The sequence below is a fragment of the Helianthus annuus genome, chromosome 17, assembly GCF_002127325.2.
Source record: "Helianthus annuus cultivar XRQ/B chromosome 17, HanXRQr2.0-SUNRISE, whole genome shotgun sequence".
Classification (NCBI taxonomy): Eukaryota; Viridiplantae; Streptophyta; class Magnoliopsida; order Asterales; family Asteraceae; genus Helianthus; species Helianthus annuus.
In genome coordinates this window covers 98645785-98717873 of record NC_035449.2, presented here as the reverse complement: position 1 = coordinate 98717873, position 72089 = coordinate 98645785, and the positions used below count along the sequence as shown (strand labels likewise).

General features: G+C 39.0%; 1 protein-coding gene across 1 annotated transcript; it reads right to left on the bottom strand.

Annotated features, from left to right (window-relative positions):
• Positions 1-54156: 54156 nt before the first annotated feature.
• Positions 54157-57652, bottom strand: LOC110923499 (putative RING-H2 finger protein ATL71). The gene is made up of 3 exons (XM_022167582.2): positions 57472-57652; positions 56436-56500; positions 54157-54781 (listed from the first exon to the last, which is right to left on the bottom strand). The coding sequence occupies exons 1-3, from the start codon at positions 57607-57609 to the stop codon at positions 54292-54294; spliced, it is 693 nt and encodes a 230-aa protein (XP_022023274.1). The 5' UTR covers positions 57610-57652; the 3' UTR covers positions 54157-54291.
• Between the last annotated feature and the right edge of the window lie 14437 nt (positions 57653-72089).

Genomic DNA, 72089 nt, shown 5'->3' with positions numbered 1-72089 from the left:
TTGTCATTTATGTTTAGTTTTGTGCCCATGTTGATTTTTGATCAATTTCAAACTCTATATCGCTTTCTGGAAAGTTATACGCGAACTGATGCGTAAACGCAGTCAGTTTAACGCGACAAACACTCCGGAACATCATCATAAACTTAACATACCTTAAATAACCTTTACATAACTTAGAAATAAGTTTTGAAGGCTTTGGTATGGCAAAAACAAGTTTATTCGCTCTCAGGGACTATTTGCGTCAATTTGCAAAAGTCTGCCATTTCGTAAGGCAACGTACAGTCCAGAACTTGATCATAAGTTAACCATACCATATATAACCTAAACATGGCTTAGAAATAAGCTTTGATAGGTTCGGTGTGCGAAAACATGCTTATATGATCTTACAGGGACTAAAAGTGTCAAAAACGGCGTAAGTTTGCATTTTCGCGCATATCTTACGTTCTGGCCACATCTGGACATCCAAAATTTTTGTACACACTAAAATATTTTTATTTTAGTGATCGGCATGCAAAAAATTCCATTCGTCGCGTAATTTGGTTCGTTTTAGCGTCCGTTTGAGTTTCGTCGTAATTTAGCGAACAACGCGACCGTACGACCAAATGAGCCGACATCCGAGAGTGTTCCAAGCATATTTTGAGTCCCCTAAACCTTATTGACCTTGTAGAGCCTTGAAAATGGCTTAACGGGTGTCAAAAGTGCCAAAAATGGACTCGATTGCATGTAGGGACTAAAGCTGCCAAATTTGAAACTTGTGCTGAACTGGGGAGGCCAGGCGGGCCGCATAAGCCCCCTCCCACATCTTACGCAGGCCGTGTCAGTGTGCCCAGTTCCAGAAACTTAAATTCAGCAATCTGTTGCAACTTCAGGGGCTGTTTGTGCAATTTCTTGGAATGTTGAGCAAGTTTGTGTGATCACCAAGGCTTCTAATCAGCTTGTAACAAATGGATGGCCATGATTTCTTGCTTGTTGGCCACACAAACAAGTGGAATGATCTTGTGAAGTTTCTACAACTATAAATAGCCATCCAAGTTCACTTCATTCCTTGCTTATTCCTTCTTTTCTCTCCTTCACATCTGCTTTGGGAGCATTCTCAAGCTGATTGGGACTTTGTCTTCTTTGTTGAAAAGATAGCAAGGACCCTAAGTGAGCTTCTTTCATTCTTTTTATTGCTTCTTCCTTATGTAATGCAGAAAGTCAAACGTTTGGCCAACAGTTTGACTTTCGGTTCTGACCATCAATTGGTCAAGTCAAAGTTCAATTGAACTTTGAAACGTGATTGTAATCACGATAGTTATAATCCTTCGTGATTATAGCTGCTGATTACCACGTTAGCTAGTTGTAGTGTCGAGTCAAAGTTCCGGTCAAAATGCGTTTTAGCACGCATTTTGCCTCGGAACTACTTTAGGGTATCAAAACACTTTGTTTTGATACCAAATCAGTAGGTTAGACATGTTTTGACATGTTTAACTCGACACTATTAGTTTAGTGCTTGTTTAGGGGTCGTAAGGTAAGCGGTCTAAACAACCACTTAGACTTCTGAACCCGACCCGTTTGGTCGATCTTTAGGATCCGACCAAGCTTGCTTAGTGATCATAGTTGCTTAGGGAATAACCACTGAGGTTATACCTTATGATTACATAGGAATGGTTAGTCATACGCTAGATAGCTTGTATGCCCATAGGAAATGACCAAAATGCCCTTTTGAAGCTAAAATCAGTATTTTGACTATGTGAACATATTTTTGACATGTAAACTGATTTAGTAACATGTTTAGGGATTATTGGGCATGTAAGACTTGGCATAGCACATAGTTAACCATCCGAACATAGTTTTACGCTAACGACGCCTTATAGTAGCTTATGTTACCATAATGTGTCGAAACGGGTCAAAAGCACTTAGGTAGACTTTCCAATCAGAATGTAGGGCCTATTAAATCATACCATATGAGTTCAATTACTCATTTGATTTATAGAACCTCATTCTATCCTATCTCCCGATTTAGGAGCCGACTTATTAACATAGTTACCTATACTAGGTGCCGGTTGATTCTGTGATACTTGGAGCTTAAATTGGTCTTATTCTCAAGACTAATTAGCAATCCCAAGTGAGTACATAGTTCCCCTCTTTTACCGTTTTCAAATACTTTGGGGGTGATACACATGTACATACGTGTTACTTTCATGCATTTCATCCTTTTATGACATAAACATGCTAGTTTCACCTAGTACACTTATAGTACATGTTTTCAATTGTGTTTTGCTATGTATGTTAAGCATGCTAGTGCATTGATTTGTTACACATTTGCTACATATGTTTATTTAGCATATGTACACATTGTTTTACATGACATTTCTACTAGGCATGTTTATTTAGCATTCCTAGTACATGGTTTTTTTTATAGCATGCTTACATTGGTTATGACATTTGGTATGTTAAATCGGGACAATAATACATTCATTAACATTGATCACGCCGCTCGGACTTATGTAATGGTACCATAGGAATTGACAACTCCCGTTTCCGACTTCATAGGTTTGTTTGGAAGTTGGGAATGACAGAATCCGACTACATAATTTAGATAAACCTTTAATTCGTTTAAGGGTTTGTCGCCACAGTCGCAAGGCTTGAATGTATGCGCTTAACATTACTGCATAAATGTTTGTAATCATAAAGCGTTGTTTTTCTGCAAAACATAACATTTGATTTAAACTTAGGTTAATTCAAAAACATTGTTTTGTACATTTTCTATGGGGTTGAGTAGCTTCTAGTTATTCACCATACATGACATTTGTTACACATTGACATCTTCACATAGTTTAAGTAGATGATTTCCTACTTGCTATGCATTTCATTGGTTACACATGATACATATTACACATGACATTATACATGGTTTATACATAAACATTTTGACATTTAACATGACATTTTGGTTGGTTATTGATAATGGCTTATGTAACGAGGCTATGTGTTATATGATAAAAGCATGGTGGATACGCCGCTGGTACTTCCTATATATAAGTGCTTTTATTGTATTATACATCGTTGCGTTATATAAATCACTTGGGCGAGACATGAAACATTTTTACAAGAACATGACATTGTTTTACAAAGTATACACTTTTATACAAATTCACTTCTACATGGTTATTCATTTAACCATGCATTTTCCTTTCATTATCATTTGATTTTCATATCGATTTTCACATGATTTTACAAAGGAAAACATTTTACAAGGTTCATGACTACATTTTATTAAACACTTCTTTCAAATACAAGTCATGAATCTGCATAAACAAAACCTATGTATCTCATAGGCATTTTTATGCTGACGTACCTATTTTTACATGTGTTTCAGGTGCTAATGCATGATGTGTGTGCTTCACTTAGGCGGACTCGGGCCTTAGTGACTTAAAAGACAGTTAATTATGTTATTTTAGTTGAACTTAAAGACATTGTAAACTCTTTATTCAATAATACATAACTTAAATTGCCATGGTTGTTGAAACAATAATTCTGTCACCTCACTCCCCGGCGTTTCCGCCACGGTTTTGTTGTTTTGACGCGGCCGGGGTGTGACAACATGTGCTTTGCACATGAGGGTTGGTTAGTAATTCTTCCTATTTTATATTAATTAACAATATATATATATATATATATATATATATATATATACAAAACATAAACCTAAACTGTTTCTCTCAACATCCACCTTCTCTCTCTCTACAATCCTCCCTAGCACCTTGTAAACCTAAACGCCTCACCAGTCACTACCACCACTCCAGCCACCACCTAAACGTCTGACCACCACCACTTCGACCGTCGACACCGGAACCACCCCCACGACCACTTCAACCCGTGAAACCCTGCCTCAAATATGAAACCCTTGTAGTTTCAGGCCAGATCTGTGATTCACCATGACCGTCTAAGTTGAACGTTGCTTTGAGGGTCGCCGGAACCCTAGCCAGCGCATGAAAACATAAGATTTTGTTTAGAATATGGGATTCAGGGGTGTTTCGGAGTTTAAGAGATCGGGGATACCTGAATTTTCCGACCCGATTGGACAAAACGAGTTTGATCTCATCTGCTCCCGTATGATCCTATCTGAATCTTTTTGAACCAATTTAATATCAAGAGTCCAGTGGCCTCGGGCTCCCAGCAGTGTGATTGAAAAAAGGGAGCTAGAGTAGTTATCGGGTGACTTACAAAATTACACATTCGGAGCTGTAGAAGACAAGTGGACTTGGTCGCTGGGATCATGAGGGTTTTCTCTGCCCGAAGTTTGATGAATCATCTCCGAAGTCATATTTGAGAATTAGCTTTAGCTGGAACAGTTGGACACCCTTTTATGGTGATTTTTTTGGCTTGGTAGGTGGCTATGGATCGGGTGTCGTTTACTGTGAATCTGATGTGATCGTTGCATAAGATATTTGGAATTTTGTGATGCAATGGTGCAGGTTAAGTTCATTTTTTATACTTGAACTTGAAGACCTGGTCAATTTTCATGGCCATATCAGGGGAGATGCAAAATGGTGGAAAACGGTGTACACGATAATAAAACGACGATTTGTGCTTGTAGAAAAGTAGGAACAATGTGATTTTCAACCAGAAGCAAGTATACGTGACGAGGATCTAGGATGAGATTAAAACGCTTCGGTTCTTGTTGTTCAAGAATAGATCACGATATCGAGCTATCACTTGGGTGGATTGGTGTGAATTTAATTTGGCGAATGCATGAACTTGAATCATTTGTATTGTTGGTTTTTGTTAAGCCCTTGGCTAATAGTTGTTAGCCGGATGCATTATCAATAAAATTTTGTTGGCTGTAGGAAAAAAAGATGTTACTCACCTTTGAATCATTAGCAGACGGAGTAATTATATGATTGGAACAGGAGTAAGGTGAACACGATTCCAGTTGCACTCAAATTCTTTGATATTTGTATAGTATTATTAATATTAGATTGTCCAATAACAAATTTTATAGAATAACTAAAAATTAAGTGATGCCCTTCAATAATTGTATGTTCAAGCTACTAGAATCTTGGCATTCATTCACGTATTCATCATTGGGTATTTCTGAATCATTAAATGCATCCTTTGCAGATTCCAAAGTGTTTCTGAATCATTCATTCATGTGTTCATGAAGGTTTATAAGTATAATTATTTTACTCTTAGTTCAAAAGTTTAAGTTAGTTACACAAATAGTACTTAAAAGAATAAAAAGACAAATGTACCCTCATGTGCAAGGCACATGCCAAACTTAGCTGAAAAATTTAACCTGGTTAATGCTAAAGGACGTAGAGTGTAATGAGTTTTACAATTAAAGGATTGTGACTGTAATTATTGAAGTTAAAGGGTATCCATTGCCATCTGATACAAAGATAAAAGACGAAAAGTGTAATTTACCTATTAATGTATAATTAACTTAGAATTACGGGTGTCTCTGACAACTTAACTCTTTTTTAACGACGCCCTTGCAAGTTTTGCCATTCATATATCACAAATTTTTGTGCAAATTTTAAACCATAATGTCATCAAATTTTATTTTCTGTTTTTTGGATGTTATCTGAAGTTGATGTTTAATAACCGGTCATTGTTAATTATATCAACTTGGTTTTGATAATATATATTGCAATTATAATTATAAAATAATAGCTTAAAAGATGTTGATCTTTATGAATGTCCCATCGCAAAAGCATGGGTTAGCGTCAACTCGTATGAATACAAAATACAATAGTACAATAATATTTACAAAAAAAAAAAAATAACAACGATTAAGTTGATGTAGTAATTTAAAAAATAACAACGATTAAGTTGATGTAGTAATTTACATTACATGTAGGAGCTCGTTTAACGTTTTATAAATAAACATGGTGTTCACTAACATACCCATAAGCAAATTGGTACAACCATATGACATGATCACTGTAACACCCCGAAAACGGGTTTGGTAATCAAACCACGTTAATACTAAAAGATGGGTAAAGTACCGTTAGTGGTAAAATTAACCCGGTGAATATTAGGATTTAAATAAATAAACCTAATATTAAATAAAAAGTTTAATGAAGGCTTTTGAGTAAATAAAGTTTATAAAAGGCTCGAGTTAACGGGACCTAAAATAAACTTAGTTGTAATTTCCCCGAATCCCACTAAGTTAACTAAGAATGTTTAACCTAGTTAATAAGAGGGAGTATTGTTAGAAATAAGTAGGTTGTGGCCTACTTAATAACTAACCAAACAGGAGGGACCAAAGCTGGATAAGTGAAAGTTATTTAATAAAAACAAAACAAAACACACACAGTGTGTGTGTTCTGTATTCGACCCCAGGAGAGCTCCACGGAGCCAAAATCCTAATTCCAACAAAATCATCAAATTGAAGGCTTAAACGAAGCTCAAATTCACAATTGAACGTGAATTAATGATCACCCAAGCTAGGAGATCATAAGGTATGTAAAATTTTGATGATTTGTGAAGTTGTGAAATTTGATGAATATCATAATCCGCGAATTTTGGATGAATTATTGAAGTTATGGCTGAATTGTGATGTATAATTGCTTAGAAACAAAACCTTAAGTGAAAATTATACATATATTGCCATGAATTGAATTATTAGATGATTTACCACACTAAGATAAGTGGGTTTTAATCATATGATGAAATTGATGATATAATTGTATTTAGAATCATTATACATGATAGTAGTAAGGAAAAACTTGAACATATTGTGTGTTTGAGTATATAATCATACTTACTATGAAATGAGTTTTGTATGATAAAACGAAAATGATGATAGATTCATGTTAAAATGATGTTTGATATCATCATGTGTTAAGAATGATTGATGTAATGATAATTCAATGAGTTATGATTTTGATAACTTGATTTAATAAGTAGTTAAAACGGTAGCATAAGAATGATGCTTACCGGATATTGACAAAGTAATAAAACGAGTAGTTGAGCTACATCGTGTAATTACTTTCGTTAATAGGCAGTTCGACTTTTAAAAGTCAAAATGACAAAATATGATCGAATGATAATTTCGACATAAAACCCGTAAGATGAAGTAGTCATGATTGATAATGACTAATCTAACCATCTTATGAATTATAATGATAGTTTGACGCTTGACAAGCTTGATGGAAGCTTGGGAAGGAAGCGGGTCAAACGAATCAAGTAATGAAGGAAAAACATAATTCGGATACAAGGTAAGTATAGCTTACACTCTTCTTAAATTGTAGAATATTCTCTTATCGTATTAATTACGAATAAGACAAATAAGCAATTGAAATATGATGTTCCGACGTATAGTCGTACGGAACGAAATAAGTGAAAATGATAAGAAACCATGTTAAATAATTAAAAAGAGAATAATACGATTATTGACGAATATACAAGGAGTTTAAAATGGTTACCTTATAGGGTAAACCCAAAATAAATAATAAGGGTAAAACGGTAATTCAGTCACGCGTTGACGATAACTGTTAGCTTTTGAAAGACACTTTATGGCGTAAGCCATAATGGGTCAAAAGAGTTAAGAAATGGTTTATAAGTGAAAGGACCGTACGGTGTAAACCGAGGCGAGTCATGTAGATGAGATGGTAATAAATATCATCTCGCAAAGATACACGGTCACTTAAACCAAACGGGTCAAAAGGTGAAGATATCACCTTTGACAATATCGACTAATGATTATTTGTCGAGTTATGTGCTTACATGAGAAAATATCTAATAGATATTCGCATCGCTATTAATTAGCGGTTATAAAAGCAAGGTATTAAAACGAGTCAATATATTAATCCGAGCCAGGTATGCGTAATGTAACATCCGTCAAAATCGGGTCTCTGAAATCCGACGCGGATTGCAAAACCGGATCCTTTTCAATTAACTTTTATTTATTTTATTATTTAAGTAATCATAACGTATCACGTTGGATTAAAACCAAATGGAAAACGTTAACTTTATAAAGAAACTTAGTTAGTTTGGTTAGATTTATATAAGGGAAGTTTTAACGAAGTTAGATTGGTTAGTTAAATAAAATTACAAGTTGAGGGGTTGTTTTTGTAATAGTGGAAACTATATATTATAAACAAGATAAGTAACGTTAGTAAACCTACTTAAGTCAGTTAGTATTTATTATAATGATTAACTAGGTTAGTTAGTAAACCTAGTTAAGTCAGTTAGTATTTATTTATAAACAAGATAACTAACGTTAGTAAATCAAATCAGGATGGAAAAGTGCAAGGGCCTTATTGTATTTGATGGAACTTGGTTTCAAAAGAAAAAGAAAGAGTAAACTTCCGTTTTGCTCCCTGTGGTTTGGTCACTTTAACGGTTTTGCCCCAAACCTTTAAAAATAGCCATTTTACTCCCTGATGTTTTGGTTTTGTTGCCAGTTTGCTCCCTGCGGTGAGCAAAATGGAAAAACAAACAATTTGGATGGAGTTAGAGGCGGGAGCAAACTGGCAAAAAAACCAAAACATCAGGGAGTAGCTATTTTTAAAGGTTTGGAGCAAAACCGTTAAAATGACCAAAACACAGGGAGCAAAACGGAAGTTTACTCAAAAAGAAAAGAATGTGCTGGGAATGGGAATCAAACCCAAGTCCCCAACGGCCCACAACTAAACATAACACCATTAACCAACTGAGCTACAGCTATATTTACTTCTAACTCCATTTCGAATTATACTTAACTGGATCTTGAAGTGTGTGAAAGAAAAGAAAAAAAAGATGCGTGGGACGGGTTTCGAACCCACGTAAAGAAGGTGGACAGACAACATAACAACCAGTTGAGCTATGTCTTCTATGATGACTATATGCAACGCAGATTTGTTTTAAACCTAAACCAAATGCGACCTGTCATCCTTCTTCTTCAATTCCACATAACCTACTTCCCAAACCAAACCAAACCCGACCCGATTCCCGCTTCACCCACACACGACGTTACGCATTCTTTTCAGTAGAATTTGGATCGTTTGGGTGGAGAAGGAAGTTATATCTCTTAATTGTTCCGAATTAACACCTGAAACTGACGAATTAAATTGAAATCATTAACACCATTAAAGCTTAAAATGATCATAATTGAGTTTATACCCAAATCGTCGAAATAATCCCTGAAACTTATACAACATGTTCCTTTGATTAAAAAAAGTAAAACCCCACTAAAATTTCTCCATTTCATCACCTCTACATTGCGAATTTAATCGAAGAACATTCTAGGGCTTGTAACTTCTGCAGACGATATCTCCTTCAATTCTCAATCTTTTCAGGTGATTCCAAAGCGCAACTTGCTTAATTTTTCTAGCTCTACAAAACCCCTCTATCAATTTATGTGATATGGGGAGTTATCTATATGAATCGAAATTTGTAGAAATTAGGGTTCTTCATTTCTAAAATTTGGGGCTTTTGATCTTAGGTTATGTTTTCGATGAAATTGATTTTATGATACTGTTATACATCATATTAGAATGCTATGCTAAATTTTTGGGAATTTTTAGAATTTATTTGGATTCATTATGAATATTGCAAGATTTAAATTATGTTTAAATCATTTAAATATACAAAATAAGTTGATTATTTTAAATACTTTTGCTGATATTTCTATGTTCTAGAAAATTTTATAATAATTTCTGTATAACTGTTTGCAATTTTTGGCAATTAAATGGTGTATAAAGTTTATGTATTAATTAAAGCCTTTTATAAATCTATTTATTTTGTATAAAAATACATGTATCATAAAATCAAAATTTTTATTCTTGTAAACTGGTTCCTATTAATTTTGAATGATTTTGATAATTAATGGATAAATATTATGTATGAACTCTTATTATTACTATAGTTTACAAATCTATTTACTTAGAAAATACAAATACCGATTTAGGATATTTTTCTAAATATTCACTTTTATATCTTAAGTCCCCAAATAGGAGAACCCAATTTCGTAGGATTATTTTCATTATTTTATATTACATATATTTAGGACTTTGTATTTAATTTTAGGGTTTTATCGTATTGTTAATCAAATCGTGCGTTTCAGCGATTAGAGGATCGAATCTTCGCAAACTGTGAGTAAACTCTCTCCCTTTTTTATCATCCACTTTTTGGGGTGTATCAATGTGTCTCGTTCAATTGTTTTTATCTAAAATCGAGCATGCAAAGTCTTGTGTGTCGTATATGCATTACTTGTTGTTGTTGATTGTTTGTTGAGGTTGTTGGTTGAAGTTGTTGTTGTTGCTGTTGTTGTGTTGGTCATCATAGTCAATAGTCAATAGTCAATAGTCAATAGTCAATTCAGTGGATCCACGACTGACCTTTCCTCATGACCTGGGGATGTTGGTATCGCCCCATTAGTCTTGGGCTGACCTTTCCTCCTAATTATGGGATGTTGTTATCGCCACAGTCACACCTTTTTTTTGGGTGTGGGACGCAAGGTGTTGGTTTTGGGTTTTGGTGTCTGTCTTAGTCTTAATCATTACTCAGTTACTATCTTATGTTCATACTACTTGTGCATTGCCTCCACATGGTTGATTGCATGTTTAATATTTAGAGTGAATTGCAAGTTTTGTCCTTTATCTTTAGGCCATTTTGCAAGTTTTGTCCTTTATGTTTAAATTTGACGAGTTTTGTCCTTTATGTTTAAAAATCAAGCACGTTTTACCCTTTGGGCCTTAAAAATCAAGCACGTTTTGTCCTTTTTAATTAGTATTTGAAATTAAAAAGGTTAAACATATTACTTCTATTTCTAAATTTTAAATGGTAAACCTATTTTACTTAACCAGGGGTTTACTCGCCAGCTCTTGTAGCTGACCCGAAAATACTATTTTACACATGATACAGGTGTAGAGGATTGAAGACTGGACTAGATCAGGATCACGTAGGAACTTTACCTTAGTAATTAAAATGACAAGTTGATGTATTATTTGAATATTTGAAACTTATATGAAATGTGTGACATTAAATCATGATATGTTTAATTATGAAAGTTTAATAGTGCCATAAGCTTTGGGCAATCATCATGCCCCGTACCATTCCGCTGCGGGTCGGGGTGTGACACGTAATAGGTTAACTACTCATTTAGAATTTAAGGTTTAATGAGAGATAAATGAAGTTAAAAATGGACATTTGGTTACCTTAATAGGTAAACCCAATAATTTAAATAATAGTCATTGTGTTTTTAGAAACATAATGATTTCGAAACAAGATTATGGTTACAATATGAGATTTTGGTCAAACATGTCAATAAAAGTCCTTCGTCGTAAAAGAAGGGTTAAAGTTGACCAAAACGCCCTTGTAAGCTAAATCGAGCAAATGACCCTTAAAGGTTGTTTGAAAACGAGTTTTATGATCAAGTAAATACCTAGAATACGTATAAAAGGCCAGATATGAGACCTTTAGGTCAAATGACTCTAAATGAGTCTTTGCCGTAAAATGATAATCCGAGGGAGAAAACTCGGAACAAATAGTTACCACATTAAAATCCACCACAATTATAGTTGTGGTGGAAGACCATTTTATAAGTAATGTGGAAATATGATGCTATAAATGAATGAGAGTGATCTATGCTTAAAAGTACTTAATTACCCTTAACGGGTCAAAATAAGTATATAAGCAAAACGGGTTAAGAATACATAAGAAACCCGTAATTTGAACCTTGAATAATAGGAAACAGATATAACATGATGTTCATGATAATTTATACGCAACAAACAAGGTGGTTTGATAAAATCATGAACGGGTCAAAATTTTTGTAAATATATATTAATCCGAAGGCTTAAAAGTCTCAAATTTTGTTAATCCGGATGTTGGATTATAACTCCATATGATGGAGAATCCATTTACGATCACGTAGGAAGAAACGTGACTTACATCAGATCAATAACGAACGAGTTATGTCTGTTTCCGTAAAACTTGTTATGGCTGGAAATTGTTGCATTCAGCAACAAACACCGTGGAAAATATGGGGTGTCGTGCCACGTGACAGCAAGGGCCATGGGCAGTCGCGCGACGCGACGATGGTGTAACACCTCGAAATTTTGTGTCCAATAAATAAATGACACGTGTCGCATACGACAAAAGTATTGTAAACCCGGATTTAATTAAAGATATACGGTAGGATTTTCGAATATGTCGACATGTTAATTTTATACCTCTGAGCGACTTCGTCATTTTAAATCCCAATACCCTAAGCAAAAATTAATAAGCATCTAATATATCTTAATCCGGTAATTACTAATAATAATGGATGCCCAAGTTTACTAATTTGGATCCTAAGAAAAATAATACAACTCAAATAATTGTTATAAACCCCATCCTTGTGCAAGCCCATAATACATTGTGATATCTGACCAAGTATGGATTAAAGGCAAGCCTCAGAAATTATAAAATGCAAGTTGACCATTCAATCCTTGAAAGGTTATTTATTTATTTTTTTTTTTGCCACTGATAAGCGCTTACAGACCGTAAGGGTCCTGCCTTACGGACCGTAAAGGGGTGAAGGGGTAAAAAATGTGTCACACCCCGACCAGGTAGAACATACAAAACGTGGCGGAAATGTCGGGGAGTGTTGTAACAGAATCAATTGTTTCAAATCCATGGCAATTGAAGTTTCGTTTTATTGATCAAATATGAAAGTATACATTGTTTAAACAAGAACCAAAGAGTACATAACATGAATTAACTAGTTCTTGTCTCGTTTTAAGTCACTAAGGCACAGGTCCGCCTAAGTATGTCTTGATAAGTCCTATGCATCATCTCCTGAAAACACATGTGAAAGTAGGTACGTCAGCATAAAAATGCCTGTGAGATACATTGGTTTTGTGAAAACGGGATTCATGACTTATGTTTGAGAAAATGTTTAGTCATGAACCTTGTAATTTGCTTTGTCTTGTAAATCATTTGAAAAACGATAAGATCAGATGATATGTATAAATAAGAGAACACTGTATGGTTAAATGGATAACCATGTAAAATGAGTTTGTAAAACAATGTCTCATGAAAAGTGTGTTATTTGTATAAAATGTCATATGTCTCAAATTGAAATGATTCAAATAACGCTACGATATGTAATACCATACAAACACTTATATATAGGAAGTACCAGCGGCGTATCCAGCATGCTTGTATCATACTACACACGCCTCGTTACTTAATCACTTACTCAAACCAAACCATCAAGATGAAATGTTTAACAACGGTAGAAATGTTTATGTATAGTCAAATATCTATTGTCAAATGTAAATCATGTCAACGGATACAACTAGTTCACACGGTTCAATGGTTACAAACGGTTCATATAATCAAACGGGTTTAGACGGTTCACATAGTCAAATGGTCACAACGGTTCAAAATGTAGCATAATGTGTTCATATGCTGGATGAGCATATGCAACAGAAATGCAATGTAAAACAATGTACTAAGTACGCACACAATGGGCATACATAGCATGTAATGTAAAGCAATATACTAAGTACGCACACAATGGGCATACATAGCATGTAATGTAAAACGATGTACTAAGTACGCACACAATGGGCATACATAGCATGAAATGTAAAGCGATGTACTAAGTACGCACACAATGGGCATACATAGCATAAAATGTAAAGCGATGTACTAAGTACGCACACAATGGGCATACATAGCATGAAATGTAAAGCGATGTACTAAGTACGCACACAATGGGCATACATAGCATGAAATGTAATGTAAAGTGTTGTGCTAAGTATGCACACGATGGACATACATAGCATAAACACAATGAAATCATGTACTATATATGTACTATCGAACATAGCATGTATATGATGTGAAAACAGGAAAGCATGAAAGTAACAGATAGGCACATGTGTTTCACCCCAAAACAGTTTGGAAAACAGTAAAAGAGGGGTTCAATGTACTCACCTGAGATTGCTTTGGAGTTCTTGTATAATAACCAGATAATGCTAAAGATCACGGGATATCAAACGGCACCTAATAGGTAGCTATGTTAATATACCGGACCAAATCGGAAGGATCGGATAGTACGCGGGTTCGTAAACCAAACGAGTATGGAGACTCGTGTAATATGGTTTAACAAAGCCTACATATTAAAATGAAACTTAACCTAAGTTGTAACGCCCTGCTTTTTCATACTTTCCATAATTAGAAAGCTCGCCTTGTAACGCTATTTTTGGAAATCTTGTATTATTGTAGTCGTCTTGTCGTTGTAAAATCCGAGACTTGGATCATAAATAAAATTCGTATTTCTTTAAATTCACCATCTACATATTCATACATGTTCATACGTTCGAATTCATTGTACATCGAATCCTTATCTGTAATTCATACTTATACGATACTTATTCACGATGCATGTCCATGCTTGTCCTTATATTGTTGATACCTAAAAAACCCCTGATAATATGCTTATTTATACAACGGTTAATTATCTAATATGTGACATATACTTGTCACTTACAAACATGTTACATACTTGTACATTACACTTTTTACCTAGTTAAATCATGTTTTATTTCATACTTCACCTTGTTACAAGTTAGGGGAAACATTGTTGCATATTATTACACAACTTAATTAACAAAATTACTCATTATAATGTTTTAAAAATAAAAAAATAAAGAAATATGGCAGCCCCAATTCAGCAAAATTCAGCCCCATATAGTTGGGTTTTGTGGGCTAGTTTCAAGGTGTAACCCCTTCTAAACACTTCCAAAGCCCAACCCATTGAAACCCTAATCCTTCCCCCTATAAATACCACTTATAACCAGCCTCCCTACCACTTTTGCAACACTAAAAACTCTCAAAACATCCTCCAAACCGTAGCTGAAAGCAAGGGTTCGAGCAGATTGACACCCCTTCACGAAAATGAGCATAACTCACTCAATTCTTATCCGTTTCACTCGATTCTTTTTCCTACTACTTTGTATTGACCTTATCTACGTTTCCATGGGTTTTTCACAGTAAATAAGTCCCTGGAACTCCGGAAAAAAGGCTCCAAAGTCCACTGATTGTTTTTGTTTTCATGAAATCCTTGTTATTTCTTACCAAACTTGAGTCTATCTCATCTCAAACCTATGTCCTAATGCTTACAACACTTTAGTGGTTGGTTAGGCTTAAAAACAAGGTTGAGACACTTAAAAATCAGAGGATTAAACCTCATAAACTTGGTGTTTTGTTTAGGGTTTTTAACCCACAAGTCATGTCAAACTTTGTCTTTGATACATGAGTGATTATGGAACAACTTGAGTTGTCCAAACATACAATCCTCACATGATTTGATGATTTCTCTTAGTTAGTGTGTATATTTCTTATTCTTTATTGTATGTTCATGACTCCTTGGTTGTTTTTACATCAAGTGTAGTGGTGAACACATAGAGGTGCCTAAATGGAAGACTTGATCTTCCTACCTCCTACATGATTTCTATAACCTTTAGAGGTACCAAAATGAAGATTTTATTCTTTTACCTCATGCTTGAACTATTGGACATATATTATATAACCTAAACATATTATTCGAATAATCGAATCTTTGATGATGAACTAGTGTTCATATGTCGGGGTACTAGATTACATCATCCTAGACTATGATAACTTGTCACGATTCTAATGGAACCTTGTTCCATGAAAACATCTAAACTCCTTCGAGTTTCCTAGTGTCAAGAACAAGCATCATATGTACTAAATGATTATTTTCCATGTTATTCTCATATCTTATTTTTATGTTGTTTTAAACACCGAATCTCGACTCTAAACATACTTGAACTTTAACCCTTATACATTCGGACTCTAAATCTCTACTCGTCAACAATTGGATAATCGGAAAGCATATGCAAGCCTTGTGAGTATACTCGTATTTTCCCCTTTTTACTTTTACCACTTTTGGGGTGTAACATGTTTATCTATCAACAAACTTACACATGAACATTTTGCTTAAACACATGAACATTCCTATAACATGCTTGTATACGTGATGGCTTGATGCTTTAAACTTGGATTAATCTTATGTGTTGAATTTATCATTAACTTCATACGAGCCAAACCGTGACATGTGTAGCGCTATAGGATTAACGACCCGCCTCTTTATCTTCGGTTATGTCATGAGCATATTGCGTTTCCTTGGTTTGATATGTTAGACACATACCATATTTAAATGTTCATCATGAATCACATGCTTGCTATGAGGAATTGTTCAAACTTATCTTTTGCTATGTACGTATCAAACTTGTATACTCGCCTTTGCTTTTGCATTGAACTTTATTTTAACATGTTACAGGTGGATGTTGACGATGAATGGAATCTAGTAGGATGCTTAGATACACACTTAGAAAGAATTGTATTTGTATTGTATCATTTTATTATTCATGTTGTTGTACTTTGTTTCAAAACCTTGTACTTGATTCTTTAGAAATGAAATGAAACGATTATTTAAATACTTGTCACAATTATTAGCGTTATGATGTCTCGAGCAATCTTCACACTTCGTCTCATCCCGATGTTTCCGCCATTGGTTGGGGTGTGACAGATTGGTATCAGAGCCATAACTATAGGGAATTAGGAAAAGTAGGAATGCTTTTACCTAGACTATAGTTTTAGAGCCTTATTCGTATGTTTTGCTTGAACAACTACATGATACTTTATTTGTTTCTTATTTATGCTCTTTTAAACATGTATGTCAGTCATGTGTAATATTTGACATGTTATTCTTATGCATTAATGCTTGTTTTATTATGTGTTAATACTTGTTTTATCATTGTTCGATTCTTTACGTGTTATTCCTAACGTATTTCTCTATGTGTTAATACTTGTTTTATCATTTCATTATTTATGTACCGTTCTTTCTTATGTGTTCATACTTGTTTGTGTATTCCTTTGACATACTCTTTCCCACATGCATTTTACTCGACTATTCTAAATCCGTAAACACTCGCACTATACAAATGAGACGAATTCACCAAAATAGGCATGAAACCCACAATTTGGTGAATGACTCTCAATCTATCTATTCTTCTTTTTACACGAGATATCGCCATTAAGCTAGGAGTGAAATCCACATCTTAATGGTAAATCTCAAATTTCAAATTCTAGTGGACCCATGTCAACATGTCGAAACTAAATTTTGACCCGACGAGTACCAACCACACTTAGGATACGAAATCGTCAAGTTAGGGGTGAAACCCGCACCTTGGCGACTAGTTCCACTCCTTGATATTTTTTTTAATCCCGCCAAGTCTCGAAATTTCGATTGATTTGGGACATGTAGTAACCGGAAGGGTAAATACCGTTAACCGACTTGTCGGCGAGAGTATTTTACCTATTAGGCCAAAGCATGCTCCTCAAATTCAAAAGACTTTTCGACCACTTTGGTTAGTCAAAGTTCCGTTTTGGAACCATCCAAATTTTGATCAAACATGTGTTTCTGTTATTTATTTATACGATGCAATCTTTCAAACTCGAGTTTACTTTCGATTTCTCTTTTCACACACACAACATATCGAACCTTTTCCATACATTTATATATATGCATGATTTCATATAATTTAAATTCATATTCCTTGTAACGACGTATGGAGACATATCATTAAGATTGGAGTGATTTCCTTACCTTGACGATTAACTCCACTCCCCTTTTCTTAAAAAAAAAAAAAAAAAAAAACGACATCACCAATGAGTTAGGGGTGATTCCCTTACCTAGGTGATCGTTACCAAAACGCCTCTTCAAAATATCTTATTATGCAAACTCGATCATATTTTATACCCAAATTGTTTATCATTATTCAAAATACCCACGCATACCGATTTCAAAATACATTGTTTTATCAAACGTACTTTTTATTCTACAATCTATTTTCACTCAACTCATATACACGAGATTCTTAATCATGTCTTAAAACGTTTTATTACTCGAACTCCAAAACCTTACGAAATGCTACCTATCAATTAAATCGGTCCAACAAAACTCTTGCCCATGAACTTCATATTCGACTTAATCACTAAAACTTGCTCACATTATACCGTCATACTAGAGACTTCCATTCTTAATTGAAACCAAACCAGCCTTTCTCAATTACTTATAGGATCTTATAGATATTATGAGATCGTTTTACCAAAGAATATTTCCAACATCAACGAACCATTTGTCAAAACCCTTTAAAATGAACACTAAGACCTTGATAAATCCTTTTTCCAAGGATCAACGTATTCACAAAAATTCCAAAATTTCTTGTTTTGATGAAACGAACTTACTTTTTCGAAGACCTTTTCCTACACCTATTTTCCAAAACACGTGGGCAAGAAGACTTCATGGGGACCGACCATCTTCGGATTTCGTAAACTCTTTTAAAACAAAGGTAGCATTTCCATTCATTACAAAATACGATATGCATGACCAATAAGTACTTTATATCCTCTTACATATGCAAACTATATTCTACCTTTTAAACCAAGCTCAATCTAAATTTGATTCAATAAACTCAATGTTTCGTTTAAACAACTATACATGCATATCATCATACACGTTTTTGTCGCTTCATCGCGACAATTTCACTTATATCGTTCGTATTTACATGCTCAACCTTTTGAGCACTCTTACATACGTAACTTTGTTATGTTTCAATTAATAGTATATAGGTAATCATTAGTATTTGTACTCACACTCTCACTCATATTCATAACAACGCATTTTATGCTTATACTTATAATCGTATTCATACTTGTACTCATGCGTTTTATGCTTATAATTATATTTATACGTTTCATACTTACACGTATACCCATACTACTCGTACGTTTGATACCCATACTTACGTGTATATTCATACTTAAACTTATACTTATGCTCATAATTTTGCTTATACTCATGACTCATACATTCGTACCTATACGCGAGCATAATCCGAGGGATTCGCTTGCGTGGGTCCCATACATACATAAGCATGGAATTGCTTACATACTATATTCTTATACGTACACATTCTTATACTTTCTATGTATACCCTGATTCATACACAACTAGTACAAGGTATGCAGATCATGCGACGATCAAAATAATCGCGGGTGCACACGGGATTATAGTGATAGGCGTATGAGAACCATAGAGTGTACTACAGTGTATGGTAAGACACGGAACGTAACCTGACACCGAATACGAGACAGACGTGACATGGTCAAAACATGGTGGATACGCCGCTGGTACTTCCTATATATAAGTGTTTCACCATGTTACCAAACCGTCGTAAAACGTGCCATGAGAAATTCAGTGTTTTGCAGACCCTTTGACCTAATTCAAACTTTAAATAACTCACAAACGCATTATATCTGATTATCCGCGACGAGACTTCATCTTTAACACGCTACTTTCGTCTATCTAATACTTATATCATTCATATACTTGCATTCATTTAGTGTCAATTGTTCACCCATACTCCTATTATTCTCCATTATCCTTTCTTTCATATGAACCCCGTTCGCAATCAAGCTTGTTTAAACATTCAAATCCTAACTTATCTCATTACCTTTAAAACCGTCTTCCTATTCTTTATTCTTATGTAAATGTACTTAGTATACCTTTAACGCGTTATTCAAAGTACTAAATCTTTTCGTTACTCTCAATAAACAATTTTTACGAAAATGTGATTTTATACTATCCTTTAGACTCCCCATGCAAACTACCACACTTTTCATCAAAATACTAAACGCATTATACGAAAGTTATACTTCTTGGATATCATATTTTAAAGATACCTCTCCATTCTGGGACATTCAAACTTATTTAAACTCCTCTGCCTATGCGCACGCATACACGTTTTACCTATGCTTAAACGCCTCAACTCATTTTAGTCAAACAAATTCCTATCCTATCGTTCTTCAAAATTTCCTACTTTTCTAAACGTTTCAAAACTCCCAAGTCTCGATTCTTTTAGCCAAAATGCTTTTTCTCCAAGGTCTTCCTCATGAATAAATTTCGGGACGAAATTTCCTAAAGGAGGGGAGACTGTAACGCCCTGCTTTTTCATACTTTCCATAATTAGAAAGCTCGCCTTGTAACGCTATTTTTGGAAATCTTGTATTATTGTAGTCGTCTTGTCGTTGTAAAATCCGAGACTTGGATCATAAATAAAATTCGTATTTCTTTAAATTCACCATCTACATATTCATACATGTTCATACGTTCGAATTCATTGTACATCAATTCTTATCTGTAATTCATACTTATACGATACTTATTCACGATGCATGTCCACGCTTGTCCTTATATTGTTGATACCTAAAAAACCCCTAATAATATGCTTATTTATACAACGGTTAATCATCTAATATGTGACATATACTTGTCACTTACAAACATGTTACATACTTGTACATTACACTATTTACCTAGTTAAATCATGTTTTATTTCATACTTCACCTTGTTACAAGTTAGGGGAAACTTTGTTGCATATTATTACACAACTTAATTAACAAAATTACTCATTATAATGTTTTAAAAATAAAAAAATAAAGAAATATGGCAGCCCCAATTCAGCAAAATTCAGCCCCATATAGTTGGGTTTTGTGGGCTAGTTTCAAGGTGTAACCCCTTCTAAACACTTCCAAAGCCCAACCCATTGAAACCCTAATCCTTCCCCCTATAAATACCACTTATAACCAGCCTCCCTACCACTTTTGCAACACTAAAAACTCTCAAAACATCCTCCAAACCGTAGCTGAAAGCAAGGGTTCGAGCAGATTGACACCCCTTCACGAAAATGAGCATAACTCACTCAATTCTTATCCGTTTCACTCGATTCTTTTTCCTACTACTTTGTATTGACCTTATCTACGTTTCCATGGGTTTTTCACAGTAAATAAGTCCCTGGAACTCCGGAAAAAAGGCTCCAAAGTCCACTGATTGTTTTTGTTTTCATGAAATCCTTGTTATTTCTTACCAAACTTGAGTCTATCTCATCTCAAACCTATGTCCTAATGCTTACAACACTTTAGTGGTTGGTTAGGCTTAAAAACAAGGTTGAGACACTTAAAGATCAGAGGATTAAACCTCATAAACTTGGTGTTTTGTTTAGGGTTTTTAACCCACAAGTCATGTCAAACTTTGTCTTTGATACATGAGTGATTATGGAACAACTTGAGTTGTCCAAACATACAATCCTCACATGATTTGATGATTTCTCTTAGTTAGTGTGTATATTTCTTATTCTTTATTGTATGTTCATGACTCCTTGGTTGTTTTTACATCAAGTGTAGTGGTGAACACATAGAGGTGCCTAAATGGAAGACTTGATCTTCCTACCTCCTACATGATTTCTATAACCTTTAGAGGTACCAAAATGAAGATTTTATTCTTTTACCTCATGCTTGAACTATTGGACATATATTATATAACCTAAACATATTATTCGAATAATCGAATCTTTGATGATGAACTAGTGTTCATATGTCGGGGTACTAGATTACATCATCCTAGACTATGATAACTTGTCACGATTCTAATGGAACCTTGTTCCATGAAAACATCTAAACTCCTTCGAGTTTCCTAGTGTCAAGAACAAGCATCATATGTACTAAATGATTATTTTCCATGTTATTCTCATATCTTATTTTTATGTTGTTTTAAACACCGAATCTCGACTCTAAACATACTTGAACTTTAACCCTTATACATTCGGACTCTAAATCTCTACTCGTCAACAATTGGATAATCGGAAAGCATATGCAAGCCTTGTGAGTATACTCGTATTTTCCCCTTTTTACTTTTACCACTTTTGGGGTGTAACATGTTTATCTATCAACAAACTTACACATGAACATTTTGCTTAAACACATGAACATTCCTATAACATGCTTGTATACGTGATGGCTTGATGCTTTAAACTTGGATTAATCTTATGTGTTGAATTTATCATTAACTTCGTACGAGCCAAACCGTGACATATGTAGCGCTATAGGATTAACGACCCGCCTCTTTATCTTCGGTTATGTCATGAGCATATTGCGTTTTCTTGGTTTGATATGTTAGACACATACCATATTTAAATGTTCATCATGAATCACATGCTTGCTATGAGGAATTGTTCAAACTTATCTTTTGCTATGTACGTATCAAACTTGTATACTCGCCTTTGCTTTTGCATTGAACTTTATTTTAACATGTTACAGGTGGATGTTGACGATGAATGGAATCTAGTAGGATGCTTAGATACACACTTAGAAAGAATTGTATTTGTATTGTATCATTTTATTATTCATGTTGTTGTACTTTGTTTCAAAACCTTGTACTTGATTCTTTAGAAATGAAATGAAACGATTATTTAAATACTTGTCACAATTATTAGCGTTATGATGTCTCGAGCAATCTTCACACTTCGTCTCATCCCGATATTTCCGCCATTGGTTGGGGTGTGACATAAGTGCTTACGGTCCATCACGACCCGTTTAGGTAGCTTATGCTACCCTAACGCGTCATTCGCGTAGAACGCGTTCGGAACGCCTAATATCGCGACCACAAGGCATAACCTCGGAAGGTTATAGCTCTGGTCACCTAATGTGTTTGGTCGGATCCTAATGATCGACCAAATGGGTCGGGTTCGAAAGTATAAGCGATGGTTTAGATCGCTTACCTTACGACCCTGTATAAGCACTAAACTAAAAGTGACGAGCTAAGCATGTTAAAACATGCTTAACTAAGTTTAGAAAATAGGATTGGTATCAAAACAAACGGTTTTGATACTCACGAGTAGTTTGGTTACAAAATATGCAAGAATGCATATTTTGGCCGAAACTACGACTCGTCACTGAGCCTAGATAACGTGGTAATCAGTAGTGTCACACCCCCAAAAAAACCACATGCGGAACACCACCGCTTGGAGGCGTGACCGACCAGGATCCAGCCACCAATTATACTGAGCATTGATTAATGGTAGAAATATTTGCTATCCAAAGTAGTTAGCAACATCGTTGTTTAAGTTCGATAATTAGTTTAAACAAAACAGCGGAAGCATAAACCAAATGGTTTTAAAGATAGTTCTTAGTTCAAGGTAAGTAAACCCAACACACGGGTTTTGACGAACACTACACATCCCCAAGCAGCAGCTCCTCAGTCACTGGTTACCTGCAAAGCATGCAGTAAGGGGTCAACAATAATGCTGAGTGAGTTCACTAGTTGTCCAGTTTTAGTTCACCAAAAACTTAAGTTGTTTAGATAAAGCATTTATAATCACGTTGTGGGGAGCTACCCCATCTGTAAGCTCACTAAACTGTAGATACCGAAACTGTTGACGGAAAGTTGTTGTGCCCCGAGTCAATGTCTATCGTCATTGACCAAGATGCAAGGTCTACTAGTTCACGCCCGATCTCCCCCGGTCACGGTGTGAGGTTGTCAAACCTAATAGCGCTATCAACTAATAACCCGTTCGCCCCCGGCGATTAATCGGTACTGTAAGCAGGGACTTAAAGTGATAGAGTTTCGTTTAGCATGGCTAGTTATGATTTATAAATAGTATCCAAACGTATCTCCCCCGGAGATAGTAGTTACCCATTCTGATTTCCCCCGGAAGTAATGGCTCAAAAGTGTTTTTCCCAAAGTTGGTAGTTTGTCCGTGTCCCTCCACGGGACGCATGCTTTTAGTGTGTGAACTCACCTTGGGTTGCTCGGCAGATTAGGTTACTTTGTCAAACACGTTGGTCACCACGTCCTAACATGGTTACCAGTATAGGTCAGGTTTGGTGTACAAGCAATCACGTATAATCTACACATAACTAACACGTAGCATGCATACAATCAGACGGTGGGTTATTGGGCCGGCCCTAACATTTACGAAATCAAACAGCAACACATAGTCCAGTCAACAGGTAGCCCATATTAAACACATTATGGCCCAATAACCAAAGTGGACAGCCCATTCGCAACCAAGTGGTCTCGAGTCGCAACCAGGAGGTCTCGGCTTGTGCTGGCTGGTTTCGAGTGGTGCAGGCTTGACTCGCAACCTCAGAGGTTCCGAGTCTGGTCTCGAGTCGCAACCGTTGCGGTCTCGAGTTGTCACGTTGTGGTTACGAGTCGCAACCGTTGTGGTCTCGAGTCGCAACCGTTGCGGTCTCGAGTTGTCACGCTGTGGTTACGAGTCGCAACCGTTGCGGTCTCGAGTTGCAACCGTTGTGGTTTCGAGTCGCAATGCTGTCCTTGTCTTGTTCACGTGCAGATTCAGATAGAGTCAGCCTAATGGTACTAAGCATCAGGCCCAAATCAGGAAACAACCAATAGGGTTTAACTAACAACTTACCCAAACTATCTATTAATCAATTATGGATCAAATCATAAGGGTTTTCACATATTCAACTATCATTCAACATGTTCATAACAAGTTCATCATTTTAGGGTTTTTCACTTTAACATGATCATACATTTTTATGAACCAAAATCACATATTTTAACAAGATCATTTGCAAGAAACAATGAAACATTCATTTTGTAACCTTGAACATAGTTCGGTTGGCCATAATCATTCTTAAACCACCATTCTTTAGCCATCTTAAACATGTTATCAAGCTTTCATACATAATGGTTTACATATATTGTCAAACTTCACAAATCATCCTAAAAATCATGCATAACACTTCTCACTAAACACTTTCTAGTTCATTCAACACACATAAATCCTATACACATAAAAATAACACTAACCGGTTATGAAGAAGGCACCGAATAAAAGGAGGAAACCGAGAAAGTAAAGTGTCCGAATGATGATGAGCTTGACCGTGTTTCTTGTGAGATCCGAGCTTGAACCGAGAGTTGGAAGAGAATGAGGTGTTGTTTGGGGTTTCTAGTGAGAGAGAAAGGTGTGTGTGTGTGTTGGTAACTAATGAAGGAGTGGGGAAAGGTTTGGGATTTATATACAAGGGATCTCGAGTTGGGCTTGGGGGTTTCGGCCCAAACCGGTTACGGCTCAAGAGGCCCACTCGAGACCGAGTGGTCTCGAGTCATGGTCTCGACTCACATACACATATATATATAATACATACATACCACACATATCATGCAAAAAGTCACGTTTCCATTTAATAATATTTATATATACACAATGATAATACAAGATGTTCGTTCGGAAAAACCTAGAGTGTCACATTATCCCCAAGTTTTAAGAACTTTCGTCCCGAAAGTTAAGGCAGCCACTGTCAAGCTAGCGTGTTTCAACGGGGTGTCACATCATCCCCTCGTTAGTTTGGAATTTCGTCCCGAAATTCGGTTGTAGCTTCAGTGCTGGGGGTTTCGTTTGGGAACAACTGGGGATACTTGCACTTCATCTGGTCTTCCCGCTCCCAGGTAAACTCTGGGCCACGTCGTGAGTTCCAACGAACTCGCACGAGAGGTATTTGGCTACGTTTGAGGGTTTTGATCTCTCGATCCGTGATCTCAATCGGTTCCTCAGTAAAGTGTAGCTGTTCATCAATAGCGAGTTCCTTGAAGGGAATTATGAGTGTTTCATCTGACAGACACTTCTTCAGATTAGACACGTGAAAGACATTGTGCACTGCACTCAGCTCTGCAGGCAGGTTCAATCTATAAGCAACCTTACCGATTTTCTCGGTAATTTCGAATGGTCCAACATATCGCGGGTTCAGCTTGCCCCGTTTACCGAAACGAACCACACCCTTCCAGGGTGAGACTTTAAGTAGAACCCGGTCCCCGACCTGGAATTCTAGCGGTTTCCTACGCTTATCAGCGTAGCTTTTCTGACGGTCACGAGCTGCCGCCATGCGTTGTCTGATCTGGGCAATCTTTTCCGTCGTATCTACCACCAGTTCTGGGCCTGTGATTTGACTGTCACCAATTTCCGCCCAGCAAAGGGGTGATCGGCATTTACGACCGTACAATGCCTCAAAAGATGCCGCCTGAATGCTAGTGTGGTAGCTGTTATTGTAGGAGAATTCCACCAGCGGTAGATGCTTCTCCCAGTTCTTGCCAAAATCGATCACACATGCTCTAAGCATGTCTTCCAGGGTTTGGATGGTGCGTTCAGACTGCCCATCCGTTTGTGGGTGATAAGCGGTGCTCATGTCCAAGCGTGAGCCAAAGGATTTGTGCATAGCTTGCCACAACTCGGAAGTAAAACGAGCGTCTCGGTCGGAAATAATGGAAGTTGGCACTCCGTGTCTCGAGACTACTTCCTTTAAGTAGACTTCTGCCAAGGTAGAAAACTTGTCTGTTTCCTTAATGGCCAGAAAGTGTGCAGACTTAGTCAATCGATCTACTATCACCCAAATAGTGTCATTCCCGCGTTGGGATCTAGGTAGCCCCGTAACAAAATCCATGGAAATTTGTTCCCATTTCCACTTCGGGATTTCGGGTTGCTGGAGTAGGCCTGCTGGTTTCTGATACTCAGTCTTGACTCTTGCGCAGGTCAAACATTTGCTAACGTATGCTGCTATGTGGGCATTCATGCCAGGCCACCAGTAAGTGGTCCTTAAGTCGTGGTACATCTTATCTGAACCAGGATGTACTGAATAACGGGACTTATGGGCTTCGTCCATCACAAGCTCACGTAGATCTCCGTAGAGTGGGACCCAAATGCGCCCTGCCACATAGTAAGCGCCGTCTTCTTTTTGCTCTAGTCGTTGTCTCGATCCTCGCAGGGACTCAGCCCTGATGTTTTCCGGTTTCAGAGCTTCAGTCTGAGCATTTCGAATCTGGGTAGGGAGGTTAGACTGGATAGTAAGTTGTAGCGCTCGCACGCGCTTGGGCGTAGTGTCTTTTCGGCTGAGGGCGTCTGCCACAACATTGGCCTTGCCCGGATGGTACTTGATGGCGCATTCATAATCATTCAGGAGTTCGACCCATCGGCGTTGCCGCATGTTTAACTCCTTTTGCTTGAAGATATGCTCGAGACTCCTGTGATCGGTGTAAATGGTGCACTTGGTACCGTACAGGTAATGTCTCCATATCTTAAGCGCAAAGATCACTGCTCCTAGTTCCAAGTCGTGCGTAGTGTAGTTCCTTTCGTGCGTCTTAAGTTGTCGAGAGGCGTAGGCAATAACTTTGTCGCGTTGCATTAACACACAACCGAGCCCATGGATGGACGCATCGCAGTAAACCACAAAGTCGTCAGTGCCTTCAGGTAACGATAGGATAGGAGCACTACAGAGGTTATCCTTTAGCTTCTGAAATGCGGTTTCCTGAGCTTCACTCCATTTAAAAACCATACCCTTCTGAGTAAGAGTCGTGAGAGGCTGAGCAATCTTTGAGAATCCCATGATAAATCTTCGATAGTACCCTGCTAGTCCCAAGAATTGGCGGACTTTGGTCGGAGTCTTAGGGGTAGGCCAATTCTTTATAGAGTCGATCGTTGCAGGGTCGACGTGAATTCCATCCTTGTTAACCACGTGCCCAAGGAAATGGACTTCTCGAAGCCAGAAGTCGCATTTCGAGAACTTGGCATACAGTTGCTCATTGCGAAGGAGTTCGAGGATAAGGCGCAGGTGCTGTTCATGCTCTTCTTGACTTTTTGAGTAGATCAGGATGTCATCTATAAACACGATCACAAATTTGTCGAGGTAAGGTTTGCACACTCGGTTCATGAGATCCATGAATACTGCGGGCGCGTTGGTCATTCCAAAGGGCATGACAAGGAATTCATAGTGACCATAACGAGTTCTGAAGGCAGTTTTGGAGATGTCTTCATTACGGACCCTTAGCTGATGATAGCCCGATCGTAAGTCGATCTTAGAGTAGTAGCTCGATCCTTGCAACTGATCGAATAGGTCGTCGATTCGCGGGAGAGGGTAACGATTCTTGATGGTAACCTTGTTCAGTTCACGGTAGTCGATGCACATTCGGAACGTGCCATCCTTCTTCTTAACAAAGAGTACCGGTGCTCCCCAGGGTGATGAACTAGGGCGGATAAACCCTTTATCCAATAGTTCCTGTAGTTGAGTAGAGAGTTCCTTCAATTCTGCGGGGGCTAGTCGATAAGGCGCACGAGCTATAGGCGCTGCTCCGGGAGCTAGCTCGATTTGGAATTCGACCTGACGGTGGGGAGGGAGTCCAGGTAGTTCTTCAGGAAAAACTTCGGGGTAGTCACGCACCACTGGAAAATCTTCAATCCTCTTTTCCTTTTCCTGCGTGTTGGTGACAAGTGCTAAGATAGCGGTGTGCCCTTTTCGTAAACACTTCTGGGCCTTCAAGAATGAGATAACGCCGGAGATTTCTCCGCCTTTGCCACCTTGCACAATGAGGGGTTTGCCAGAACGGCGGGGAATGCGAACCATCTTCTCTTGACAGAGGATGTCCGCGCGATGCTTGGATAACCAATCCATACCGATGACGACGTCGAAGCTTCCAAGTGTAACAGGGAAAAGATCGATGCTAAACGTCTGACCAGACAGTTCTAGTTTGCAGCCTTTGATAACATGTGAGGCCTCGATGTTTCTACCATTGGCTAACTCGACGATATGATGAGAACTTAGTAACGAAAGCGGACGCTTAAGCTTCTTACTAATACGTAGGGACACATAACTAGCATCGGCTCCAGAATCAAATAATACAGAAACATAACGATCATCGAGTAGGAACTTACCCGCCACGACATTGGGGTCATTCCTTGCTTCTCCAGCTCCAATCACAAAAGCCCTTCCCCTAGCACCATTCCCAGCATTGTTGTTCTGATCGTTGTTTCCAGCTCTCTGATTGTTGTTGCGGTTCTGGTTCATTTCAGGGCAATTCTTCTTAAAGTGCCCCTCAGCTCCACACTGGAAACAACCCTTGGCGTTCCTGTGATGTTGTTGCTGCTGGTTCTGCCCCACGGGACGTGGACTCCTACAGTCCTTGGCCTCATGCCCCATCTTGTTACATCGCTGACACTGACTTTTCCCACAAGGCCCACTGTGATGTCGATTGCACTTATTGCACTTGGGGTGGTTACCGCGATAGCCACCCTGTTGTTGAGCGCCCTTGTTGTTTTCAGTTTTCCTTTGCTGTGCTGGGGCCTGAGTGGGGTTAGCATCCTTGCTTTGACTTCCTTCCCACTTACGCTTGTTGTCACTAGAAGTCCCGACAGTAGCACTGATCCTTTTGGGTAACCTGCCCTCTTCCACGGCCTGATCAGTGAGTTTGTGAGCAAGTCGAACGATCGGCTGAATGGTAGTGAGGTTGGCTGAAGTTACATGGCTTCGAATTTCTGGAGCCAAACCCTTGACGTACAATTCGATTCTTCGATACATAGGTCGAGACATGTTCGGGCAAAGGGCAGCATAGTCATTGGACAGCTTGGTGTAGGTTTCAATCTCTGACCCAACCATCTTAAGCGCATAGTACTCGTTCTCAAGTTTGTGGATGTCATCCCGGTGACAGTACTCCTCCTTAATCATGTCCTTGAAATCCTCCCACGCAGTAGCATTAGCAGTTTCTAATCCAAACATCTGAATCTGCGCCTTCCACCAGGAAAGCGCGTTTCCTTCAAGCGTAGCAGTAGCAAACTTCACCCAATTCGCAGGGGGACACTCACAGACAGCAAAGACAGCTTCAACTTTCTCAATCCAGTGCAGGAGACCTATGGCACCCTCAGTGCCATTGAAAGGGAGAGGCTTGCAATCCATGAAAGTTTTGAAAGTACACACGGGTGGTTGCGCAGGTGCATGCTGACCTCCAGGGTGAGCTGCGAAAGCTGCAGCCACCGTGTTAAGCAGGTTAGTGAATTGAGCCTGAGTCATGTTGATGTTCCTCTTCCGCGTCCACTCATTGTCTTCATAATCAGAAAACATAGTATGAGTGTGATGTTGTAATGTAGCGAGAATGAGATAGAAGAGAGAGGTGTATCTATCTAATTAGGCACACTAGTACGCATAGCAAAACAGGAAACATAAGGTAAGCAAACAAGTAAACACTAGTACGAGCTATGAGGTCTAATGTGTTGAGCCTTGCACTTGGAGTGTAGTGTCGTCGCGAGTCACAGGTTATAGTCTGGTTTTTCTCAAAAAGATTTTCCCCTTTTTAAAACCAAGTTCACTATAACCAATGGCTCTGATACCAATCTATCACACCCCCAAAAAAACCACATGCGGAACACCACCGCTTGGATTCGTGACCGACCAGGATCCAGCCACCAATTATACTGAGCATTGATTAATAGTAGAAATATTTGCTATCCAAAGTAGTTAGCAACATCGTTGTTTAAGTTCGATAATTAGTTTAAACAAAACAGCGGAAGCATAAACCAAATGGTTTTAAAGATAGTTCTTAGTTCAAGGTAAGTAAACCCAACACATGGGTTTTGACGAACACTACACATCCCCAAGCAGCAGCTCCTCAGTCACTGGTTACCTGCAAAGCATGCAGTAAGGGGTCAACAATAATGCTGAGTGAGTTCACTAGTTGTCCAGTTTTAGTTCACCAAAAACTTAAGTTGTTTAGATAAAGCATTTAAAAACACGTTGTGGGGAGCTACCCCATCTGTAAGCTCACTAAACTGTAGATACCGAAACTGTTGACGGAAAGTTGTTGTGCCCCGAGTCAATGTCTATCGTCATTGACCAAGATGCAAGGTCTACTAGTTCACGCCCGATCTCCCCCGGTCACGGTGTGAGGTTGTCAAACCTAATAGCGCTATCAACTAATAACCCGTTCGCCCCCGGCGATTAATCGGTACTGTAAGCAGGGACTTAAAGTGATAGAGTTTCGTTTAGCATGGCTAGTTATGATTTATAAATAGTATCCAAACGTATCTCCCCCGGAGATAGTAGTTACCCATTCTGATTTCCCCCGGAAGTAATGGCTCAAAAGTGTTTTTCCCAAAGTTGGTAGTTTGTCCGTGTCCCTCCACGGGACGCATGCTTTTAGTGTGTGAACTCACCTTGGGTTGCTCGGCAGATTAGGTTACTTTGTCAAACACGTTGGTCACCACGTCCTAACATGGTTACCAGTATAGGTCAGGTTTGGTGTACAAGCAATCACGTATAATCTACACATAACTAACACGTAGCATGCATACAATCAGACGGTGGGTTATTGGGCCGGCCCTAACATTTACGAAATCAAACAGCAACACATAGTCCAGTCAACAGGTAGCCCATATTAAACACATTATGGCCCAATAACCAAAGTGGACAGCCCATTCGCAACCAGGTGGTCTCGAGTCGCAACCAGGAGGTCTCGGCTTGTGCTGGCTGGTTTCGAGTGGTGCAGGCTTGACTCGCAACCTCAGAGGTTCCGAGTCTGGTCTCGAGTCGCAACCGTTGCGGTCTCGAGTTGTCACGTTGTGGTTACGAGTCGCAACCGTTGTGGTCTCGAGTCGCAACCGTTGCGGTCTCGAGTTGTCACGCTGTGGTTACGAGTCGCAACCGTTGCGGTCTCGAGTTGCAACCGTTGTGGTTTCGAGTCGCAATGCTGTCCTTGTCTTGTTCACGTGCAGATTCAGATAGAGTCAGCCTAATGGTACTAAGCATCAGGCCCAAATCAGGAAACAACCAATAGGGTTTAACTAACAACTTACCCAAACTATCTATTAATCAATTATGGATCAAATCATAAGGGTTTTCACATATTCAACTATCATTCAACATGTTCATAACAAGTTCATCATTTTAGGGTTTTTCACTTTAACATGATCATACATTTTTATGAACCAAAATCACATATTTTAACAAGATCATTTGCAAGAAACAATGAAACATTCATTTTGTAACCTTGAACATAGTTCGGTTGGCCATAATCATTCTTAAACCACCATTCTTTAGCCATCTTAAACATGTTATCAAGCTTTCATACATAATGGTTTACATATATTGTCAAACTTCACAAATCATCCTAAAAATCATGCATAACACTTCTCACTAAACACTTTCTAGTTCATTCAACACACATAAATCCTATACACATAAAAATAACACTAACCGGTTATGAAGAAGGCACCGAATAAAAGGAAGAAACCGAGAAAGTAAAGTGTCCGAATGATGATGAGCTTGACCGTGTTTCTTGTGAGATCCGAGCTTGAACCGAGAGTTGGAAGAGAATGAGGTGTTGTTTGGGGTTTCTAGTGAGAGAGAAAGGTGTGTGTGTGTTGGTAACTAATGAAGGAGTGGGGAAAGGTTTGGGATTTATATACAAGGGATCTCGAGTTGGGCTTGGGGGTTTCGGCCTAAACCGGTTACGGCTCAAGAGGCCCACTCGAGACCGAGTGGTCTCGAGTCATGGTCTCGACTCACATACACATATATATATATAATACATACATACCACACATATCATGCAAAAAGTCACGTTTCCATTTAATAATATTTATATATACACAATGATAATACAAGATGTTCGTTCGGAAAAACCTAGAGTGTCACAAGTAGGTATAGTCACTACGGACTATAACCATCGTGATCACGCTCACGTTATGAAGTTCCATGAACTTCGTGTTGACCATAGGCTGGTCAATGCAGAAAGTCAACAAAACGTTGACTTTCGGACTCGAAAAGCGAATAAAAGAGCGAAAGAATACTTACGGAGGGTCCCCGAATGCTAATCTAGATCAAAATGGCTCAGGTATGAAACAAAGGTTCCAACTTAGAGCTCTTGATCAGATTGTGTGGGTTTTTGCAACAAAGGGGGGGGGTATTTATAGGAAAAGCATAACCGTTAGGATCGTTTATCGAATATCGTGCCACGATCTCGCCCGTACACTTGTCAAAAATGTGGTGGTTACTGAAAATGGCCTTTGGCCTTTGATTGGGTGAAAGGGCATTGCCCCTTGATCGAACGAAAGGCCAACTGCATTGATACAAACATTGAATCTGGTCTGACAGTCCCACGCGCCCCGCGTAAAGGTTGGCCTTACCTTTACGCGCCCCGCCTGAGGGTCACAGATCAGAACTTTCAGTTTTGGTCCCTGCACTTCAGAAACACGTAATTTGGCCCATTTTTGGCACGTTTAAGCCCCGTTAACCTCATTTCAAGGCTCTAAGATGAAGTTAAAGTGTAGGGGACTTGAAATATGCTCAAAAATATTCCGGATGTCGGTTCGTTTGGCCGTACGATCGCGATGTTCGCTTAATTACGACGGAATGCGCATAAGCGCGAAAGACGATCCAAATGACGCGACGAATGGATTTTTCTCATGCCAAACACTAAGGAATAATATTATAATGCTTACATAAATTTTTGGATGTCCGGATGTATTCAGAACGTAAGTTATGCGCGAAAGTGCAAACTTGTGCACTTTTTGACACTTTTAGCCCCTGAATGATCCAAAAGTTTGTTTTAGCATACCAAACCCCTCAAAGCCTATTTCTAAGCTATGTAAAGGATATTTATGGTATGTTTAACTTATGGACATGTTCCGGAATGTTCGTTACAGTTCAAATTGGCATACTTTCGCAGTTTGTCAAGTTTAGTCCCTGTAAGCGAATTAACTTGTTTTTGCCATACCGAAGCCTTCAAAACTTATTTCTAAGTTATGTAAAGGTTATTTAAGGTATGTTAAGCATATGTTGATGTTCCGGAGTATTTGTCGCATTAAACTGAGTACGTTTACGCACCAGTTTGCGTATAATTCTCCAGAAAGCGTTGTAGAGTTTGAAATTGAACAAGAATTGATATGTGCAAAAGATACACATATTTATACAAGATCCCAAGTATGAAATACAATATTTCATCGGCTTGGTATTTGTTTGATGGTCGTGGTGACACAGGTGTCACAGTCTCCCCTACTTTAGGAAAATTCGTCCCGAAATTTATTCGTAGGAGTCTATTTGTGACTCTGCCAAATAACCATCATCGATATGCAAGGCAATATCCTGTCATTTCCTTAACGGTCATTTTTCAGAAATAGAAATGAAGGAAAATCAGGGATATTCATTTTCTCTTCGATGGAAAATTTTCAGAAACGAAAAATGCACAGAATGAGTCATTTTCCTTAATGGGTATCCTTTAGAAACGAAAATGCACGGAATGAGTCATTTTCCTTAATGGGTATCCTTTAGAAATGAAAATGCACGGAATGAGTCATTTTCCTTAATGGGTATCCTTTAGAAACGAAAATGCACGGAATGAGTCATTTTCTTTAATGGGTACCTTTTAGAAATGAAAATGCACGGAATGAGTCATTTTCCACAATTTCTTTAGAAACGAAAATAAACGGAATGAGTCATTTTCCACAATGTCTTTAGAAACGAAAATGAACGGAATGAGTCATTTTCCACAATTTCTTTAGAAACGAAAATGAACGGAATGAGTCATTTTCCACAATGTCTTTAGAAACGAAAATGAACGGAATGAGTCATTTTCCACAATTTCTTTAGAAACGAAAATGAACGGAATGAGTCATTTTCCACAATGTCTTTAGAAGCGAAAATGAACGGAATGAGTCATTTTCCACAATTTCTTTAGAAACGAAAATGAACGGAATGAGTCATTTTCCACAATGTCTTTAGAAACGAAAATGAACGGAATGAGTCATTTTCCACAATTTCTTTAGAAACGAAAAATGAACGGAATGAGTCATTTTCCACAATGTCTTTAGAAACGAAAATGAACAGAATGATTCATTTTCCACAATTTCTTTAGAAACGAAAATGAACGGAATGAGTCATTTTCCACAATTTCTTCAGAAACGAAAATGAACGGAACGAGTCATTTTCCACAATTTCTTCCGAAACTAAAATGAATAGGGTTAACTCTAGATACACGACAAAACTTGCTGTGGTTTCTGTGCACTAAATTCCATAATTATGTATGCATCCATAATTACGTAATCCCTTGCACAGTCCGCACAGTTTGTTTTGTAATGTTTTGGGGAAGGATATCATACTTGTGATGAGGGTGACTAGACTTCCACCGGGTCCCTTTAATTAGATCGACAGGGGATCTTCTTAGTTAGGCCACCAAGGAGTCCTTTCAGCTATATCATCACATGATATTCCTAGCCAGATTTTTGGATTAATCTGCTTAACTAGACCACTCAAGGGTCTAATTATGAAGTAGTACTTTATAATCCAAGGAACTTAACTGTAACGTAGAAGTCCATTGAGGATTTTAAGTAACACCCTTGGGTATCCTACGATAAATCTCTTGTACAAGGATATGTAAGATTTTACGAGGATTTGGATAACATAATTTGGATCACACAACAACACATAAGGGAATACGTAAGCACAAAGTCACATAGTTGTTTAACTTGGTTATTATTTGTTATTAACTTGTTATCGATTGAATACGGATATGGAAACCTGTCGACGGGTCTCAATGTTCACTGGAATCTATCTGAGAAGATAGAAAGATCTCCCAAAATTCGATTTTTGATTACAAGGAATTATCATATTCGAATTAAGGTATACAACAATTGAGGACTTACGGGAAATCCTTAGGTACCCTATTAAGGATTTATAGTGGTACTTTGGGTATTCGTCACGTGTTATAACTTGCGCCTTGTATTTCGTTTTCTTTAGAAGAAACGGGTACTTAGGAATTTCGTGGAAGACGCAAGAGATCATAGAATGGGAGAATTTTGGGGGTAGTATGTTCTTCAAGGAATACTGTTCTTTGATTATCGGTATTGTAAGGGATATGTCGTTTATACATGCAACCACAGAAATACATTGCAATGTAAATAAAAGATTTATTTATAAACAATGATAACAACTGTTTCATGGACCTTGACAACAAAAGAAAATAATACACAAGACATGATTATTTATAAAGGGTGTTGTCTTCTGGTCGGTCAGATGCTCATCACGGTGCTGGATTAGCATTAGCAAGCTTTGGGCAATTTCTTCGGAAATGACCCATCTCGCCACAATTGTAGCAAGAACCTGGTGGAAAGCGAGCTTGAGCAGGATTGTTGTCAGCTTGATTTGGTGCAACTGCAGCTCGGCAAACCTTTGATGTGTGACCTTTAAGTCCACAAATTTGGCATTCGCGGCACTTCACCCTAGCATGATGATGAAGGTTACATTGGTTGCACAACGGTGAAGTTCCAATGTATGGCTTCCTAGCAGGGGGTTGGGCTGGTTGGTTGGGGACAGCTTGATCATTGTGAGTAACCATGGCGAAGTTCTGAGAAGCCTTCCGCTTCTTTGACTTCTTAGGGGATTCAGTCTGTTCATCCATGGTCTTTGATTCCTCGATTTGTTTCGATTCCTCGACCGGTTTCTTGTCACCCTTTCGGAAAAGCTTACGTTTCCTGATCTGAGATTCAGTCAAGGTTGCAGATAGCTCAATGGCCTGACGGAGTGTGGTAGGGTTGCTACCAGTGACAATGTCTTGTACCGAGTCAGGCAAGCCGTCGATGTACCTTTCTATAGCCTTGTCAAGTGGGGCGACCATAGTCGGGCAAAGTAGACTCAACTCCTCAAACCTATCAGTATATGCCCTGTGTTCGCCACTATCTTGTTTCAAGTCATCAAACTCCTTCTCCAACGCTCGTTGTTCATGACGAGGACAAAACTCTCTCATCATAAGAGCTCTCAGTTCAGCCCATGTTTGTGCTAGAGAAACATCTGCACCACGGTCTCTCATTACCCCGTTCCACCATGTAAGAGCCCTCTTCTGAAACACACTCGAAGAAAACTCGACCTTGCGATTTTCCGGACACTGCACGTGGTGAAAGGTATTCTCGATGCTCTCGAACCATTGGAGAAGCCCAGTTGCTCCCTCAGAACCACTAAACTTGAGTGGTTTAGCCGAGTTAAAGTTCTTGAAATTGCATGTACCATTGTTGTTGTTGGCTTGGTTCCATTGAGCAAAGAGATTTGGGAATTGAGCACCCATCTGCTGCGCAATAATTTCTGCCAGCTCGGCAGTTGCTATCTGGTGTTCGCGTCGAGGAGGCATTCTAAAAGAGGAAAACATGAAAGGAAACAAATAAAATGGTATTGGGTAAGAATAGGATGTTACAATCACCGACCATAATCACGGTTGATGGTCATTTTGCTTGAATCATGAAGCAAACAAACAACACCAAGGCTGAATCAAAGCTAATAGATCCTCATAGTGTATCGCGAAGACATGCTCACCTATAAGTGGACACTCACCCCAAGAGTTCCCAGGTAAGAGTGACTGGTCTGATTATGTGGATTTGTACGAACACTCTAACCTTAGACAGAAAACCCAGGGTACAGGCATTCACTCTTCCAGTTCGCACGTGTTCACACTATTTAGGACCCAAAACTTTGATGAGAGTTTTGAAAATTCAAAGGGGTTCAAAACCTTATAACAAAGGGTTCAAAACCTTACAATAGAGGGTTCAAAACCTAGTAATCAATCATCCTAGAACAGATGATTAGTTTTCAAGGCGGTTTTGAAATTTATGTTCTTGTTGTGGTCGTCGCCTAAGGATAGGTGACGGTATTGTTTTATGACTAAACGCAAGTAAACTCGCGTTAGGGTCCTAGGAAGGTTATAGACTAGGTCAAAGCATTACTAATAACCTAATTCCCTATAACCATTGGCTCTGATACCAACTTTTCTGTCACACCCCGACCACGTAGAACATACAAAACGTGGCGGAAATGTCGGGGAGTGTTGTAACAGAATCAATTGTTTCAAATCCATGGCAATTGAAGTTTCGTTTTATTGATCAAATATGAAAGTATACATTGTTTAAACAAGAACCAAAGAGTACATAACATGAATTAACTAGTTCTTGTCTCGTTTTAAGTCACTAAGGCACAGGTCCGCCTAAGTATGTCTTGATAAGTCCTATGCATCATCTCCTGAAAACACATGTGAAAGTAGGTACGTCAGCATAAAAATGCCTGTGAGATACATTGGTTTTGTGAAAACGGGATTCATGACTTATGTTTGAGAAAATGTTTAGTCATGAACCTTGTAATTTGCTTTGTCTTGTAAATCATTTGAAAAACGATAAGATCAGATGATATGTATAAATAAGAGAACACTGTATGGTTAAATGGACAACCATGTAAAATGAGTTTGTAAAACAATGTCTCATGAAAAGTGTGTTATTTGTATAAAATGTCATATGTCTCAAATTGAAATGATTCAAATAACGCTACGATATGTAATACCATACAAACACTTATATATAGGAAGTACCAGCGGCGTATCCAGCATGCTTGTATCATACTACACACGCCTCGTTACTTAATCACTTACTCAAACCAAACCATCAAGATGAAATGTTTAACAATGGTAGAAATGTTTATGTATAGTCAAATATCTATTGTCAAATGTAAATCATGTCAACGGATACAACTAGTTCACACGGTTCAATGGTTACAAACGGTTCATATAATCAAACGGGTTTAGACGGTTCACATAGTCAAATGGTCACAACGGTTCAAAATGTAGCATAATGTGTTCATATGCTGGATGAGCATATGCAACAGAAATGCAATGTAAAACAATGTACTAAGTACGCACACAATGGGCATACATAGCATGTAATGTAAAGCAATGTACTAAGTACGCACACAATGGGCATACATAGCATGTAATGTAAAACGATGTACTAAGTACGCACACAATGGGCATACATAGCATGAAATGTAAAGCGATGTACTAAGTACGCACACAATGGGCATACATAGCATAAAATGTAAAGCGATGTACTAAGTACGCACACAATGGGCATACATAGCATGAAATGTAAAGCGATGTACTAAGTACGCACACAATGGGCATACATAGCATGAAATGTAATGTAAAGTGTTGTGCTAAGTATGCACACGATGGACATACATAGCATAAACACAATGAAATCATGTACTATATATGTACTATCGAACATAGCATGTATATGATGTGAAAACAGGAAAGCATGAAAGTAACAGATAGGCACATGTGTTTCACCCCAAAACAGTTTAGAAAACAGTAAAAGAGGGGTTCAATGTACTCACCTGAGATTGCTTTGGAGTTCTTGTATAATAACCAGATAATGCTAAAGATCACGGGATATCAAACGGCACCTAATAGGTAGCTATGTTAATATACCGGACCAAATCGGAAGGATCGGATAGTACGCGGGTTCGTAAACCAAACGAGTATGGAGACTCGTGTAATATGGTTTAACAAAGCCTACATACTAAAATGAAACTTAACCTAAGTGCTTACGGTCCATCACGACCCGTTTAGGTAGCTTATGCTACCCTAACGCGTCGTTCGCGTAGAACGCGTTCGGAACGCCTAATATCGCGACCACAAGGTATAACCTCGGAAGGTTATAGCTATGGTCACCTAATGTGTTTGGTCGGATCCTAATGATCGACCAAATGGGTCGGGTTTCGAAAGTATAAGCGATGGTTTAGATCGCTTACCTTACGACCCTATATAAGCACTAAACTAAAAGTGACGAGCTAAGCATGTTAAAACATGCTTAACTAAGTTTAGAAAACAGGTTTGGTATCAAAACAAACGGTTTTGATACTCACGAGTAGTTTGGTTACAAAATATGCAAGAATGCATATTTTGGCCGAAACTACGACTCGTCACTGAGCCTAGATAACGTGGTAATCAGTAGGTATAGTCACTACGGACTATAACCATCGTGATCACGCTCACGTTATGAAGTTCCATGAACTTCGTGTTGACCATAGGCTGGTCAATGCAGAAAGTCAACAAAACGTTGACTTTCGGACTCGAAAAGCTAATAAAAGAGCGAAAGAATACTTACGGAGGGTCCCCGAATGCTAATCTAGATCAAAATGGCTCAGGTATGAAACAAAGGTTCCAACTTAGAGCTCTTGATCAGCTTGTGTGGGTTTTTGCAACAAAAGGGGGGTATTTATAGGAAAAGCATAACCGTTAGGATCGTTTATCGAATATCGTGCCACGATCTCGCCCGTACACTTGTCAAAAATGTGGTGGTTACTGAAAATGGCATTTGGCCTTTGATTGGGTGAAAGGGCATTGCCCCTTGACCGAACGAAAGGCCAACTGCATTGAATGCAAACATTGAATCTGGTCTGACAGTCCCACGCGCCCCGCGTAAAGGTTGGCCTTACCTTTACGCGCCCCGCCTGAGGGTCACAGATCAGAATTTTCAATTTTGGTCCCTGCACTTCAGAAACACGTAATTTGGCCCATTTTTGGCACGTTTAAGCCCCGTTAACCTCATTTCAAGGCTCTAAGATGAAGTTAAAGTGTAGGGGACTTGAAATATGCTCAAAAATATTCCGGATGTCGGTTCGTTTGGCCGTACGATCGCGATGTTCGCTTAATTACGACGGAATGCGCATAAGCGCGAAAGACGATCCAAATGACGCGACGAATGGATTTTTCTCATGCCAAACACTAAGGCATAATATTATAATGCTTACATAAATTTTTGGATGTCCGGATGTATTCAGAACGTAAGTTATGCGCGAAAGTGCTAACTTGTGCACTTTTTGACACTTTTAGCCCCTGAATGATCCAAAAGTTTGTTTTAGCATACCAAACCCCTCAAAGCCTATTTCTAAGCTATGTAAAGGATATTTATGGTATGTTTACTTATGGACATGTTCCGGAATGTTCGTTACAATTCAAATTGGCATACTTTCGCAGTTTGTCAAGTTTAGTCCCTGTAAGCGAATTAACTTGTTTTTGCCATACCGAAGCCTTCAAAACTTATTTCTAAGTTATGTAAAGGTTATTTAAGGTATGTTAAGCATATGTTGATGTTCCAGAGTATTTGTCGCATTAAACTGAGTACGTTTACGCACCAGTTTGCGTATAATTCTCCAGAAAGCGTTGTAGAGTTTGAAATTGAACAAGAATTGATATGTGCAAAAGATACACATATTTATACAAGATCCCAAGTATGAAATACAATATTTCATCAGCTTGGTATTTGTTTGATGGTCGTGGTGACACAGGTGTCACAAAATGTTTCCGCCATAGGCTTACGGACCGCAAGGGCCATGCCATACAGTCCGTAAGCGACGCCCAGCGACAGAAAGTTGGCTGTTGGCTGTTGTAAACGGTAAAACATTAATGTGAGGATCTTTCCAAAGATATGGGCGACCCCTAATCATCTCCTAGCACTATGGGACAGTTGTTGATCATCAAGGAGCCCTTGTAGACCTTGTTGTGATGATCTTAATGATCTTCATTGCCTATAAAAGGCCACATTGTGCAACAAGTTTACTCACACCTTCATCTGCATTTGAGGACCACTTCTGGAGCTCAACTTCCTCTCAAGTGTTCCCTAATCAAGCTTAGGACTTCAGTAAGTGTTCTAATCCTTTCTAAATTGAGTTTAGCTTAGTTATTTAGCTAAAAATCAAACCGTCGTAATTACGGTTTGACTTCGAGATTAGTCATCAATGGCTCAGTCAAATCTCAAACTAAAAGTAGTTATAGGTTGGTGTTTATGTGGGTAATAAACCCTTAAATTGGTTCCCCCTGATCACCACTCTAACTAGGTCAAAAGTCGAGTCAAACATGTAATTAAAAAGTCAACAGAAAGTTTAAAATGCGATTTATGCAAGATTAACAATGTAGAACACTTATAACATGTTTTATCATTAATATAAGTTGGTAATTAGTGTAAGAACATGTCTAAACATGTTCAGCTCGACAATTTACTATAAGGACCCGGATCGGAACCGAAAGTCACATAGTTTGACTTTCACTTGGACTTTCTGTTCTGACCCGTTATGGTATGTTTCAAAAATACCGTAGAGCCTTATTTGGACCAGATTACATGCTAGTATAACCCTCTGTGATTATACACCTCGGATCATGAGTTATCCAATTAATATGCATGATTCCGTTAAATGCCCATATGTTGACCATTATGCTCTTATTGCCTTAAAATGTGATTTTTGGAAATATAAAAGAGTACAAACTTTAATTACTGATATATAAACGTGTATGCAAAGTTTTACATCAATTTGAATTGTAGATTAAGAGTTGTGCTCATTATCGCAAAATGAATGCTTTAGGTTAAAAAAATGGCGTAATTAGTGTATAGCCTAGTTAAGCCTACTTTTTGGTATCAAACTTAATACCCACTGATGTAATATATTATTTTGGGATTTTAAATATTTTTAATTAATTTTAGACTGAGCATAACTAGTAGTCGTAGGCTTAATCCGGTAATTGTCGGTTTTGCCCTTACGGACCATAAAATGAGTTTTACATATCTAAACAACTTCAAACCTTTTGCTACTAATCACATATGATAAATAGATTATTTTAAGCCTTCTGGAAATATAAAAATATCAGATTTAAGTATAGACCCCGGAAATGGCCTTTAATCGCCTTATTAAGCGTTTTTAACGCAAAGTATGTGACAAAATTATATTGGACATACCCGGGTTGATACCTACTGATATAAGAAGCAAATTATAATATTTTAACAGTAAGCAAAGGTTGATAAACTCAGACTCCAGTTTTGAGCTTTTCGGCTTATGTGAAATTACCAAAATAACCCTACGGGGCCTAGTTAGTGTTTAAACACGTTTCGGGCATAATGAAAGGCATCTTACTGATGTCACAACATATTTGAGGCATAATTAACTTAGGAGACCTGTCTATAGCTCTCATGAGTACCCGTCACGCTTATTACGCGTACGGTTCGGGTTATGTAACAAGTTTACATAAATTAGCCGAGACGGGTCAAACCTTAACGGTTTTATCTCAAAGAATGTGAATAATAAACCCATATGGAACAAGTCTTCAAACTTGTCGGGTCTAAATCACATTCTATCCGGTCTTCGCTTAACCGTGCGTACGAACCGTATCTTTGAAACTAGCCGGTCTAAGCTTAAGCTTAATTAAAGACCCGTTAGGATTCTAATAGGTTATTATAAAACCTTCGTTCCAGATTAGGAGGACCAGTAAAAGCTATCTGCAATTTATTCAATTAAGGAATTTTACTTGCAAAGGTAAATACTTTTAACTTATTTTCCGTTATACGGGCTTGGGTTACGGTATTTAAAATACCGCTTGGTCGGGCAATTGACCCTAACTCATTAGTAGTTGGGTATTAACAATGTGACCCGTTTAAAAACTTGTTTTGTTGGCTTTACGCCTTTGGGGGCTTAATGACCATGTCCCGGATATCCTTGGCAGCATTTTACGAAATGGCCACGACCTCGACATCCGGGTGTAGGCGTACACCCGGCATTATGTCCATGACTATAAAAGTGTAGCCGTTGGTTACCGGCCACGGTTTTATGCTATGTGGCGTGTCTATTAAACTTTAACCCGGCACGACCCGGGCGACCGAACGCATAGTAACATGTAATTCTTTACAAGATTTAATTATAAATTATCCCAAGTTATAAAGAGTTTGTGCCTTGTGCATTTAAACCAATTTTATTAAACATTTTACAAAAGTGTCAGTTGAATGTATTTACCAGTGTAAACTGACGTATTTTTCCCAAAAAGACTAAATGCAGGTACTATGCGTAATTGGCTGGGATTTCTCCTTAGCATCATTAGAAGTCTCGCAAGCTTAAGATGCCTGAAGTCTGTTGAACAATACTTTTTATTATCATTATTGATCCCCTGTGGATTTTATTTCAACAATGGTGATACTTTGATATTACACTTAACGTTGAAATATATTTATCTTTATGCTTCCGCTGTGCATTCATATATATTGTGTGGTTTGACTATAATGTTGCCAACTACGCCACGGTAATCCCCCACCGGGCCCACCGGTGAGACACGTGGAAATCAGGGTGTGACAGGTTGGTATCAAAGCCAACACTGAGTGAATTAAACACTAGCCTTTGTGTTTAATCTCAGTTACACAATTGCACATACTTGAGTCTAGACAAGAACATAGGACAAATTCGAATTGTTATTCCAGTTTGTCTTTTTATTGTTTATTGTTATTTAAAGTTTTGAAAGCAGGAAATATGCCACCAGCAATCAGACGAGGAAGAGGAGGAAGAGGCAAAGGAACGATCATTACTCACAATGATCACGAAGCTGGACCCTCGAACATGCGAGCTCCTTCTAGTACAAGAAGTGACGAACCACTGAGACGAAGAAGAAACCTCTTTGAACCTGCGAGACATTCTACCTCGCATAGCTCAACACCCTCATACCGTCATTCATTTGGACCAGATTCGGAAAAGAATCCCAATAACCCTCAACCATCCTTTATACCTCTCCAGCGATCTGCTTCGCACCGATCTTATGGCGATCCTTCACCTTTCTTCGTAGGACAGTTTAACCCGGCGGATTATGTCCAAGAGCCGATAGGGTATAACCCTTTAGGACCAGAGGATCACTTTTCTGAAGACAATGCGGTGGATATGGACGAGGATACAGATCCCGTCGAGCCTGCACGGGGTACTCCCAACCATCCAATCGAGATTTCTGATGGGTCATCCTTCCATGGAACACCCTATCAAGGTCCCGACAGCTACCAGGCGAGGTTTGACCAATGTAATTGGTACTTTACACCTTCACATCATTACTCGCCTCATGATCAACAGCAACAACAGGATCCTTCGGAGGATTCACGGTTCGTGGCAGTTACGCCACCGCCACGGCCACCGGTTCAACCAGTAATTCCAGATCCGCCAAGGCGTAGAAGATCAGGCGCACGGATGTCTACCCGAGGAGGGGAATTCCATTTCAGCACCCCTCGCCACTCGAGTGCTAGTCACTTTCCGTCAGTGCCTGAAGAAGAACCACAATTAGGGGAACCTTCTGGCCACCCTGCAGAGGTGAATTCTGCACCAATTGCACCACCTCCGCCACCATTCGGATATGACAATCCGATACCAGCGTACGGCGCTTCCACGGCGTACAACCCGTTTGAGCAGCCGACTCACAAGCGCTACAACTATAACTATGATGCCGATCCATATGTGGTAGCGGCAAATTATAATGCCCTCCATGGAACCTCTTGGAGACCAGATTACTCAGCTCATGGGTATCCAATACCTCCTAGACCTCCGGTTCAGCAACCGTCGCAGCAGCCACGTTTTTCTCCACCGGAGCAAGAAGAAATACTCCACCGTTTAAACCGTGTGGAACGAGACTTCGAACAAGAACGAAAGAGTAATCGTGGATTTCTCAAGGGCTTAGCAAACCTACTGAAAGGGAGGAAGAAACGAGATCATTATTCTCCTTATGCATTGTTGTATTTACAATTTAGTCCCTGCGTGGACATTTATCGTATTTCAGTCCCTACGTGGACTTATCTTTTAGTCCCTGCGCGGACATCTATCTTGTATTGGTCACTGCGTGGACTTATTTTTCTATAAACCTCTGCGTAGGTATTTATTTATTTAAGAAGTCCCGTTTAGGGCAGCGTGTAATCATATTTGAAATTTATGGAATGTTATGTTATGAATTTAAATTTGTTAATTATAAATGAAATAAATCAAAAATCATTCCTTTTAAATTTAAATCTGCCTAAATAAAGAATCTTAAGAGTGAAACCTAGCCAGGTGTCTTTATAAGACCCGGCCAAGATGGTAAGACCTGATTAAAAGATTCAGATTCCAAGTTAACCTCTGTAATCATGTTAACGTTCATGGCAGATGTGATTCGTTAAAATCGCACACGTCATTCTTATATAGGAATCCTTTTAAGGATTCCAAGGCCCAAATTAATGATTTGTAAATCATGGGTTAAAATCGTCAATAAAGATGATCAATTATAAAACATCCGTTAGTGATGTAGTGCCTACGGGCCAAACTTATTTAAACATCCATTAGTGATGTGGTGCCTACAGGCCAAACTCATAAACATCCATTAGTGATGTAAAGCCTACGGGCCATAATTATTGTCATATAAGACAAAAAGGCAGTGGTAGTCTATGACTCCCTGTCAGAAAAGGGAAAAGAACTACGGTTCAGACCTTCATGCCTTGATTCTCTGTAATCCCGGCTAATATTATAAAAACGTCCTCGTGACTAGGCTTTTATTCCACTAATAATATTGTTTGTAAATAGGATAAGTATGTTCAAATCCTAAATAAAAGTGAGTAACAAATTAACCAGATATGGTCTCTGTTTACCATGGTTAATGAATTGCCATAAAAGACAATTCCATAATAAACTCCTAAATAAAATTTTTTCGTTATCTTCTGTAACAGATTCAAGTTACCATGGCTGATCCTAGTGGGGAGAATAGTCACTCGAAAGAAGACGAATACGATAACGCCCAGGTGCATTTGACGGGCGCAGAATTAAAAGCTCTTGTCGACAATGCTGTTAAGGCAGCCCTGGATCGACAATACGAGGAGTATACTGAATCTCGGAGCAGAACCATATCCAAACCACACTCAAAGCCGAAAACCCACTCAAAATCTCACAGCAAACCACCGTCCAAGCCTAAAAAGGACGATGATAATCACTCGTCAAATGAAAACAGTGTCCGTCAAGAAAAGGTATATACTGATGCATCTCGCGCCAGAGGCTGCACCTACAAGTACTTTGTATCATGCAAACCCCCAGACTTCACTGGGGAGAAAGGACCGGTTGATTGTATGACGTGGCTGGACGAGATGGACACCGTGGTGGACATCAGTGGTTGCGCAGAGAAGGATGTGGTAAAGTATGTTTCACAATCATTCAAGGGCGAGGCCCTGGCTTGGTGGAGGTCGTTGGTTCAGGCCTCGGGAAAGGCTGTTCTATACAGCATGACATGGGAGGAATTCATTTCTCTCATCAAGGAGAATTACTGCCCTCAACATGAGGTTGAAAAGATAGAGACTGACTTCCTGTCATTGGTGATGACGAACCTTGACTGTCAAGCTTATCTCACGAGCTTCAACACGATGTCCCGGTTGGTTCCGTATCTGGTAACCCCGGAGCCAAAGAGAATCGCTCGTTTTATCGGTGGTTTAGCCCCCGAAATAAAGGCAAGCGTAAAGGCCTCTCAGCCAGCGACCTTCAGATCTGTAGCTGACATTTCTTTGTCCCTCACTCTGGATGCGGTCCGACAAAGATCGCTGAGGAACAAAGAAGCTGAGAAGAGAAAGCGTGAAGATGATACTTCACGGAGGTCGGGCAAGAAACACCGTGGAAACGGTGATAACAAAAGAGGGTCGGAGTCAAGGAAGGATGGGCAACAGTCTGGTGAGAAGCCCAAGTGCAAGAATTGCAAGAGACATCACTTTGGAAAGTGTAGGCTCGAATCAAACTCGCAGACTCAGTCGAAGTCGTATGCTTGCGGGTTGTGCAAGTCCAAGGACCACAAGACCGTGGATTGCAAGAAAATAAAGGATGCAACCTGTTACGGCTGCAGCGAGAAAGGGCACATTAAAAGAAACTGCCCTAAATATGCCAAGAAGCCTGAAGAGGCCAAGAAGACCAATGCAAGAGTCTTCAGGATGGAGGCGAAAGAAGCAGTGCTGGATGATAACGTGATCACAGGTACTTTTCTCGTAAATGATATCTTTGCAAGAGTACTTTTTGATTCGGGCGCTGATAAGTCTTTCGTAGATCATAAATTTTGCAAATTGCTGAATATACCTGTCAAAACCTTAAATGTGAATTACGAGGTAGAGCTAGCAGATGGCACCATAGAAACCGTCTCCACTGTGTTAGATGGATGTGTGATATCCATTAAGAACCACTATTTTCCTCTATCTCTACTTCCCTTTAAATTGGCCGGTTTTGACCTAGTATTGGGTATGGACTAGTTATCTCACAACCAGGCCCAAATCGTCTGCAACAGAAAGCAAGTGGTGATAAAGACTCCGTCTGGTGAATCGCTTACCATTCGGGGAGATACCCAGTACGGATTGCCTGAGCAAGTGACTATGCTCAAGGCTTCAAAATGTCTAAAGAAGGGTTGTGTCATCTACATGGCACAGGTGATTATTGAAGAGCCTAAACCGAAGATAGAAGACATTCCCGTCATTTCGGAATATCCAGAAGTTTTCCCTGAAGATCTACCTGGTTTGCCACCAGATAGGCAAGTGGAATTCAGGATCGATATCATCCCTGGAGCAGCACGTATTGCTAGAGCACCTTACATGCTAGCACCAACCGAAATGAAGGAGTTAAGGACCCAGCTGGATGAACTGCTAGCTAAAGGTTTCATCAAACCCAGTTCGTCTCCTTGGGGAGCACCTGTCCTGTTTGTTAAGAAGAAGGACGGATCGATGCGTCTGTGCATCGATTATCGCGAACTTAATAAGGTCACGATAAAGAATAGATATCCCTTGCCGAGGATCGACGATTTGTTCGATCAGTTACAAGGGGCAAGTTATTTCTCGAAGATTGACTTGAGGTCAGGCTACCATCAACTGAGAGTCAGAGATGAAGACGTACATAAAACCGCATTTAGGACTCGTTACGGTCACTACGAGTGCCTAGTAATGCCTTTTGGGCTCACAAATGCACCGGCTGCGTTCATGGATCTCATGAATCGCGTCTGCAAGCCGTACTTGGACAAATTCGTCATCGTTTTCATCGACGACATTCTTATATACTCGAAGAACCGAGCTGACCATGAGAAACACCTTCGCTGTATTCTCAAACTGCTACATCATGAGAAACTCTATGCCAAATTCTCTAAGTGTGAATTCCGGCTTCGAGAAGTCCAATTCCTAGGACACATTGTCAGCGAGCGTGGTATCCAGGTGGATCCCGCTAAAGTTGAAGCTGTAATGAATTGGCAAGAGCCAAAGACGCCTACAGAAATTCGTAGTTTCCTGGGGTTAGCAGGATATTACAGGCGTTTCATCGAGAATTTTTCAAGGATTACTGCGCCCTTAACTTCCCTGACCAAGAAGAAGATAAAGTTTGTTTGGGGCCCTAAGCAGGAATCCTTTGATATTCTGAAGCAAAAGTTGAGCAACGCTCCTGTGCTCACATTACCTGAAGGTACCGAAGAGTTCGTAGTTTACTGCGAAGCATCACACACTGGCATGGGATTTGTGCTCATGCAGAAAGGCAAGGTTATTGCCTATGCTTCGAGACAGTTAAAGGTGCACGAGAAGAGTTACACCACCCATGACTTGGAGCTGGGTGCCGTTGTGTTCGCACTAAAACTGTGGATACATTACCTGTATGGTATCAAGTTTGTGATCTATTCGGATCATAAGAGCCTTCAACACCTGTTTAATCAGAAGGAGTTAAACATGAGGCAACGCCGTTGGATGGAAACTTTAAATGATTATGATTGTGAAATCAGATATCATCCCGGCAAGGCGAATGTAGTCGCTGATGCCTTAAGTAGGAAGGAAAGGGTGAAACCCATCCGAATCAATGCCAAGAGCATTGAAGTGAAGAATAATTTAATTGAAAGGTTGTTAGCTGCACAGAGAGAAGCTGTGTTAGAAGCTAACTATCCTAAAGAAAAGTTAGGAGTAACTGAGGACCAGCTAACTCTTAGCAAAGACGGAATTTTAAGATTAAACGGACGAATATGGGTTCCAATTTACGGAGGACTTAGAGATGTCATTCTCCAGGAAGCCCATAGTTCTAAATACTCCGTCCATCCTGGAGCTGATAAGATGTATCAGGATCTAAAGGCAAATTATTGGTGGATAGGCTTGAAAAAGTCTGTAGCCGCTTATGTAGCAAAATGCTTAACTTGTGCGCAAGTCAAGGCTGAGCATCAAAAGCCATCTGGCTTGCTACAACAGCCTGAACTTCCCGAATGGAAGTGGGAATGTGTAACTATGGATTTTATTACCAAGTTACCCAAGACGAGGAAAGGAAATGACACAATATGGGTTATCGTTGATAGACTGACTAAGTCAGCGCATTTCTTACCCATCAAGGAGACTTATAGCTCCGACATGTTGGCCCAGTTATACGTTGATAAGATTGTAGCCTTGCATGGCATACCTGTGTCTATTATCTCTGACCGGGATACTAGATACACGTCGCATTTCTGGAAAAGTTTCCAGCAATCTTTGGGCACACGTTTGAATTTTAGTACGGCTTACCATCCTCAGACAGACGGTCAGAGTGAGCATACTATTCAGACGTTGGAAGACATGCTACGTGCATGTGCTATCGATTTGGGTTGTAGTTGGGATAAGAACCTACCATTAATCGAATTCGCCTACAACAATAGCTACCATACCAGCATTAAGGCTGCGCCTTTCGAGGCATTATATGGTAGAAAGTGTAGATCGCCTGTTTGTTGGGCGGAAGTTGGAGATGTCTAATTATCAGGACCAGAGATAGTCTTCGAGACGACGGACAAGATTGTCCAGATTCGAGACCGTCTCAAAGCTGCCCGAGATAGGTAGAAGAGTTACGCAGATCCAAAGCGTAAAGATTTTCACTTCGAAGTAGGTGAAAAAGTGTTACTTAAAGTATCACCCTGGAAGGGGGTGATGCGTTTCGGCAAGAAAGGCAAACTAAGCCCGAGATACATAGGACCTTTCGAGGTTATCGAACGTGTCGGGTCCGTTGCCTATAAGCTAAATTTGCCAGAAGAGCTCAATGGAATTCACAATGTGTTCCACATCTGCAATCTATAAAAGTGCTTCGCTGATGAATCACTGATAATACCACATACAGATGTGCATATAGATGAGAGCTTGAAATTTGTGGAAAAACCTTTGTCGATTGAAGATCGACAGGTAAAGAAGCTTCGAAGGAAGCATGTACCTATTGTTAAGGTCAAGTGGGATGCCCGTAGAGATCCCGAATTCACGTGGGAGGTCGAATCCACGATGAAAGAAAAATACCCTTATTTGTTTCAGTAAATCTCGGGTCGAGATTTATTTTAAGGGGGTGAGGATGTAACACCTCGAAATTTTGTGTCCAATAAATAAATGACACGTGTCGCATACGACAAAAGTATTGTAAACCCGGATTTAATTAAAGATATACGGTAGGATTTTCAAATATGTCGACATGTTAATTTTATACCTCTGAGCGACTTCGTCATTTTAAATCCCAAGACCCTAAGCAAAAATTAATAAGCATCTAATATATCTTAATCCGGTAATTACTAATAATAATGGATGCCCAAGTTTACTAATTTGGATCCTAAGAAAAATAATACAACTTAAATAATTGTTATAAACCCCATCCTTGTGCAAGCCCATAATACATTATGATATCTGACCAAGTATGGGTTAAAGGCAAGCCTCAGAAATTATAAAATGCAAGTTGACCATTCAATCCTTGAAAGGTTAATTTTTTTTGCCACTGATAAGCGCTTAGGGACCGTAAGGGTCCTGCCTTACGGACCGTAAAGGGGTGAAGGGGTAAAAAATGTTTCCGCCATAGGCTTACGGACCGCAAGGGCCATGCCATACGGTCCGTAAGCGACGCCCAGCGACAGAAAGTTGGCTGTTGGCTGTTGTAAACGGTAAAACATTAATGTGAGGATCTTTCCAAAGATATGGGCGACCCCTAACCATCTCCTAGCACTATGGGACAGTTGTTGATCATCAAGGAGCCCTTGTAGACCTTGTTGTGATGATCTTAATGATCTTCATTGCCTATAAAAGGCCACATTGTGCAACAAGTTTACTCACACCTTCATCTTTGAGGACCACTTCTGGAGCTCAACTTCCTCTCAAGTGTTCCCTAATTAAGCTTAGGACTTCAGTAAGTGTTCTAATCCTTTCTAAATTGAGTTTAGCTTAGTTATTTAGCTAAAAATCAAACCGTCGTAATACGGTTTGACTTCGAGATTAGTCATCAATGGCTCAGTTATATCTCGAACTAAAAGTAGTTATAGGTTGGTGTTTATGTGGGTAATAAACCCTTAAAAGGGTTCCCCCTGATCACCACTCTAACTAGGTTAAAAGTCGAGTCAAACATGTAATTAAAAAGTCAACAGAAAGTTTAAAATGCGATTTATGCAAGATTAACAATGTAGAACACTTATAACCTGTTTTATCATTAATATAACTTGGTAATTAGTGTAAGAACATGTCTAAACATGTTCAGCTCGACAATTTACTATAAGGACCCGGATCGGAACCGAAAGTCACATAGTTTGACTTTCACTTGGACTTTCAGTTCTGACCCGTTATGGTATGTTTCAAAAATACCGTAGAGCCCTTATTTGGACCAGATTACATGCTAGTATAACCCTCTGTGATTGTACACCTCAGATCATGAGTTATCCAATTAATTTGCATGATTCCGTTAAATGCCCAAATGTTGACCATTATGCCCTTATTGCCTTAAAATGTGATTTTTGGAAATATAAAAGAGTAGAAACTTTAATTACTGATATATAAACGTGTATGCAAAGTTTTACATCAATTTGAATTGTAGATTAAGAGTTGTGCTCATTATCGCAAAATGAATGCTTTATGTTAATAAAATGGCGTAATTAGTGTATAGCCTAGTTAAGCCTACTTTTTGGTATCAAACTTAATACCCACTGATGTAATATATTATCTTGGGATTTTTAAATATTTTTAATTAATTTTAGATTGAGCATAACTAGTAGTCGTAGGCTTAATCCGGTAATTGTCGGTTTTGCCCTTACGGACCATAAAATGAGTTTTACATATCTAAACAACTTCAAACCTTTTGCTACTAATCACATATGATAAATAGATTATTTTAAGCCTTCTGGAAATATAAAAATATCAGATTTAAGTATAGACCCCGGAAATGGCCTTTAATCGCCTTATTAAGCGTTTTTAACGCAAAGTATGTGACAAAATTATATTGGACATACCCGGGTTGATACCTACTGATATAAGAAGCAAATTATAATATTTTAACAGTAAGCAAAGGTTGATAAACTCAGACTCCAGTTTTGAGCTTTTCGGCTTATGTGAAATTACCAAAATAACCCTACGGGGCCTAGTTAGTGTTTAAACACGTTTCGGGCATAATGAAAGGCATCTTACTGATGTCACAACATATTTGAGGCATAATTAACTTAGGAGACCTGTCTATAGCTCTCATGAGTACCCGTCACGCTTATTACGCGTACGGTTCGGGTTATGTAACAAGTTTACATAAATTAGCCGAGACGGGTCAAACCTTAACGGTTTTATCTCAAAGAATGTGAATAATAAACCCATATGGAACAAGTCTTCAAACTTGTCGGGTCTAAATCACATTCTATCCGGTCTTCGCTTAATCGTGCGTACGAACCGTATCTTTGAAACTAGCCGGTCTAAGCTTAAGCTTAATTAAAGACCCGTTAGGATTCTAATAGGTTATTATAAAACCTTCGTTCCAGATTAGGAGGACCAGTAAAAGCTATCTGCAATTTATTCAATTAAGGAATTTTACTTGCAAAGGTAAATACTTTTAACTTATTTTCCGTTATACGGGCTTGGGTTACGGTATTTAAAATACCGCTTGGTCGGGCAATTGACCCCAACTCATTAGTAGTTGGGTATTAACAATGTGACCCGTTTAAAAACTTGTTTTGTTGGCTTTACGCCTTTGGGGGCTTAATGACCATGTCCCGGATATCCTTGGCAGCATTTTACGAAATGGCCACGACCTCGACATCCGGGTGTAGGCGTACACCCGGCATTATGTCCATGACTATAAAAGTGTAGCCGTTGGTTACCGGCCACGGTTTTATGCTATGTGGCGTGTCTATTAAACTTTAACCCGGCACGACCCGGGCGACCGAACGCATAGTAACATGTAATTCTTTACAAGATTTAATTATAAATTATCCCAAGTTATAAAGAGTTTGTGCCTTGTGCATTTAAACCAATTTTATTAAACATTTTACAAAAGTGTCAGTTGAATGTATTTACCAGTGTAAACTGACGTATTTTTCCCAAAAAGACTAAATGCAGGTACTATGCGTAATTGGCTGGGATTTCTCCTTAGCATCATTAGAAGTCTCGCAAGCTTAAGATGCCTGAAGTCTGTTGAACAATACTTTTTTATTATCATTATTGATCCCCTGTGGATTTTATTTCAACAATGGTGATACTTTGATATTACACTTAACGTTGAAATATATTTATCTTTATGCTTCCGCTGTGCATTCATATATATTGTGTGGTTTGACTATAATGTTGCCAACTACGTCACGGTAATCCCCCACCGGGCCCACCGGTGAGACACGTGGAAATCAGGATGTGACAGATGGCCTGTTTCGGTGAAAATTGTTTATTTAAATTGTTTTGTCTTGCGAACTCGTTTAAACACGTTTTAAACTACGTATGACTAATTCAATTCATGTTTTATGAATTGTAGGTATAATTTATAGTACCGGAGGACGATCAAGCTCAACGAAGAACCGAATATGATCAAGAATTCAAGCTTCCGCGTAATGATTCGTCGGCACATTTTAAAACGACGAATTTACATACAAGATGTTAAAATGTTTTTGTTTCCTAAAATGTTTTAACAAACTCGTATTTTCAAGTGTATGTTTAATCGTAAATACACTATATTAATCGAAATCTTTATGAAAATCGTATAAATTAAGGGTCTTACAATCACCATTCTTAGCAAGCTACTTAGAAAAGGCCAAAGGGTGCACCCTAAAGAGATCAACCCCTACCTTCCATGTCTCTTATAAAAGAAACCAAGTCTCTTGCAAATGGATCATTTCTCAAGTCACTATTGTTAATGGGTTGTCTTCTTTCATTCTCGTTATTTCGCTCACTGATCACAAAACGACAAACCGGACATTGGCCATGGCTTTTCACCCATGGTACAATGCAATTTTCGTGAAACATGTGATTGCATGGTGTGAGTGTTACCATTTCTCTTGGTTCAAAGTCGTCTAAACAAACCACACAACTCTTACCATCTTCATTCTCCCGCGGTTTGGATCTAGCATCAAAATCCCGATAGTATAGGTTAATCCGTGGTATTCTCGGATTGTAGATCTCTCTCCTAAGCTTCTCCAAACCAATATTTTGTTGGTTTCCCATTAATATGGGATCACTATGGCTGGTGAGTCTTGGTCTGGGGTTTATACTTCTTGGCATAGTGGTACCGCGTGCTAGGTTTGGTAAGGTAGGTTGAGATCGAACCCTGAAAAGATCGCCCTTGGATATTAACAATTAAGAAACTAGTATATAACTTTTTAGTAATTTATTTAAATAACAAGATGCACGGGTCACATAGTTTGAATAACGTGCTATAACTATTTATAAATGAATAATAACACATTAAATATGCGCTTTATAGGATTTTCGATGGAGTTAAAACTAATCATAAGTCAAAACGTATCATGTTAACTTCACAAAAGAAGTTTTCACCAACTTTTTAACGCTTTTATAAATATAATGTAATATTTTAAATTTGATTAAGAGGTACTTAATGTAATAAAAATCCATATATACTTGCACATGTACAAAATAATAATAATAATAATTTTGGATGCATTATACTAACACCTGTTAGAAATTTAAATTTTAATCTCTTTGACCTACCTGATTCATGGTTATATATATATATATATATATATATATATATATATATATATATATATATATAGGGGTCCGCTAAAATGAGAACCACCTCGAGTTGTAAGAACCGTGAGAACTACACCGTACGGGGTGAGGTGGACCAATTTTTTTTTTCACAAACGTAGATGCGTGTATTATAAACAAATTTGTAAAAAAAATTCAAAAAAAAAAGTTTTTGAGCACCACAAATGTGTGTTTACGGGTACCGTAAATTTCCCGGTAGGATTTACGGTACTTGTAAACACAAACTTGTGGTGCTCAAAACTACACACACGACATTTTTTTTTGAATTTTTTTTACAAATATGTTTATAATACACGCATCTACGTTTATGAAAAAAAATTTTGGTCCTCTTCGTCCCGTACGGTGTAGTTATCACGGTTCTTACAACTCGAAGTGGTTCTCATTTTAGCGGTCCCCTATATATATATATATATATATATATATATATATATATATATATATATATATATATATATATATATCGGAGAAGACCACCCTTTATTGCGAGAACCAATATGAACACAATCAAAATTACCTAAAAAAATCTAAAAAACACATAATTTTTTTAATATTTTTTATGAAAAAGTTGCTGCTTTTCGTTATTAAAAATACAAATTTAAAAAAAAATTGTTTTTAGTTTTTTTTTTTTTTTTTTTGGGTTTAGTTTTTAACATTTAGCATGGGTGGGGGTGGGGGGGGGTTAGTTTTTTTGAGGTTTAGTTTTTAGCATTTAGCTTTGAGAGGGGGGGGGGGGGGAGAGGGAGGGGGGTTAGGCTTTTTTAGGATTTTTATGTTTTTGGTGGTGTAGTTGGTTTATTTTGTTGTGTTCACATTGGTTCTCGCAATACATGTGGTTTCCGCATGAACGTTACCCTATATATTATAACTGAGTTTAAGATAAAAGCATAATTCAATCTCTAAGAGGCTGTTTGGCAACTTCTGAATGGTTAAGTGCTGAATTAATAAGAGGTCTGAACCATTAAGTGCTGAACCAGTAATAGGTCTAAACCATTAAGAGGCAGTATAATGCTTAACCCTTCAGAGGCAAATGTCTGACATATTCAGATTAGAGGTCTTAACCATTCAGACTCTGTATAAAACTTAACCATTCAGAGACAAATGTATGAACCATTAAGTGTTGAATTAATAAAAGGTTTGAACCATTAAGAGGTAAACAAACAGCCTGTAACTCGTAAGCTAACTAGAGGACTTACCTAGGTGCCGCGAAGGGCGACACATATCCCTCGGACCCAAAATAATCCATTGGACTGACCGTACCCTGCAAAATTTTAGAACACATTATATATAAAACATTCTAGGGTGACATTTCAGTGTAGCTAATATCAATATCAAATCTAGTTACACTGATTTGTTTTGTTTTATTTTTGTCTTTTTTTTTTCTATTTGTGTATCTTAACTTTCAGTATTAACATTTATACCCCTCAGTTTTCTATAAAATATCATTTTGGCCCTCTCGAGTTTTACGTGTTTATTTTTATGTACGTGGTAAAATATAATACATTTTCGTGCTTATATTTATGTAGGTTTTGACATATATTTTGTTCGGAAACGAATCGGTTTAACTATAATACGTTTTCAATAGGCTGTAAAAATTTCGAGTTACCTTACGTTTCGACGTCACCGCAACACGCGGTATCATTCTCTAACTTAAAAAATATATTATTTTCTTACATGCGTATTTTCAAGTACGTTTTGCTATAAATCCAAGTTGGTTTACGTTTCGACGTAAATTGTTGTTGGTAATGAGTTAAGTCAAATATAATACTTTTTTGTACTTGTTTTTATATGTGTTTTCAGTTGGTCTATGTTTTAAGGTAAATTTTGTTCGAAAACGAGTTGGGTCAAATATCTGACAGTATAAACCCGAGTTATTTTAAGTTCCGGTACCGCGAAACACACGATTAGTAGAAATCCTAGATGTTAATTATAAACATGAACTCTGGTGTTCTTGTGTTGTATTTTGTGATTATTATGCCACAAATGTACGGATAGGGTGGGGTTCTAGAGTGAACACTAGATCAATGACCAGGATTAGTTCAATCAGTTCGCAAGCTACACTAGTGTTCACTTTTGAACCCAATCCTGTACGGATATGTGTTGTGAAAATGGTCATATCATAATTTAAAAAAACAAAAGCATATAATCAGTTGGATTTTTCCAATTCTGATTATCAACTTAAATAATCACTTTTAGTTAGAAAAATAAATATATAGGATAGCAGTGACTTACAGTTATGAAAGAAACACGGATCATAGGGGAAACATCATTGTCACGATCATATGGCACAAGCGTGTGGATTGGCCGATAACCGGTGTTGTCAGAGTAGTTGTTCATGTTAGAAGAATGGCGATATACGATGGTTGGCATGGGTTATTTGTAGTTTGAAAGTTTATATATTCCTTGCGTTTTGTTAATTGTTTTTTCAAGCTTTATTGTCTTATCATGGTGTTGGATGAAGATGTACCAAAAGTAGTAGTCACTAGTCATGGTGATGGTATCTTATTCTTTTTTCATTGCGGAGAACTAACGAGTTATATATAAGACAACAAAAAGTATAAATGATTGAGCATATTTTAGTTATTCTTTTGTTAGAAACCTATATATGCATTTCAAACCAAGCACAATTGTTTATAGGCACATAGTTACAAAGTGATTGGTTCATTTTTAGACTAGAATCCCATAAAATCCCCACTCAAAAATTGGTTTAAATGTTCAAGATTTTATTAGCATATTTCTTTGAATTTTTTTAAAAAAACATTCATTAACACTCAGCACTCATATCTTGAATTGGGTTTGAGTCTCTTTACTAAAACAAACTTGCACACTTTGTTCACTTGTTACGCCAGGTTCTATTGTCACTTAATAATCATCCAATTCATGATATTTTCATGAACCATGTATCTAGGTTTGCTGTTTGGTTTATGTATTGAAGATAGTTGAAACCATTAGAGTTGACATAAATAGATACTATTAACTTTCTCTAAAATAAGTTTGCTTTTAAGACTAGTTGTTATGGGATGGTGCACTTCACCCATATGGCGTTAAACACCAAAACATGAATGTTAAAAGGGGGCGTCAAAAGGGGAGGCATTACCCCCACCCCTGTAACGCCCTGCTATTTCGTACTTTCTATATTTGTAAACCCTTGCTTGTAATTCTATTTTTGGAAACTTTGTATTCTTGTAATCGTTCTTTTGTTGTAATCAATGAAAAATCCAAGACTTGAATCATAATGAAATTCGTATTTTTCTTACATTTATGTTACACACATTTGATACACGCTTATACGTTCGAACTTGTTAATCATGTGATACTTTGTTTATACTTTGTGCCAAATATGTCAACTTGCAAATGTATGCTCTATATACCCAATTTTTGTGAAATACGCACATATTCTCGACAACTTTACATGTTTATGCTCGTTTTACATTTGGTTTATGTTTCATTGCATCGCATACAACCTTCAACTAGGATTATTGTGCTTAAAACACATTGAAATTGACAAAAAACATCAAGTATATACAAGTCGGAGGGCCTAAATCATCAAAAAACATCAAACAATGAGCTGGTGTCGGCTCGCGTCCCACGACCCGGCCCAGCCTGTGACAACACGAGATTTCAAGGTCTTTTCTCTACGCATCACTTGTTTCACAATCTTGTTTTCACAGTTCATTTTACGATGTATCTTGTGCATGATATTGGAATGATTAAAGTATTATTACGTTTGAGTGTTGCATGAAAACTTAAGTATTGTGTAATGTTTATAATTATGCTCAACCCTAATTGAGAAACACATTCGACGAAGAGTAGTTCTTCGCCACAACAACCCCTCGACGAAGACTGGTCCTTCGTCACAATCAACCTTCGACGAAGGTTGATTCTTCGTCACACACCCATCATGGCGAAGAATGTACTTCGCCAAAGGAAAACTTCGCCAAAAAGTGGCCTTCGGCCCAGACTATTCGAGGCCCAGAATGGCCTGATTGTTATTTTGTGCGTATGACTTATCATATCACGTAACTGCAAATCCCACAAACCCTAAGACACTCTCTCTCTCTGCGTGACGGCATCTAGGTCTCGAAGCCCTTCATCTCCAAACAAACTAATCAATCCGGTATTTCGGTTAGTGTCTTGTTCTCGTTCGTTGGATTAATACCTGATATGTGGATTCGTGTTGTGATGATTTTGTATGAATATGTAGGATCTTGTGTACATAATGTTCCATTGTTAATCGGCTGTATGAACAATGACTACGTAATTAGGGTTTGTATGATGAAAGTGTCGAAGATTCTTGTGTGTTTCAATGATTATTGTCTGATTAGAATTGTATGTTAAATGGGAACTGTTATGTTTTGGGTAGTCGATGATTGTTCATAACTAGGGTTGTTTAAACTTGTAAAATAACTGTTGGTTGATCCATTAATCCTGCTGAAAATGTGTTAACTGTTGTTATGTGATTATTGACGAACCTTTGTGGTACTTCGTCGAACTCCATTTCGATGAAGATTGGGTACTTCGCCGAACTCCATCTCAACGAAGATTGGATACTTCACCGAATCCCGTCTCGACGAAGATTAGATACTTTGTCACACACCATCTCGACGAAGGACAGTCCTTCGTCGCTAGGACTCTTCGCCATAAGAGTAAATGAACAGAACAGTAAACAGATTATGACGTATAGGAAGATGGACACTCGTGTTTGTGAAATTCTATTCGTTGTATGATGATAACGTTAACTAGAAATGTGGGTGGCCAATTCGTCTGTAAAATGTTATTATGAGACTTGCACATGAGATATGGACATGTATGAGGACTGAATACGTGATATGTGATAAACGGTGATCTTGTGGTAGATGCAAACTGTGTAAAATATGTGTCTTGATTGACTGTGAAACTGATTTTGATTGGTAACCATGGTAGGGTTTGGGTTGACCAACTTGGACGGGTAACTAAACATACCGAGCAAATCTAAGGTGAGTTCACTTCTCTTGAGCATGCGTCCCGGTGGGTGGGACAATCATTGGGTATTCCTGAGAGGAATAAGTCTTTTGGGTAAAAACTGGAATGTTCTCATTTCCTATCACCTTAATTCCCATCTTCTATTGAATAGTTACCTGAGAGGTAACGGGGTATTAGTTGATAGCGCTATTAGGCTTGGCAACCACACACCGTACCTGAGAGGACGGGCGTGAACTAATGACCTTAATCATGACCAATGCTTAGATAGGGGCAATTGGGGACGAGCAAAACAATCTGGAAGCCATCTTGTACGGTACTCGATTTATTATCAACATTATTATCAATGAACTGAACTAAACACTTGGTAACTAACGTTTTCGTAAAACTATGAACTCACAAGCGTTGTCTGATACACTTGTTGCATGCTCGCAGGTCGTTAGGTACTATGGATAAGGAACTTGCTATCTGGGATTGCTGGAGTGGTCATGGGTCGTACTGCTAGGATACACTTGTTGGGCTTACTGTTTTTACATACATTTGGTTTGAAACATTGAAACAATGATTTACTATTTGCTTCCGCTGAACATGTTAAACTTGGATTACGTTTATGATTGTTTTGCCATAATGAATGGAAACTTTGTTTAATCTCATAACATTAGTTCAATGTGATTAGTGGCTGGATCCTAGTACGTCACACGCCTAGCGGGGTTTTCGCATGTGGTATTTTGGGGGTGTGACAGTTTGGTATCAGAGCCACTGGTTATAGTGAACTAGGTTTTAAAACGTTTTTATAAAACCAGACTATAACCGAACAATTCAGAAATCGACCATGATACTCAGCTCCAGATTGCAAGGTTTGTCTCTCATTTACTTATTGCACAACATATCTAGTGTACACTTATGTATGATATTGCATGTGAATTGCACACTTAGCGCTACAACATGAGTTCCTGTGCTACTTGCATACGTTATGTGTTTAATAGTATGACGCTCCTCTAAACCCTCATGACCTATGTTGTGGTGTTTTATCTTGCTACTCGAATTTGAGGAACCTTTTAACATAAGTTGGGAGGAGCTGAGATAAACATGCAAATCGCATTGCTATTATGGGTGCACACATAATAACAATGTGGGGTGCATGTGAGTCCCAGTGAGGCTTAACGAGTGTGAAAGGGGTTCCGCTCTGTTGTCTGACGTAATGATAGAACTCGGTAATCTGTAGAGGTCATAGTGATGTATGACTCCCATCCAATCCCGACTTTTAACCTTTTCCCCTTTTCTTATTTAGAATCATGAGTGGACATGGTGGGGGCCGCGGTGGAGGACATGACAACATCGTTATGTCCCAGGCTGAATTGACTGATTTGATCAATACTCGTGTGGCTGAAGCCCTGGCGGCTCAGCAGGCTGGTACGATGTGTGCCAAATACTCTCTATCCTTGTGTTGCGTACTCGAATCTTACCTGTGTGCTGTATTTTTTTTCTTTCGTCTTTAGGTCAACACGTGAATCAGAACAATCCTCCTGTTTGCACGTTTAAGACATTCATGGATTGTAAGCCACAGACGTTCAGTGGGACTGAAGGAGCCGTGGGACTACTATGTTGGTTTGAGAAGGCGGAATCGGTGTTCGCGATGTGCAACTGTCCTGCTGGGGACAGAGTGAAATATGCTTCAGGCACACTTGAGGATGGTGCCTTGACTTGGTGGAATGCCCAGGTCCAGATGCTGGGTATTGAAATGGCAAATGCAACTACTTGGGAGGATTTTAAAGAGCTGATGAGAGAGGAATACTGTCCTCGTGATGAAGTGCAGAAACTAGAGAATGAGTATTATGACCTGAAAATGGTGGGGTCTGAGATTGAGGCATACACGAAATGGCCTCATGAATTAGCTAATATGTGCCCGAACTTATCACGACCTCCACACCGAAGAATCGAATTGTACATCAAAGGATTAGCCTCGCAGCTTAAGGGCTTGGTTACTTCAGCGAACCTCAATAATTTACCTTAGATAATTCGGTTGGCTCGCAAAATCACAGATCAGGAGGTGGAGCGTGGCTCGCTGCCACCACGCGTTTCTACTACTGCTACAGCTATTACTCCTGCTACTGACAGCAAACGTAAGTGGAATGAAGTGGACAAGGTGTCCAACTCGAATCAGTCACAGAAGAAGCCAGACAACGGCAGCAACCGCAGTTTCAGTCAGTCGTCCTCAGTTAATCAAAATCAGACCAACAGCTCTAATCAGGGTTTTTACTCAGGGAAGCAGCCAAAGTGTAATAAGTGTAACTTTCATCATCGTGGGCCATGCACTCGGGTCTGTCACAGGTGTAACAAGGTGGGCCATATGGCTAGGGATTACAGGGCTCAATTCCCAAGACAGCAACAGTAACCCCCACAGCAACAGCAGCCACAGCAACAAGAGGGGCAGCAGCCTCAGCAGAATCAGGGGAATCGTAAGTGGTGTTTTCAGTGTGGGGACAAGGGTCACTTCCGGCGGGATTGCCCTCAACTGAATCAGAATGCTAGTAATAGCAATAACAACATTGGGAACAACAACAATAACGGAAACAATGGTGGGAATGGTGCGCATGGAAGAGTGTTTACCATTGGTGCTGGGGAAGCTAGGAATGATGGCAACGTGGTGACTGGTACGTTTTCTGTGAACAATCTATTTGCTTCTGTTTTATTCGACTCTGGTGCCGATTGGAGTTATGTGTCTTTGGGATTCAGTCGTCAGTTAGGGTTAACTCCTACACATCTTGTAACTAAACACATAGTAGAATTAGCTGATGGCAAATCGATTGAAGCCTCGGATGTCCTTTTTGGGTGTAAACTGGATATTATGGGTCAAGTGTTCGACATTGACCTACTTCCCGTTACTCTTGGAAGTTTTGATGTGGTCGTTGGTATGGATTGGCTGTCTAAGCATCAAGCGGAAATTCTCTGTAAAGAGAAAATCATGCGTATTCCTCTCCCTAGTGGAGAATCTTTTTCGGTACAAGGTCATCGTAGTGGTGCAATGGTTGGAATCATTTCAGCTATGAAAGCCCAGAAGTGTTTACGAAAGGGCTACCCTGCTGTTTTAGCACTTGTTACTGATACTCAGCCTGAAGAAAGGAAAATCGAAGACCTGCCTGTTCTCAGTGAGTTTCCAGATGTATTTCCTGAAGAACTTCCTGGTCTACCTCCACACCGTCAGGTGGAATTTCAGATTGACCTTACACCAGGAGCAGCCCCAATTGCTCGTGCTCCTTATCGTCTTGCACCAGGAGAGTTGCAAGAGTTGTCAAATCAACTCCAAGAACTGTTGGATAGAGGTTTTATCCGACCCAGTTCTTCGCCTTGGGGAGCCCCAGTTCTGTTCGTGAAGAAGAAAGACGGGTCCTTTCGTATGTGTATAGATTACCGTGAGCTCAACAAGGTGACCGTCAAGAATCGTTATCCCTTACCACGTATCGACGACCTGTTTGACCAGTTGCAAGTGTCAAGTTTTTACTCGAAGATCGATTTAAGATAGGGCTATCATCAGATGAGAGTCTGAGAGGAGGATGTTCCAAAAACAGCTTTTTGAACGCGGTATGGCCATTATGAGTTTCTGGTTATGCCCTTCGGGTTGACAAACGCACCAGCGGTTTTCATGCACCTCATGAATCGTGTGTGCAAACTGTATCTCAAAGATTTCATCATTGTATTTATCGATGACATCTTGATCTACTCTAAGAGCAAGGAGGACCACGAGCGACACTTGCGCCTGATCTTGGAGCTCTTGAGGAAGGAGCAAATCTACGCCAAATTCTCTAAGTGTGATTTCTAGATTCGAGAAGTACACTTCCTTGGTCACATTGTTAACGAAACGGGGATACACGTGGATCCTGCTAAGATTGATGCTATCAGAAATTAGGTGGCACCAAAGAATCCTTCGGAAGTGCGGCAATTTCTTGGTCTCGCTGGGTACTATCGTAGATTTATTAAAGACTTCTCGGAATCGCTCAACCTCTCACCGCGTTAACACAGAAAGGCGTTGTATATTCTTGGGGAACGAAGCAAGAGGATGCTTTCCAACTCTTGAAACAAAAACTTTGCAGTGCACCAATCTTGTCATTACCTGAGGGTACCGAGGATTTTGTGGTGTATTCTAATGCTTCTATTCAGGGTCTCGGATGCGTGCTGATGCAACGCGAGAAAGTTATAGCTTACGCTTCTCGGCAGTTGAAGGTTCATGAGAAGAATTACACGACTCATGACTTGGATTTGGGGGCCGTGGTTTTCGCGCTAAAGATTTGGAGGCATTATCTGTACGGTACCAAGTGCACTATCTATACCGATCACAGGAGCATATTTTTTATCAGAAGGAGTTGAACATGCGACAGCGTAGATGGCTAGAACTCTTAAATGATTACGACTGTGCCATCAAGTATCATCCAGGCAAGGCTAACGTTGTAGCTGATGCCCTTAGTCGAAAGGAGGCAAAACCTAAATGTGTACGAGCCTTACAGCTCACTATTCACTCAAACCTCCCTGACCAGATCCGTTCTGCTCAAACTTAAGCGTTAAAGGAAGAGAACATTAAAGCTGAGTATTTACGGGGCATGGAGAAACGACTCGTAGAGAGATCTGACGGCATTTACTATTTCATGGAACGGATATGGGTCCCATTGTTTGGTAACCTTAGAGAGCTCGTGAAGGACGAAGCACACAAGTCTCGCTACTCTGTACACCCAGGTTCAGATAAGATGTATCAGGACCTCAAAGTCTTATATTGGTGGCCGAAGATGAAAGCTCACATCGCGACGTATGTGAGTAAATGTTTGACTTGTGCGAAAGTCAAGGTAGAGTATCAGAAACCCTCAGGCCTGCTTCAGCAACCAGAAATACCCATGTGGAAATGGGAGCAAATTGCCATGGATTTCGTCACTGGTCTACCAAGAACTTAAAACGGAAACGATAACATTTGGGTGATCGTTGATCGTCTGACGAAGTCAGCACATATCTTAGCAATCAAGGAAACGGATAAGTTCTCACAACTTGCTGCTGTTTATCTTAAGGAAGTGGTTTCTAGGCACGGGGTGCCAACCTCTATTATCTCGGATCGTGACCCGCGTTTTGTATCGGATTATGGCAGTCGATGCATAAATCATTCGGCTCACATCTCGACATGAGTACCGCTTATCACCCACAGACGGATGGTCAAAGTGAGCGAACCATCCAGACACTTGAAGACATGATACGAGGATGTGTGATCGATTTTGGTAAGGGTGGGAGAAACACTTGCCGTTGATAGAGTTCTCTTACAACAACAGTTACCATACTGGCATCCAGGCAGCTCCGTTTGAAGCGTTGTATGGCCGGAAATGTCGTTCTCCTCTTTGTTGGGTTGAGGTGGGTGACAGCCAGATCACAGGCTCGGAACTTGTACTTGAAACTTCAGAAAAGATTGTCCAGATCAGAAATTGTATGGCGGCAGCGCGCGACCGTCAGAAAAGCTATGCTGACAAGCGTAGGAAACCCTTGGAGTTCGCTGTAGGCGATCGTGTTATGTTGAAAGCCTCCCCCTGGAAGGGTGTGGTGCGCTTTGGGAAGCACGACAAGCTTAATCCACGCTATGTTGGGCCATTCAAAATCCTGGAGCGAATCGGTAAAGTGGCATACAAGCTCGAATTAACTGCTGAGTTGGGTAACGTTCATGATGTATTCCATGTTTCGCAACTAAAGAAATGCTTATCCGATGAAACACTTGTGGTACCATTTCAAGAGCTGAAGATTGATGACAAATTGCAGTTTGTCGAAGAACCCATCGAAATCATGGATCGGGAAGTTAAGGTTCGTAAGCACAGTCGGATTCCAATCATGAGAGTCCGTTGGAACTCAAGATGTGGACCGGAGTTCACATGGGAACGCGAGGATCAGATGAAGCTCAAGTACCCTCAGTTATTCCCAATTGACTAATCTAAATCTGATGCAACTGGTGAATTTTAGGACTAAATTCCCTTTCAAGTTGGGGATAATGTGGCAACTGTGGAAAATCCACAGTCATCCTGATCTAACACCTTGCAGCTTTGAGTTACTTATCAAATTTCGGGACGAAATTTCTTTCAAGTTGGGGATGATGTGACAACCTGAGATTTCAAGGTCTTTCCTCTACGCATCACTTGTTTCACAATCTTGTTTTCACAGTTCATTTTACGATGTATCTTGTGCATGACATTGGAATGATTAAAGTATTATTACGTTTGAGTGTTGCATGAAAACTTAAGTATTGTGTAATGTTTAAAATTATGCTCAACCCTGATTGAGAAACACATTCAACGAAGAGTAGTTCTTCGTCACAACAACCCCTCGACGAAGAGTGGTCCTTCATCACAATCAACCTTCGACGAAGGTTGATTCTTCGTCACACACCCATCATGGCGAAGAATGTACTTCGTCAAAGGAATACTTCACTAAAAAGGGGCCTTCGCCCAGACTATTCGATGCCCAGAATGGCCTGATTGTTATTTTGTGCGTATGACTTATCATATCACGTAATTGCAAATCCCACAAACCCTAAGACTCTCTCTCTCTCTCTTTCTCTGCGTGACGACATCTACGTCTCTGTGACACCTGTGTCACCGCGACCCTCAAACAAATACCAAGCCGATGAAATATTGTATTTCATACTTGGGATCTTGTATATATATGTGTATCTTTTGCACATATCAATTCTTGTTCAATTTCAAACTCTACATCGCTTTCTGGAGAGTTATACGCTAACTGGTGCTTAAACGTGCTCAGTTTAATGCGACAAATACTCCGGAACATCAACATATACTCAACATACCTTAAATAACCTTTACATAACTTAGAAATAAGTTTTGAAGGCTTTGGTATGGCAAAAACAAGTTAATTCGCTTACAGGGACTAAACTTGACAAACTGCGAAAGTATGCCATTTTGAACTGTAACGAACATTCCGGAACATGTCCATAAGTAAAACATACCATAAATATCCTTTACATAGCTTAGAAATAGGCTTTGAGGGGTTTGGTATGCTAAAACAAACTTTTGGATCATTCAGGGGCTAAAAGTGTCAAAAAGTGCACAAGTTTGCACTTTCACGCATAACTTACGTTCTGAATACATCCGGACATCCAAAAATTTATGTAAGCATCCTTATATTATGCCTTAGTGTTTGGCATGAGAAAAATCCATTCGTCGCGCAATTTGGATCGTCTTTCGCGCTTATGCGCATTCCGTCGTAATTAAGCGAACATCGCGATCGTACGGTCAAACGAACCAACATCCGGAACATTTTTGAGCATGTTTCATGTCCACAATGTTTAGGCATCATTTTAGGGCCTTAAAGATGGCTTTACGGGCCTTAGAAGTGTCGGAAATGGCTTAAATACGCAACAGGGACCAAAACTGCCAATTCTGAAAATATGTGCAGTTCAGACGGGGCCAGGCGGCCCGCGTGAGTTTGGTCTGCATATTGAGGCGGGCCGCGTGGGACTGTCAGACCAGATTCAATGTTTGCATTCAATGCAGTTGGCCTTTCGTTCGATCAAGGGGCAATGCCCTTTCACCCAATCAAAGGCCAAAGGCCATTTTCAGTAACCACCACATTTTTGACAAGTGTACGGGCGAGATCGTGGCACGATATTCGATAAACGATCCTAACGGTTATGCTTTTCCTATAAATACCCCCCCCCCTTTGTTCCAAAAACCCACAAGAATCTGATCTAAGCTCTAAGTTGGAACCTTTGTTTCATACCTGAGCTATTTTGATCTAGATTAGCATTCGGGGACCCTCCGTAAGTCTTCTTTCGCTCTTTTATTCGCTTTTCGAGTCCGAAAGTCAACGTTTTGTTGACTTTCTGCATTGACCAGCCTATGGTCAACACGAAGTTCATGGAACTTCATAACGTGAGCGTGATCACGATGGTTATAGTCCGTAGTGACTATACCTACTGATTACCACGTTACCTAGGCTCAGTGACGAGTCGTAGTTTCGGCCAAAATGTGCATTCTTGCATATTTTGTAACCAAACTACTCGTGAGTATCAAAACCGTTTGTTTTGATACCAAACCTGTTTTCTAAACTTAGTTAAGCATGTTTTAACATGCTTAACTCGTCACTTCTAGTTTAGTGCTTATATAGGGTCGTAAGGTAAGCGATCTAAACCATCGCTTATACTTTCGAACCCGACCCATTTGGTCGATCATTAGGAGCCGACCAAACACATTAGGTGACCATAGCTATAACCTTCCGAGGTTATACCTTGTAGTCACGATGTTAGGCGTTCCGAACGCGTTCTACGCGAACGACGCATTAGGGTAGCATAAGCTACCTAAACGGGTCGTGATGGACCGTAAGCACTTAGGTTAAGTTTCATTTTAGTATGTAGGCTTTGTTAAACCATATTACACGAGTCTCCATACTCGTTTGGTTTACGAACCCGCGTACCATCCGATCCTTCCGATTTGGTCCGGTATATTAACATAGCTACCTATTAGGTGCCGTTTGATATCCCGTGATCTTTAGCATTATCTGGTTATCATACAAGAACTCCAAAGCAATCTCAGGTGAGTACATTGAACCCCTCTTTTACTGTTTTCCAAACTGTTTTGGGGTGAAACACATGTGCCTATCTGTTACTTTCATGCTTTCCTGTTTTCACATCATATACATGCTATGTTCGATAGTACATATATAGTACATGATTTCATTGTGTTTATGCTATGTATGTCCATCGTGTGCATACTTAGCACAACACTTTACATTACATTTCATGCTATGTATGCCCATTGTGTGCGTACTTAGTACATCGCTTTACATTTCATGCTATGTATGCCCATTGTGTGCGTACTTAGTACATCGTTTTACATTACATGCTATGTATGCCCATTGTGTGCGTACTTAGTACATCGCTTTACATTTCATGCTATGTATGCCCATTGTGTGCGTACTTAGTACATCGTCTTACATTACATGCTATGTATGCCCATTGGCTGCGTACTTAGTACATTGCTTTACATTACATGCTATGTATGCCCATTGTGTGCGTACTTAGTACATTGTTTTACATTGCATTTCTGTTGCATATGCTCATCCAGCATATGAACACATTATGCTACATTTTGAACCGTTGTGACCATTTGACTATGTGAACCGTCTAAACCCGTTTGATTATATGAACCGTTTGTAACCATTGAACTGTGTGAACCAGTTGTATCCGTTGACATGATTTACATTTGACAATAGACATTTGACTATACATAAACATTTCTACCGTTGTTAAACATTTCATCTTGATGGTTTGGTTTGAGTAAGTGATTAAGTAACGAGGCGTGTGTAATATGATACAAGCATGGCGGATACGCCGCTGGTTCTTCCTATATATAAGTGTTTGTATGGTATTACATATCGTAGCGTTATTTGAATCATTTCAATTTGAGACATATGACATTTTATACAAATAACACACTTTTCATGAGACACTGTTTTACAAGCTCATTTTACATGGTTATCCGTTTAACCATACAGTGTTCTCTTATTTATACATATCATCTGATCTTATCGTTTTTCAAATGATTTACAAGACAAAGCAAATTACAAGGTTCATGACTAAACATTTTCTCAAACAAAAGTCATGAATCCCGTTTTCACAAAACCAATGTATCTCACTGGCATTTTTATGCTGACGTACCTATTTTCACATGTGTTTTCAGGAGATGATGCATAGGACTTGTCAAGGCATACTCAGGCGGACCTGTGCCTTAGTGCCTTAAAACGAGACAAGAACTAGTTAATTTATGTTATGTACTCTTTGGTTCTTGTTTAAACAATGTAAACATTCATGTTTGATTAATAAAACGAAACTTCAATTGCCATGGATTTGAAACAATTGATTCTGTTACAACACTCCCCGATGTTTCCGCCACGATTTGTATGTTCTTCGTGGTCGGGGTGTGACAGTCTCGAAGCCCTTCATCTCCAAACAAACTAATCAATCTGGTATTTCGGTTAGTGTCTTATTCTCGTTCGTTGGATTAATACCTGATATGTGGATTCGTGTTGTGATGATTTTGTATGAATATGTAGGATCTTGTGTACATAATATTCCATTGTTAATCAGCTGTATGAACAATGACTACGTAATTACGGTTTGTATGATGAAAGTGTCGAAGATTCTTGTGTGTTTCAAATTTCAGTGATTATTGCCTGATTAGAATTGTATGTTAAATGGGAACTGTTATGTTTTGGGTAGTCGATGATTGTTCATAATTAGGGTTGTTTAAACTTGTAAAATAACTGTTGGTTGATCCATTAATCCTGCTGAAAATGTGTTAACTGTTGTTATGTGATTATTGACGAACCTTTGTGGTACTTCACCGAACTCCATTTCGACGAAGATTGGGTACTTTGCCAAATTCCATCTCGACGAAGATTGGATACTTCACCGAATCCCGTCTCGACGAAGATTAGATACTTCGTCACACACCATCTCGAAGAAGGACAGTCCTTCGTCGCTAGGACTCTTCGCCATAAGAGTAAATGAACAGAACAGTAAACAGATTATGACGTATAGGAAGATGGACACTCGTGTTTGTGAAATTCTATTCGTTGTATGATGATAACGTTAACTAGAAATGTGGGTGGCCAATTCGTCTGTAAAATGTTATTATGAGACTTGCACATGAGATATGGACATGTATGAGGACTGAATACGTGATATGTGATAAACGGTGATCTTGTGGTAGATGCAAACTGTGTAAAATATGTGGCTTGATTGACTGTGAAATTGATTTTGATTGGTAACCACGGTAGGGTTTGGGTTGACCAACTTGGATGGGTAACTAAACATACCGAGCAAATCTAAGGTGACTTCACTTCTATTGAGCATGCATCCCAGTGGTGGGACAATCATTGGGTATTCCTGAGAGGAATAAGTCTTTTGGGTAAAAACTGGAATGTTAGATAATACACTCATTTCCTATCACCTTAAGTCCCATCTTCTACCGAATAGTTACCTGAGAGGTAATGGGGTATTAGTTGATAGCGCTATTAGGCTTGGCAACCTCACACCGTACCTGAGAGGACGGCGTGAACTAATGACCTTAATCATGACCAATGCTTAGATAGGGGGCATTGGGAACGGGCAAAACAATCTAGAAGCCATCTTGTACGGTACTCGAGTTATTATCAACATTATTATCAATGAACTGAACTGAACACTTGGTAACTAACGTTTTCGTAAAACTATGAACTCACCAGCGTTGTCTGTTACACTTGTTGCATGATCGCAGTTCGTTAGGTACTATGGACAAGGAACTTGCTATCCGGGATTACTGGAGTGGTCATGGATCGTACTGCTTGGATACGCTTGTTGGGCTTACTGTTTTTACATACATTTGGTTTGAAACATTGAAACAATGATTTACTATTTGCTTCCGTTGAACATGTTAAACTTGGATTACGTTTATGATTGTTTTACCATAATGAATGGAAACTTTGTATAATCTCATAACATTAGTTCAATGTGATTAGTGGCTAGATCCTGGTATGTCACATGCCTAGCGGGGTTTCCGCATGTGGTATTTGGGGGTGTGACACAGCCCACTCTACGCGGCCTGTGAGGCCTTCAATCCGCAGCAACATCTGATCAGACGCATTTTAGGCGTGATTTTGTGTTCTTATTTGAGTTTAAAGCATGTTTTAGCATTTAATGTCACACCCTGACTTTTGCGGAAGCGTGATTATGTGTGACTTGCTTAATATCATTATATTCAACCATAACAAACAACTATATGATAAAACCATGATGTTCATCCATAATTAAGTTTCAAATATTACAACCATCATTGTTTAACCACAAACCAAGACTTCAAGTTTAAAGTACATAACAA

Bases quoted from the DNA above. Each gene is read 5' to 3' on its own strand.
- LOC110923499 (XM_022167582.2), bottom strand. From the start codon at position 57,609: ATGCCAACCATCGTATATCGCCATTCTTCTAACATGAACAACTACTCT. The intron at 56,501-57,471 runs GTAAGTCACTGC...AAAATTTTGCAG, and splicing joins TCCGTGTTTCTTTCATAACT to GGTACGGTCAGTCCAATGGA. The intron at 54,782-56,435 runs GTAAGTCCTCTA...CGATCTTTTCAG, and splicing joins TCGCCCTTCGCGGCACCTAG to GGTTCGATCTCAACCTACCT.